Genomic DNA, 72089 nt, shown 5'->3' with positions numbered 1-72089 from the left:
AGGCAAGAAACAGTTATTTTGACTTATTGGCAATGTCCAGGCTCTCTACTTGCTTGGATGGGATTTGCTTGGAAGTCAGCATTTTCTTCATATGTTTCCAACTTTACAGGAAAACTGAAACCACAAAAATGAACTCTTGACCTAACTTGATCCTAACCATTTTTCCGTCCTGTTGTAACCAAATTTGCGCACATCCATGGATGGAAGCGAATCTAGTCGGACTAGCCCATGATCTCCTATGAGAGGGGGGCGGGAGTTTGATTCCGGGAAAGGCTGCCTACATATCTCCGGGAAAGAGAATCAAACCACCAGTATAGTTATAAGAAAGAATGGAGTAAACCATCCTTGACGAATAGCCTAGCAGGGTGTTGGGAGATGAGTTCTCCATGAATGTGTTTACGCTTAGACGGCGGCATAAGGACTTTTGCTAAGCATAGAGAGAATATGTTTGTAGAAGTTTGAGAGAGAGTGATAGATCGAGAGCGATGTGGATGCATATGGTAGTCTTGTAGAGAATAAAAAGGTCGTCCTAGAGAGAGATAGATCTGAGAAAGAGAGGGATCTTGAGAGTTTTTGTAGGGAAAGTAATCTTCATCAAATTGGGAGACTATATAGGAGGAAATCTAGCTATGATACCCAATCTTTCTAGAATCATGATTATATTTGCCTAATCTCAAAGATATTCTAATTTGACTTTAACTAGGGTTTCCTTTCTTGGGAGACAAGTAATATCTTTAATAGAGCTAAGCCTATCCTAGGGGCTACGCTACATGGGCTTCAGGCATTTTGATCATTCTCTTCACATGTCATGGGCCTAGAAAATCATGGTCCCATAATTGCCCCTAACTATGTTACCAACTGACCATGGGTAAATCATCCTTAAATAACTTCTTCGAAATGTGCATTGGAATGACATTTGAACTTCTTGTTGATCCGAAGCCAGCCAAGTATGGCCAATTCTACTCGCTTGTCTCTTAATGGTTTGATCTTTTGGATTTCTGGACCATATTGTAAAGCCCTAGTCAAAGTTCTAGATGCATAGTTGAAACGTTGGATGCGAAGCGGATTGCGCCTATATATTCTTGGAAGGACTTAGATGCCTCAAGAGTTTTCTTCTAAGTTTATTTTACTCAAGTCATTAAGCATGTTAGAGTAAAACACTTGGAACTTTTCATCCTTTGCTTCCTAATTGTAGAATATAGTCTAATCCGTCAATCTTTCCGAAGTAAGTTAATTTTGAAGTACGAAGTACTGAGGTGAAACACAAGTAAGTTTGTGGGCTCGAGATAGAGTTCATCAAAACCCTCTCGATGACGTTGATTAGGAAAAATGTTACCTCCCAAACTTAGAGTTTATAAAGATTCCCATAGCGATATTTAGAGTACCATCTTACTCTGGTACCAAGAGTCAAATATTAAACACATGGAAAACCTTTTGCCTTAGACTTGCGGTAATGCATTGATCAGATTAACGATGAAAAAGTGTCGAAACATACCCAGAATGGCCCAGATTTTAATGTCAGTATGATATGTTTGAGTTGTTTTGTTTGTATATTCCGTTCATTCTTTCACCTTTGCCCCATTCTAGGTCAGAGGATTTTAATAATGCAACGTGTAACCAAGAAGGCTTCTTTCTCAGTCCAAATTGCTGATTTATCCTTAGTAAATCTTAAACGAAAGTTCGTTAAGGACTTGGTCGCCTACATGTGAGTCGGAAACACTTCTTGAACCCTTTTGTCAGACTCTATGCGTTGGACCTAAGTGTTTCCAATCTAACTACACTTAGCTGGCTTGGCTAAGGCATTTCTGCGTATCGGAGCTCTGTAAAATTCTCTTACGGATTTCGTAGTCTAGATACCTCATTCGAACCTGCTTAACACATGGTGTTGAAGAATATACTTGCTTAGTAGGTTGGTTCAGGATAGAAGTAGTTATACTCAGGGTCGAAGTTTAGAGCCAACCTCGGATGATTTCCAGATCGCCCTTTCAACTATTCCCTGGAATGGCGTCGAGCCCATATTTGAATGTTATAACCCACAACCTTTCTGGTTGTATAATATTTCTGGAGGTCAAATGGTGCACTAAACTCTCGGGTTAGGGCGCCATGTCTCCATGCCCGTAGCCTATCAATTGTAACTGCGCTTATTACGGTTTGAGCCTCTCAAGCTGCTAACCATACAATATGGGATGGGCTTAACAGATACTCCTTTGACCACTTTGAATTTTTAGACTTGCATTCGTGCGAAGTTTGAAAGTTCTTCATAATTCTAGAATTTAAGGTATTCCATGTACCATAATGAATGGTGTAAGAAAGAACAAACAATGGTGTGTGAGGATCTGAAAAGATCATTCCTAGTTTGGGTCTTTTGTCCTGGACATGCATTTAATCGTGTATATAATAAAATAGGTACTTATCTCTTGGAGTGATACCATGGTTTGGACCAAGGTTGTTCACTTGTTAGATGGGCCTTCTAGTTGTTTTCCTTGTTTGTCTTTGATGATGCATTTGAGAATTCCAAAGGATATCTAATGATAGATATTGTGTCCTCTTAGAAGTGTGATTACTTGCGCGCACGCCAATTCCTAGATTATAGGAACTCCAAGACTTATAGGAAACCTGTTGATTCCTTGTTGGATTAGGTTTCCGTGTCTTGTGGAACAAACATGGTCATTCTAGCGAAGTTGCTCGGACTTCGCCTACTGGAGCAAGATGATGGTGGCATCATTGCTCAATATGATCCAACTCAGCTCGGAGCTGTTGAGTCCATGACCAGACTACGAAGGCACTTCTTACTTCGATCCGCCTTACTCCAATGGTTTTAAAGTGAGGCAAAGTAATTTGCCGTTCAGACTTCTTTAAGTATGGGAATCTAGATTCATAACTGCTATGTGGTGTGGGAGTCATTCGGATTCATGAAATTTTTATTCTTACTCCATATGGTATGCCTCCTGTCCTTTTCCATTACACACTAGTAGTGGACAAGGACAAAATGTGGAGTTGTCATCCAATGCTTTGTGGATGGCCTTCAATTTTAGCTCATCAGAGCAGACTTGAATTTGTTGGAACCGTTAGGTTCCGTTGACTTGATCATGACTGTGTGCATCTTGAATTCATATGTTGTCGAGGCATGTTGTATGTTGCTTGATATGAATTAGGAGGAAGAACTTGAGGAATCTCGCAGAACATTTCAGCTTGCGCTATGAGTAGTAAAATGGCAATAACGTCTTTCACGTAACTCAGAATTGAGTTCCACAAAATTCTACACAAAGTAGACTTAAGTATCTTCGCGATGATGTATGCTACAAAACCCAAGTTTGTTTCGAGCATGTACAGTTTAATCTAGGAAGTTGTCTCTTATGCTGCGACTTGCTGCTTGTGCTGGCTTGCTGTTCAGCTTCTTTGTGTGCCTGATTTGAGACTGTTCTTTCTTTTGGAAAATAAGAATATTGTAGCTTGACTTCTTATCTAAGTATATGTGGCATGTCATGACTAAAAATCAGGAAGGCCTTGAAATCTTTGTTTTTTCATAGCTGTACAGTTCTGACTGGAATACAGCTTCAACTATCTTCATACGTAAAATCGGAAAATTGGCTTTGTAGAAAACTCTAAAACCTTAATACAACGATCATAGACATCTTAACTTCCTTCTCTAACTGGCCTAGTGTTGAAATTCATGCAGGAAATCAGATTTTAAATTGAAAATCATTCAAGTATGCGAATGAATTTCCGGCACGATTACATTGCCCCCAGAGTTTTTGTGAGAGCACTTTCCCAAGTAGGAGTGTTCATATACTCAAACTGGGTTGCATGTAGACTGCAGAGAAGGATCTATGAGCCCAGGGTTGAAGCCAGATATTTGTAAGAATGGGGACATCCTCAAACACAAGTACAATTAAAAAACTCAAGAATTCACTACACAAGACACTTATATATTAATCCATAAAGTTTTTCATACAACATTTTACAATATTCCTCGATGCGTTTTCATGTGTTTGAAAGCGGTGCATGCCAATATCATTACCAAATACCAACAAATATTCTCTCTATAAAAATAATCATGTTATCATTCATCCATTGATTTCTCAATCGATTTTTTCAGAAATTTCATGGCCGAAAATGATCTTTCAACGGTGGCAGTAGCAATTGGAAGAGTTAGTACTAATGTCACAAACATGTAAATTAGCGGATACACCTTGTATTTTTTCCACTAGACCATTTTTTTTATAGTTTAATTAGAACAGACGTTGGAATTGAAATACAATCCATTTTTTCATTTGTAGTTTAATTAGGGCTTGGGAATTGGAATGCAAAAGTACATACACCACACACACAAAATTAAGTGGGGGTGGATGCCCCCCTTAAGCCCTATACAGCTCCGTCCTTGTATGAGCCGAACTTGCCATGAAGAGTTGATCCGCACGGGGCCAAACCTACCTTCACTCCCTTGCATAGACATGTTTCTCTCTATGTCCTTTTTGTAATTCTTTGTGATGTAGCATGATTGCTATGTTGTGTTGTAGAATCGTCATGATTCATGTGGAGCCAAAAATAATCAAGAAAATTATGGAGGCGACATGTGGACTTTTGGGTAAAAAGACAAAATTACCCTTGAGGCAAATCGGGATTCCTGCAAGCATGCAACGGACAATAACGGCTTAATCGAGGTCAAAGGTGATCAAAATGGTATTTATTCAATATCCTCTCATCACTCTTCATCAAATCCTCACCCACAAGATAACTCCCAATTATTCTTTTCAAATTGGGATTAATTACCAAATTAATTGCAAAATATTATTTGACATAATATCTTGCAATTAGAGCATGAATTCCACCGTAAGTGGCCAGTCCCTATTTCTCCGAATAGGGCTGGCCACACCCCTATATATAGCCCCACATTGCTCCAAAAACTTAAGTTCATTCTCTCCCAAAAGTTCTCTAAACACTTTCTCTCTAAAATTCTAACTTTGGCATTAGAGACTTTTCGGCCAAAGCACCCTTGCCCCCATTCATCGTGGGCGCGTGAGGCTCTTGGCCTTGATCTTAGGTGTTATTGTTTTGCAGGTGCATTTTTGTCAAAGGAGAAGAAGGCAGAAATTTGCATCCACAAATTGATGTTTTCATTGAGAGTCTTGATTCACACGCTCGAAGAAGACTCTCGTATTCAAAAGTTTCTCATTTCTTGTTCATTTGTAGATTTTTTGTATGTTTCTATTCTTAGAATTTTTTATAAAAATTCTTTGATAAAACGTAAAAGAAAAGTACAATGAATGGAACTTCCTACCTTCAAGCATTTGGCCCACGACGATCTATAAGGCTCAACGCGGCGATTTGTGGAGTGGCACCACCCCCATGGGGCACCACCGTGGTTATGCCAACGGCAGCCACCATAGCAGCAGCCACCGTGGCAACTCACGATGAGATCCGAGCCCAAGGTGGAGGCCTCACCTTGCAGCCGCAAGCCCATGCCCATGCCACCATGCAGTAGTAAAGCCCAGGCCCATGACACACGGGAGTCCAACTAGGCCCAGCGCAAGAAGGCCTAAGTTGCAGTTGTAGCTGCCAAGACAGGAGCCCAGACCTCACGAGCCCAAGGCAGCGCGAGCCCAGTGCGCCCCAAGGCCAAGCAGCGCCATTTCAAATTTCACTGGCTCGAGTCGTTACCCGGTGCAAGCCCAGCGAGTTTCCTAGTTGAGCCCAGGCCCAGCACCCATGTGCGCTACACAAGGGGTAACCCACTTCCGTGGCTTCTTAAGTAGCCTAAACCGGTCCGAGGTCGGTCCAACCCTCCCAGCTTCAGATTTCAGGGCCAACAATTAAACCGGGGGCATTTTCACTCTATTTCTCCGTAGATTTGACATTTCCCAAACCAAATCTTGCGCCCGAAGTCCATTACACTTCTGCTACTCAAGGAGACGCATTTCATCCAAGATATTTTATCCCAAATGGCGAACAACATTTGTCTCGACAAGTTATAGAGTTAACAAACGCCGTCGCACAACAAACGACCTTGGTGAATCAGTTTTTGCAACGCACTAAGATGTAACATGCCCCATAAGAGATGTCCCAAAGTAGGACAAGGGCAGACGAAGAACCTCTTTAGCAGCGTCCCAGTAAGTAGCCACTCGACCAGCCACAAACCGAGCATTCTGGCAGTGTACACTCCCGACGAGGCCCTCGAGATAGTGTATACTCTCGTCTTAGCGCATGAAGAAGCGTGCACTCTTGGTTAGGCCCACAAACGAGCATACACTCACATTGGGGCCGTACTCCGATAATCAACATGAGCAACCTTTTAGGCGAAGTGTTCACTCGTGGTTAGGCCCACAAGGAGCATTGTCCACCTCACATCGGAGTAGGCATCACGATGAATGAAGAGAAGCAGTCATTCAATCTGGCTCAAGTTCAACTAGTAACATATGAGGAATTCGCTGGCCTACTAGGAACGTACCATATGCACCGTAGCATAGATAAGCCAAACATATAGAAGAGGCCTAGACCAGCAGTCAAGACCGGGGGCAGCCGAAAGCTTTGCGACCCTAACAAAAACAAGTTCAAGAAGAAGTAGAGAGGCTTTTAACCGAACAATTGCACGATTTCCAACACAATGAGGTCACCGATGAGGCATTTCGGCAGGACATGACCAACATGCGCAGGTCACCCTTTACAGACAAGATCGAGCAGGTAGAGCCTCTAGCAAGTTTAGCATGCCATATTTCACATCTTTCAAAGGAGATGGAGATCCAGAGAGACACTTGAAGCACTATTGAAGCACAATGGTCCTTTATTGGAACATTGATGCTCTTATGTGCAAGATATTCGCCACCACTTTGCAGGGCGAGGCCAAGATTGGTTTCATACCTTGCCACCACGATTTATCCGGAGTTTTGATGATTTTTCTTTGGTCTTCACTAAAGAATATGAATTCTACCGCTTGATCAAGAAGAAGTTCGACAATTTGTTCAACATTAAGAAGAACCCAAAGGAATCACTTTGCGACTATGTGAAGAGCTTCAAAGCAGAGAAGGCGAAGATAGTTGCATGCGACGACTCGATAGCTAGTGCAGCCTTCCAAAAATGACTCCTAGCAGGCCACCCGCTGTTTGGAGAGTTAATCATGAAAGAAGACCTAACTCTGGTATACTCTTTTGCTCTAGCAAAGAAGCATGCACTTTGGGATGAGGCTTGGCAAGCAGACAAAGTGCCCGAGCAACCTAAAAAAGAATCAGCAGTAGCTCAAAAGAAGGAGGACGGGAAGCAGTACAACAATAAAAACAGGCAGGAGGCCAAATGTAGGGATCGATCCCCGACTAAAGCTGGCTCGACGCCCAAGAACTACTCAAAGTTCTCTATCTCGAACCACCAAATCCTTCGCGATATCAAGAGCGAACCATGGTTCAAGCTATCTAAATAATCAAAGGGAGATACTTCCAAGTTGGACCACACCAAGCACTGCGCATTCCACCGAGGTCCTGATCACATAACTGACAACTGCTACACTTGGAAGAACTACCTAGAGAAGCTCGTGAAAGAAGGCAAGGTCGACAGATACTTGGACAAGCTAGTTGCACAACCTAGAAGAAATGCAAACGCCGACGAAGAACCGCGAACTAAGATGATTCAGATTAATGGCATGTTCTCTGAATTAGAGCACTTGGGGGCCACTAATAGTTCTAAGAAGAGGAAGATCTAGCAGGCTCTACTAGTCTTGCAAGTCCAGGTAGCCAACACCCAACTTAGACCTATCGTTGGCTTCATCGAGCAGGATGCTGAAGGCATCGATTTCCCACATGACGACACACTAGTAGTATCTGTCCAACTGGCTTATGCCATAGTCGACAGAATGATGGTTAAGAGTGGAAGTGCGGTCAACCTACTTCAGCTCTCAGTAATTCAGAAAATGGGCTTGGAAAGGACAATCATACGCCGAGTAGTGGTACTCATCAGATTCAATAGACACATCTCGACTACCATCGACAACATCACACTTGAAGTGAGAACACCGCAGTTGTCTCAAAGTAGATGTTCACGACAGTAAGCGACCCGTCTCCTTACAATGAGATTCTAGGGTGACCTTGGCTGATAAAGTTGGATGTCGTAAATCCGATTCCGCATCCTGGATGAGGAGTCAGAGAAATCAAGTTTGACCAAGCCACATCTCGACAATGCACTATGCAAGTATTGAAGGAGTAAAAAAAGAAGACATTTGCCCCCGTAGAGGCTACCGAGGTCCAGATGGGCGACGAAGCTACCAAATGGCAATCACAGCAAATAGATCAAGAAGATGTTGTCCAAATCAACGCGCCAGCACACAGGATAGGATGGAAACCCAAAGAGGACGCCGAACACATCATTCTTGATCTTTAGTAGTCAGAGAATACTACTAGAATTGGCTCATGTTTGAGCCCGAAGGAAAAAGAGGAACTTACGGCTTTCCTTAGGGAAAATTGTGATGTCTTCACGTGGTTACCTTTTGACATGCCATGCATCCACCCCAAGATAGCTTGCCACAAGCTGCACGTCGACCCTACTGCCAAACCGGTAATCCAAAAAAGAAGACATTTCACACCCGAACGAGTAGCGATCATTGAAGCAAAAATTGACAAGCTATTGGAGGCCAGATTCATAGAAGAGGTAGCACACTTAGCATGACTTGCCAATGTCCTGCTAGTAATGAAGAAAGAGAAGGCAAATTGAGGGTTTGTGTAGACTACACCAACCTTAACAAAGCATGCTCGAAAGATCCTTATCCAGTTCCCCGAATCGATCTACTAGTAGATTCAACTTCTGGGAATTAGCTGCTCAGTTTCTTGGACGCATACTCTAGCTACAACCAAATAGCCTTGCACAATCCCAACAAGGAGAAAATCGCGTTCATGATCAAGTGAGGCACCTACTGTTACATGGTCATACCATTTAGCCTTAAGAATGCGGAAACCATTTACCAAAGATTTGTAAACATGATGTTCAAGAAGAAAATTGGAGTAACGATGGAGGTCTACGTCGACGACATCATGGTGAATGGCAAGTAGCGATCAGACCACATCGGTAATTTGGCAGAAACTTTCAACATCCTTAGAAAGTACAAGATGAAGCTCCATCTCGCCAAATGCACATTTAGAGTATCTTTAGGCAGATTCTTAGGGTACCTAGTAACCTAATGAGGAATTGAAGCACATCTTATGCAAATCCGAGCAATCCTAGAGATGAAATCTCCAACCACCTTGAAGGAGATGCAAAGCTTGGCCGGACGAGTAATTGCCCTCAACCGTTTTTTCTTGCGGTCCACCGATCGATGCAAGTCTTTTTTCAAAGCTATCAAAAGGTCACAACGAGACAAATAGGATGACGAGTGCGAAAAAGCTTTCCAAGACCTGAAGAAGTATCTCACATCACCTCATTTACTATCTAAGTCGGAAGCAGCAGAGGACTTATACATCTACTTAGCAGTCTCGGAAGTAGCAGTGAGCTCTGCCCTTATACAAAAAGAGTTAGGGGCCTAACTGCTAGTATTCTACACTTCTAAAGCTTTTCTCGATGCAGAAACTAGATATCCAAAGATCGAGAAATTAATTTTGGCGCTAGTTGTTGCGGCTCGGAAGCTCATACCATATTTTCAAGGTCATACAGTCATTATCATTAGGGGTGGGCAAACGGGTACAGGAACCACGGGTAATGGCAGTTCGGGGTGGGTACGGACCGGTTTTTACTTTTAAAAAAGAGAAATGGGGCGGGCCTTTGTGATTTTCCGTTCGGGTCGGTTCCTGGAGTATAGGAACCATGGGTACCCGGACTAGCCCGTTTGTAATTAAAATGGATGGACCAGATTGATGAATAAGCTACCATATCTAATTTGAACCGTTAGTTTTAGTTTTACCCTAAGTTCTCTATCTCTCTCTCATCTCAACTCTCACTCTTAGTCTTAGTCTCAGTCTTTTAGACTCTCAGTCCTTCCTCGACAGTTCCCTCGACTCCAATCATCCTCCCCCTCACCAACCATCGATTCTCCTCTGTGTACACAACGGCACCACCCATCATCCTCCTTGACAGCATCCCAGAGAACCCAGGGGCCAGGCCATCACCCCTGCTGTTGATTCTTTCCTCTTTGACATCAACCCCATCACCGTCATTGAGGACACTGGTACAAGCCATCATCCCTCTAAAATTTAGGTAATTTTGAATTAGGGTTTTGTTATTAATTTGAAATTTTGAATTTTGGGTGTAGGGATTTTAGGGTTTTTAAATTGGAATTTGGGATTTTAGTTCTAGTAGATTGATGATTGAATTGATAATTTTGCAGTAATTTGGCAAGCTTTGATGCCTTCTAACTTCTAAGTTCTTAAGGAAATTAGATACTAGATTAGTAGATAGTGTGAGTCTATACATTTCTTCTTCCTTTTGAGTTGAGTTGGATGCAAAAACTGGTCAAAATCTTGGTCTGCATCAGCATCGTAATCATTTTTCATGGAGCTTTTGAGCCCCACTCTAAGTTTGACAATATGTAGTCTCAAACCATTTGGTTGGTCTATTAGAGGACGGAGTCGTGTTCTGCATATGTATTAGTATTTGGCTTTACCCTCGGCCCCTCATCTGTATATCAAATTTCGCTTTGATTGCTGTTGTAGTTGTGTCAAATGTCCAACCTTCATCCAACGTATAAAACGCTTATCTGTATAAGAAACATTACAAAATTTCGTTTGTCCTCTTTGATTCAAAAAATAATCTTTGAATCTGAAAATGCCGTGAAGAAAATTGAGTTGCTTTATCTATTGGTATCCGAGGAATACTTTAGGTTTTCTAAATTTCCAATCTGTTAATTTGGTAGTCCTACAATCTTGTCATTCCTGGATCAGAAGTAGACCAGAATATTCTGTTTACTTTGTGAAGCTGCTACTAGCATTTTATATGTTGATTTGATTTTTAGATGTTGGACGATGTAATATTGTTATTTTGGATGTATTGTTAATCTATGAACTTAGATGTTGGACTTTGTATTTAGATTGGATATGAATAATGATGAATTTGTGCAAAATTTGCATAAATGCAGTCTGTGACTCTGTGCAGTTGCAATCTGTGCAAATATGTGCAATTTGCAATCTATGCAAAATTCAAATCTGTGCAGTTTGCAATTTGTACAGTGCAGTTTGCAATCTGTACAAATTTTATAATTATTTTTTTTCAAAAAAAAAAAAAAAAAAAAGACCCGTGGACCTGGCCTGAACTGGCTCGTTTTAACCAGGCCAGGGTAATGTTCGGTTCTTATATTAGAAAATGTAATCCTTCGGCCCAGCCCCGCCTGTTTCCTTTGAACCTAAGTCCGGTTTGGTCCTTTCAAAATTAGACCCGGCCCGGCCCATGCCTAGCCCTAATTGTCATGACTCATTATCATTTACGATCAATCCTACATGGTCTAAATGCTTCTCAACGATTGATAAAATGGATGTTGGAACGTTGGCCAATATGGCTTAGTTTTTTGACCCCGCATGGCGATAAAGGCCCAAGCCGTGGCAGACTTTATAGTAGAATTCACGCCTAGCCTAGGTGATGTAATAGAGCAGCCCACGACATCCTGGAGACAACCGAGCACGCCCTAGCAACGCCTATTTCACCCGATGGAGACTTCTGGCATTTGCATGTCAACGACGCATCCAACTACAAGGGATTGGGGAGCAGTCGTGGTCCTTGTCACCCCAGACGGTTCGATGCTTAAGCAAGCGATTACTTTAGGCTTCAAAGCAACCAACAACAAAGTAGAGTACAAGGCCCTATTAGCAGGTCTCCGAATGGCAAAAGACTTAGCAGTGAACAAGCTTGCAATTCATTCTGATTCCCAACTAATCACTAGCCAAACTACTAGGGAGTACATGGTAAAACATCTAAAGATGGCGTAGTACCTAGAGAAGGTAAGAAAGCAACTTGAGGTGTTTTAGACTTACACCCTCACTCAAGTTCCGTGGGTAAACAACACCCACGCAGACGCGCTAGCTGGCCTTAGGCTCCGCCTTCGACCACTAACTGAAACGCTCTGTTCTGGTAGAGTATCTAGACAAGCCAAGCATAGCGGCAAAGCCAATAGTTGAGGCGTCACAGGTTAGTATAGCTCCAAATTGGCAAGATTCCATTATAGACTACCTGGTTAATGACACACTCTCCATGGAAAGATTGGAGTTTAGAAAGCTCCAAACAAAGGCAGCACGCTACTACATGTGGAACGACATTTCTCGTTCGAAGATCCTACACTAGACCACATCTCCGCTGCCTAACGCCTCCCGATGACCTAAAGGTTCTAAGTTCAATCCATGAAGGTGTCTGCGAAAATCACTTCGGAGGCCGATCTTTAGCATAGAAGGCTCTTAACGCATGCTACTATTGGTCTACTATGCATCAAGGCGCTAAGGAATTAGTACAAAAGTATGACAGCTGCCAACATTATAAGCCAGTATCAGCACTGCTTGCCAGCGAACTACACCCGTAGATGAGTCCTTGGCCGTTTATATAGTGGGCAATCGACTTGGTAAGGCTAATGTTGCCCGCTACTGGGGGCAGAGGCATGATGATCGTGACGAATGACTACTTCACCAAGTGGGTTGAAAGTATAGCGCTTCATATGGAGGAACATCATTTGCCGATTTAGCATCCCATAATCCATCGTCACGGATAACGGCCCACAATTTGTAGGCAAAGATTTGGCGAAGTTCTTCCAGAAATATGGCATTAAGCAGCATATGTCCATGCCGAGGTATCCCCAAGGTAATGGGCAGGTTGAAGCATCCAACAAGATAATTCTCAACTGCCTCAAGAAATCCCTATAGAATAAGAAGGAAAAATGGCCAGACGAACTCCTCGAATGTCTATAGGCGTATCGCATAACCAAATGACGAGCAAGCGGTGGGACTTTTTTTTTTTTTTTGGCATTTGGTTCAGAAGTAATCATTCCTCCCAATGTCATCGTGCCAAGTATCAACACTCTACTGCCAAGCATTGAGCAGAATGGAAAGGAGTTGGCCACAAATCTAGATCTGGTAAAGGAGGAATGCGAGAAGGTCATCAGCTGCATTGCATCCTACCAGTAGCAGCTCCTTTCCAGCTATAACAAAAGGGCCAAGATCCGATAGTTCTAACCCAGAGATCTAGTCCTAAGAAAAGCCTTCATCACTTCCCGCATAAAAGGCTCCAAAAAGATAGATCTCATCTAGGAAGGTTCGTACAAGATCAGCAGAATAGGCGGCAAGGGTAGTTACACCCTCGCCACCATGAACGAAAAAGAGATCGAAAAGCAGTGGAACGCCTATAATCTGAGGAAGTACCATGCGTGACCTCCCACTACATGAAAACCTAGAGACTCAAGCAGCTTGACATGCACCACTTCGCAAAGCCGAGGATTATCCAGTTGTTATGCAGTTCTCACCTTACAATTAAGTTTTTGTTCGTTTCACTCGTTTTTCAATGAGGAATTCAAAAGTAATTTACAATTTGGCTTGACTACATGTTTACAACAACTAATCATTCTTGCACTTCAAAAGAAGATTGCGTCATTCTTAGGGACTTATCGCAGGAATTGCACCTCCTTGGGGACCAATCATGCTTTCCAGTGTGAAAGGGTAAACCAATTCCCCGACACCCATATGGGTCTATTCTCCAATGCCAGAGGATAAACTTTACACTCCGTATATCCAAACGTGGATGAGTTGGGCTGCCTTGGTATAACTAGATGTACAGTGTATTGCACCAGGATTCCTAGAAGTAGCCACAATGATCATTTTCAAGGCTTAGCTAACTGAAGGATTTTGGGTCTCTTGGCCTAATCCATGGGGAACCAGACCTCAGAGAATCTGAACAAGTCAAGCCTTGAGCCTAGCCTTCTCACCCTTAACCTACTTGTTTTCCTTAAGCAGGGCAACACGGACACGCTGCAGCTTATCCACTTCCTTTTTCAGACTTTCGTTGATCTTCAATGCACCTTGGAGTTCCAATACTTGGGGTTCAAGCCTATTGACGATCTTCTTGAAGTGGATCACTTGATTATAAGCAACAATCAACTCTTCATCCTTTGCATAAGTAGCGGAAAGAAACTTAGAAACGGCGCACTTAAGATCTTGAATTTGAGGTATGTAACATCCAATCTCATTCTCTGCACTTTCATACTTAACTTGGATTACGTCAAGCCTAGCCTTCAAATCAACGATCTCTTGGCGAGCGGTCTTAAGCTGCAGAGAAGTGGGGGCAGATATATTAGACCCTTTCAAAGCGACGAAATTAGATTCCAACCTCTTGATCTTCTCGACTGAGCAATAAGCTTCGGCTGCCATAGTCTTTGCCACCCCCTTGGCAGCTTTGGTATCTTCTTAGTCAAGGAGCATAGAATCAGCTACCAAAATCGATGTTTTCTGCATCATAGCAAGCAGAGCAATCTTCCTATATTCGGTCGTATGCTTTGCAAAGGAACTTAGGTAGATAACTGCTTTAACGCCATTAACAAGCTTGGCACACATGTCCATGTCTTGAAGCAAATCTGGTTTCAAGAGCGTACAAATCTCAATGGCCTCCCCAAAAATAGGCTTGGTGGATTTCTCATAACTGCCCATGCGAGCAGTCTTCTTTTTCTCAGCAGGTGAGTCAGTCTCAGTAGCGAGGGGAGTAGATTTTGGCGCCATTCTAGCAACATAGTCCACCTTATCGCTCTTTATAGTAGCAAGTCTCTCTAAAGGTAAACCAAACTTAGCCCCCGACGGACGTTTTGGCATAAATTTTAGCACTAAGGGCATGACAAAACCTTTATGCTGAGTGATCCTATCATCAATCGTACCAGCCACTTTTAGAACATCGGGCGTCACTGGGTCATATCTAGTAGCCTCATCTTTTTTCCCCTTGGAAGAAGTCAAGTCAATCACAAGCTTGTCAGCAGCAAGTGGACCTTCACGAGTAGAGGATCTCTTGAGCAAGTGGCGAAGATCTCTTTTTTCCACCTTCATTCGCAGCAAGCTCCACGACAACGATTAGATGAGCCAACGCCTTTGCCTTGATTCACTTTATCTCATCTCTCAGGGGCAGCCCACTTTTCTCTCGGCGAAGGGGGCTAAGTAGCTAACGCTACTTACGATACTTAAAAGAGATACCTAATGCAACAAGCACCTTCTTCATATCTGGAGAAGTCTTGGGAGTTGAGCCAAATTTCGAATCTACAAAAGTAGAGGAGGGCAATTAGTAAATCAGAAAGCAGCTTAGCAAAAATACAAAGCAGCCTAGAGACTAAGCAATCTACTTACTTGTGGTGAAAACCATCGAAACACACAGCTCAGGGGAAGAATCAAACTTCCACTATCCACTTATCTCCAAAGTCTCATTGGCCCAGTCATGGTCTCACTTGCTCGAATGATCAAAGAGCTTATGGCGGGATCACAACTGGCCAACTCCTTCAATGTGGATTATGTCGAAGACGTACCAAAATTCGTTGAAGATCAAATCTAAGTTGAAGAATTGGCTTAGATTGAGGAATCCCACCATCACACGGACCCTATTTGGAGAACATTGAGTGGGGGCACACTTCATAGAGCAGAGCATCTCTTGGAAGAAATGCGGCATGGGGAAAGAAAATCCCAACATGAAGTAGGAGGGGTGAAACTTGATGGCTTTCCTAGCCCTACTACATGGCACACGACTGCTACCTTCCTTGACACATTTCACACGCACCCCGGACGGAATGGCGTTCCTATATGCCTCAAGAAAGTCTCTAAATGAATCATCAAAGCTAATTTTGAAGTGAGTAGCCTTGAAGTAGCCCACCTTACTCAAGGACCCACCTTGACGATACAATGACAATACACCATCATCACCTTTGTGGCTTGAAGTAGACATGCTTGAAGAAATTCTACAAAGATGCAACGAAAATTCGTCAGACAGCTGCACAAAAAAAAAAAAAAAAAAAAACGCGTCAGGCTCTATGGCCCAAGACTGAAGAGGCCCAGCAAGCTATGCCTGGACCTTCCCACTCTTGACCCAATGGCCTTGCAGCTCGATCGAAATGGAAAAGGGGCTGACGCCCCCATGCCTTCCTTTCTTTTTCCTCTCATGCACGGGTCCTAGCCCAGCAAAAAAAAAAAAAAAAAAAAAAAAAAAAAAAGAAAAAAAACAAACAAAAAAGAAATGAGGCCTGCTTTTCCTCGGCCTATCCTTAACCTGGCCCAAGCTAGCCACGTGCCGAAGCCCTGGGCTTACGCTGCCAGCCCTCTGCTCAAGCCGAGCCACAGCCGCACCATACTACCCACGACAATAGTGCCGTGGCCTCTCCAAGCCATTTTCAACACCTTTGTGACCCCCGTCGAGCCAAATTTCAAGCCCTAAGGCTCCCAAAAAATTACGAAGACAAGGAAAAATTAATTTTTTCTTACCTTTGTGTGGTGTGAAGATGAAGAAAGCAACGGAAGACGGTTCTTTGCACGGGCAAGTGTAAAAGATTGCTAGGGGAGGGGGAATAAATACCCTCTTGCTTTCTCTCTCTTGTAAGGTAGAATGAATTGCTCTCTGATGTTGATTTAATCATCTACTTAAGTTAGACTTAAATAGACTTTAGAAGTAATTTATTTTCCTTTCCTAGTAGGATCTAATTTCCAATTAAAGAGGGAATCTACATCAAAATAGGAAACAATCCTATGTTTCCTAAAACAGGAGAAGATCTCTACACCTGCTGCCCTTTCCTACGAGCAGCCCAACAGATGTGGGGGCATTTGTGGAGCCAAAAATAATCAAGAAAATTGTAAAGGCGACACGTGAACTTTTGGGTAAAAAGACAAAATTACTCTTAAGGCGCACCGAGATTCCCACACGCATGCAACAGACAATAACGGCTCAATCGAGGTCCAAGGTGATCAAAATGGTATTTATTCAAAACCGTCTCATCACTCTTCATCAAATCCTCACCCACAAGGTAACTCCCAATTATTCTTTTCAAATTGGGATTAATTACCAAATTAATTGTAAGATATTATTTTACATAGTATCATGCAATTAGAGCAAGAATTCCACCATAAGTGGCTGGTCCCTATTTCTCCAAATAAGGCTGGCCACACCCCTATATATAGCCCCACATTTCTCCAAAAACCTCTGTTCATTCTCTCCCAAAAGTTCTCTAAACACTTTCTCTCTAAAATTCTAACTTTAGCATTGGAGACTCTTCGCCCAAAGCCCCCCCATTCATCGTGGGTGCGTGAGGCTCTTGGCCTTGATCTTAGGTGTTATTGTTTTGCAGGTGCATTTTAGGCAAAGGAGAAGAAGGCGGAAATTTGCATCCATAATTCATATGTGAATTTGGAGCTCTGAAGGAACTTGAAACTTTAGTTCTTGAAACTTTTACGCCTTTTCTAGGGGTGACTTGCCCCAGTGTATTTCGCCTCATGCTGAGATCATGCTATATTCATCACAAAGGTTGTGTTGTGGTTGGAATTACTGGCTTCACCGGAATAGTGTTGGACTAAGTTAGTCCAACGCCACAGGATCTAATAGGAATAAGGGATTTGCAATCAACTCATATCCCCTTCAAAAAATGATAACAAATAGTTAGGTCGAGGTCTTTGTTTCATGGTAAAGTGATTTAAACTTTTAAAAATAATAAGATATTAGAATAAAGGTATTAGAAATCCTCCATTTTTGTGCTTTTCTTGAAAAATCTAGGCCTTGCGACAAAACTCTTCTTCACATCATTTGGAGTTGGGGCTCGTGATGCTTCAATCAATCATGAAGTACTTGTGACCATTGTCCTTGTTTTTGTTGTCACTTGCGGATCCAAGAAAAATTATTCAAAAATTTAGGGTTTGCTTAACGAAGTTGTGCTGTGGCCCAACGAATTGTGGTAAGTTAACCCGATGAATACTCAAAATTCCTCAGGCAAATTGAAAGAAAAAATATTCCTTAGATTTTTAACATTAAATTTAAACGGTTCAGAAAATCATCCAATTTGATGAACATGTCAATTTAATGTGTGATTTTACTCTCAAAATCGGAGTTAAAACTACCATTATATCATGATTTTGCATTTTTAATCGTTGAATGATTCCATCCTGTTACCTAATCTTTGAACGTTTGTTTTGGTGATTTTTGGTGTATGAGATCTCGAAGTATGTACAAACACGTTTGACAGTTGCATCGTGGAAACTAGTTTCGTAGAATGCATGTCCTGTCAAAACGATGGATTCCAAAACACTTAGAGTTTATTCTATACTTTCATTCAGTAGAATGTAAGCTTTTGTTGTATCCACTAGTGTAAATATTTTAAATTGATGATTGAGTTCGTTCATTGTATTGTTCTAGGATCGAGTATTGTATCTATAAAAAAAAATAATCAAAATCGGAGCTAAAACGACAAGCAAACCCTCACATTAGCAAAAAGCCTAAACCTCTCAACCTTTGCTAAAATCTCTCGCTCTCTCTCAGAAGTTTCCAAAGTCCACCCCTCTCCACCTTACATGGTGTCTAAAAAATAGTTCAAGAAAAAGGTTTAGATATAGGGTTTAGAGCTTTGGAACCCATTACAAAAAGAATTGGGAAAAGAAAAGAAATTTTAAATTTTAGATAGGGATGAAATTTTTCAAAACAGTGGATTTGAGTGAGCTGAAAAATGGAGGAAGAAGGGGTGTTTATAAAGTAAATGTGGAGATTAATCCAACGGTAAGTGTTGGAACCAAATATGCGCGTTGCCACAGATGGTGGAGGCACATATTCAAGTAACTTGCAAAACAAGAAACAACCGTTAATAAGCCCAAGATCGAAGGAGGGGGAGTGTTGATCAAAGGCTCTCTGACGGTCAAGTTAGTAAACAGTTTTTGGCTTAAGCAGTGGGTAAGAGAATAAGTATGCTAAGAAATGCATTATCAGAGATGAATCCTAGATGGGCATATTTATACTAATCAGGAGAGAACTTTTAGGATAGAATCCTTGTACTAAGCTAGAAGAATCCTAAAAGATATCTAGGACTAGATATTGCATCCTCCTAAAAGTGTGATTACTTGCGGCACTCACCAATTCCTAGATTGTAGGAACTCCAAGACTTATGAGGAATTGGTAACACAATATTTATACATGTAAATTGCCCTTATTTTTTTAACTTTTATGCTATGTTTTCTTGTGAAATTGGTTGTTTGAAGTGTCTAGTGTGTATTATGTAGATAATGAATTGTAGAGAAGACGTTAGAGTTATTTGGTGATTTTAAGGCTAAAAGGATCAAATTTGGAAAGAAATGAAGTCAAGAAGTATTCTAATGATCATTAGATTCTAATTGGATGTTCAATGTGCAATTTAATGGCAGTTGTTTGGAAATTACAACTAGAGCTGGAAGGTGCTGCGTAGAATTGTCATTTTCATTGGGTTGTTAGAAATTCATCAGGACTAACTGGGTGTTGTGCCACATATGTATGGAAAGCTCTGGATGTGTAGTTTTCGCGGATCATGATTCCGATGCTTCTAGAAGAAATTATATGTGGTTTAGTGTGAGAAAGTCAGTTCAAGAATTTTACGTGATTCTGAATAAGTGGAGTGCAAGTTAATGTCTTTGGAAGGTCAAGTTGTGGATAGTTTTTGGGTAGATAGGAGGCATCAAACTTGTCTAATTCAATTAGAAGACACTTATAATTGCTCACGGTAATTGGAGTTCAGTTTGAGTAAGGAAACCAAAGTCTAATGGTATTGGGACTTCTACATGAGTTGGAATTCAATAATGCAGCAGAGGCTGACCTAAACTTTATTTTTCTATGTTTAATTAAAGGAGAAGCATCAGTGTTTGGGGGGACTCACTTCATCAGATTGTTTTTTACGATTGACCTATGGAGAAAGCTAGACGCCAAGGGTTCTCTAAGGGTTTTTCAATATCTTTTTTAGACTTTGTATTTATGATTTTCATAACTATGTCATTCTGTAATTTTGATGGCTATGAGTAATTAAATTCTTTTCTAGGGATTCGATGTAGCCTTCATGATAATTCTATGTCTTTTTTAACTTTATTCTTTTATCAATTCAAAGGTTTCTAGTTTTATTCATTGTGCTTGAATCATTCTTTATGTTCATGTTATTGATTAGCTACCTTTAATATGAATATTTAGATGTATGAGACAAGGTTATAGTAGACGCCACATGCTTAGCCTTGATATAGCTCTCTTGAATGAACGAATTGTATAAGAAACTTTTTGGTTCTCTTTGTTCTTTTTGTACTTAATGGAATTTTTATTATTGGCTTAGACTAGACGCCATGGTTAAGTTGATGGTTAAAAGTACTTGGTTACACCTGGACACATAACGGACAATCATAATAAAGAAAGAACGAACCTTAGAACTTGAATTGAATTTTTCTTTACTAAGTTATCTAATGACATAGAATTGGTTTGATATGGTGAAGTCGGATACCTAGCGTTTCAATCATTGTTTTCAAAAATTAATTACACAAACTCTCTTTTTAATTTACTGCACTTTAGATTACTTGATCTTAAAGCAAGTTCTCTTTAGTTAATTATTTAAATTTCACAGTTGTCTTATATTCGTTACTTTTATTCTTGTGGGTACTATATAATTGGACTTATTTAGGTAACTTTACAAATCTCTGTGGGTACGACACTCATATTTGTTTGCTATACTATCATATTGATTTGTGTACTTGCGAGAAATAAAATTTATTCATCAGGAATTTTATTGTGCCCTTATTTGGCTCAGATTTTGTCTCTTGTGAAACAAGTATGGTCATCCAGCGAAGTCGTTTCGAACCTCGCATACTGCCTTGGAACAAGGTGATGCTAGCACCGTTGTTCTGTCTGATACAACTCTGTTCGGAGCCGCTAAGTCCATGATCAAACTTCTGAGGTAACGTTATTCCAATCAGCTTTACTCCGGCCCTGGAAAATCATGGTCCCACATAACGATTGAAACATATATATTTGGATATACGATCCTTGAAATGAAGAAAATCGGACTTCGCTTATACTTATCATGGCCCATGCATTAAATGCTATTAGTCAATGCTATTATACAAGAAAAATCTAATTTGCATTGCCTCATGCATTTGTTGGGGATGTTCCTGATCATGAATGTTGTATCCTCTCCATATTCTTCTGCATGTAAGACATCCAAGTAACTTGTCATCATCACCTTCTTTGGCACAGAGAAATTACTCAAATACTCCACACGGCAATCCTTATATCACTTCCAACTACTAGTTCTTATATTACCATTAAAAATCTTATAGCTGCTGCAAACCCCCATAATTGGCTCAACTACTTCCTCTTCGCGTACGTACTAATCTGACTTTTACCACCAATACTACTCCCTATACCTCCATAACTAAAGGTGCATCTCCTTCCCCTAACTAGCCCTGTGGGCCTAGGCACTATCATCATTTGGTTGTGGACTCCACCATAGCCATGGTTTTGTTGCTGCTGTTTTTCATAAGAAACTTGGGGACTTTGTGCAAAGTGGTGAAAAGGTAGGGTTTGGGTAGTGGAAAGGGGTATTGAAGCAAATAGTAGTGGCAGTTTGATGGAAGTTCGTTAGGAAATGTTGGTTGCCCAAAACCCTAACCCTAAACCCTAAAATCTAATTAAGCCTAACATCTGATTAAGGAGAAAAGAAGAAGATGGGAGAAAGAGCAATGCACATAACTATCTGATGAATAAGGCAATGACCATTCTGTTGGGCAATTACAAGGAAACGTCGAGCAAAGGTTTTGTTGGTGAATTTATCTACCCATCATTGGGGGTCTTAGCCCAATGACAGTAACACTTAGGCCAACGAACTGGGTTGCCGGGGAACATTAATCTAGCTGACGAGGCGAACCTTTAGCTGTTATGCACCATTTTTTTCCCCCTGGCGCCAAAACATTACCCGTTGAATCGTACCTTGCCCTACGACTAAGTTCCGTTGTGTAAAGGTTTTGAATAAACCCTAATTGTTCACCAGTTTTTTATCAACTAAAAAATCAGTTTGGGTAAAGGTTTTGAGTAAACCCTAATTTTTTACCAGCTTTTTCTTATCAACTAAAAAATTCATCGAGTAAATTATCTTTACCTGAACAAAATGTGTTAGTCGGGCAAAATTTTGTAAGGCAAGCCCTAATTTTTGGTAGTGTACCCTTCAAAAGTTTGATTCAGCCTTTATTAGACCTCTTTGATATATTTATATATATATATATATACACACTCACACACACATATATATTATATTCGATTGTAAGTGAGAGGTTGTAGGTTCAAATTTGGAAGTCCAAAAGGCAGAACAGTAAACAAATTTATTCTTAAAAACATATAATGAAGTACAACACATATATGAAAGGCACACCGATGGATAGAGCATGGAACCTAAATTCTTCTTTACATGTTTTACATATTCTTCTTATTCAACCCTTCTTTATCAACGAGGTTATTAATGAACCGACAATTCTCTTTTTCCATGTGATCAAGGACATCTTCTTCAAACCTGCGAAATAAATCATCCATATTTGCTTCTCGAACTGGCTAGCCAGAGAATAGGCTCTCTCACAACCCTTACGTTAGTGGTAAGTTGCCGCCCTTGCTTTCTTATCAAGACTACTGTGAAGATAAGAATCCCATTCATTTCTGAAAACTTCATGGCTTTGCAAAGTAAAGGATCCTTCTGCCTCGATCACATCTTCAACCTCCTTTGTTGTGGGTGCATAATATGGCATATTGAATGTGTCCAATTTTTCCTCTGCTATCAAACCCTGAAGTTCATCAAACCATTTGTTAGTAATCATTGAAGTAATATTTTATTATTATTACAAGCGATATTATTATTTTACACTACATTAGAAAAGAGAGGAGGGTTTGAATTTGGAATGCAGTGAGTTGAAGATGAATGTCAATCTATTTTTTCATAAAAATTAATGTTAGAGAAACAAGCTCCCACAATCATCTTTAACACCACCATCGCCACCGCCACCACATTCTCCATAGCAATCACCACTGTCTCTATGGCCACCACCACGTATCACCATCATCTAGTGGAGGAGCCACATGTAGACTACACAGTAAATTCTTTCCATTTTCCCCTCACCCCACCTCCCCCCCAACACAAAAATTTAAACCCCAGCTCTGCCCCTGCCATCATCGCCACCACCACCAACACTACCACCACCACATATTTACCGGCATCACCTTTGCCACCATGGCTCACTACTACAATATTAACTTTAGGTGTCGGATGATGGTGGCGGTTTAATAAGCCATTATGTCGGATAAAAGATATCCGACTCATCATTCCGTTAGTGTCGGATAACAATAAAATTCTGTCAGTTATATCTGACATAAATTCCTGGCGCATATTTAGTGTCGGATGAAACCACCATAAAATTATTATAACCTCCAGTATTTTTGAATTCTTTTTTTTTTTTTTAATATTTTTAACATATTCCGGCGGTTTTTAAGTTAATTGTGACGGTTATAACTGACAGAAATTGACTATTTTATTATTTTACTTTCTGGCGGTTATTATTTTAGTATTCTGGCGGTTATAATCGACATAAATTGATTATTTTATTATTTTAAAATGTTATATTGATTAAAAATAAATAAATAAACAAATGGTTTAAATATATATTTTTTTTTTCACTCACAATCCTGTTACCTAATCTCTTAATGTCTTTTTTTTTATGATTTTTTACACATGCTATCTCGGAGTATATACAAACATATTTGACCGTTGGATCGTTGAAACTAGTTTCGTAGATTGCATATTTAACAAACACTTAAGAGTTAATGTTATACTTCCATTAAGTATAAAATAAGATTTATTCACTAGTGTAAATATTTTAAATTGAAGATTGAATTCATTCATTGCATTTTTATAGGGTCGAGGAGTGTACCTGTAAAAAATCATCAAAATCGGAGCTAAAATAACTGTTAAATTGTGATTTTTTGTTTATAACCATCGAAAACTTTTGTTCCGTTACCTAATCTCTAAATGTTTGTTTTTTGCGATTTTTTACGTATGTGATCTGGGAGTGTGTACAAACAAGTTTGACGGTTGGATCAGTGAAAAACGTTTAGTAGAATGCGTATTGCATCAAAATGGTAGATTAAACAAGCACTTAGAGTTAATGTTATACTTCCCCATCAAGTATAACATAAGATTTTGTGGTATCCACTAGTGTAAATATTTCAAACTGAAGATTGAATTCATTCAATGCATTCTTATAGGGTCGAGGATTGTAGCTGTAAAAAATCATCAAAATCATTTTCGTTTATAACCGTCGAAAACTTTTGTTCTGTTACATAATCTCTGAATGTTTATTTTTTTACGGTTTTTTATGTATGCAATCTCGGAGTGTGTACAAATAAGTTCGACGGTTGGATTATTGAAAAAAGTTTCGTAGAATGCATATGTGTCAAAACGGTAGATTAAACAAACACTTAGAGTTAGTATTATAATTCCATTAAGTATAAAATAAGATTTTGTGGTATCTACTAGCGTAAATATTTTAAATTGAAGATCAAAATCAATCAATGCATTCTTATAGGGTCGAGGAGTGTAGCTGTAAAAAATCATTAAAATCGGAGCTAAAATAACCGTTAAATTGTGATTTTTCGTTTATAACCGTTGAAAACTTTTGTTCTGTTACCTAATCTCTGAATGTTTGTTTGTTTGTTTGTTTTTTTTTTTTTTTACGTATGTGATCTCAGAGTGTGTACAAACAAGTTTGACGGTTAGATCATTGAAATTTTTTTTGTAGAAAGTGTATTGCGTCAAAACGGTAGATTAAATAAACACTTAAGAGTTAATGTTATACTTCCATTAAGTATAAAATAAGATTTTGTGGTATCCACTAGTGTAAATATTTTAAATTGAAGATCAAATTTATTCATTGCATTCTTAGAGGGTCAGGGAGTGTAGCTGTAAAAAAAAATCATTAAAATAGGAGCTAAATTACCCATTAAATTGTGATTTTTCGTTTATAACTATTGAAAACTTTTGTTTCATTACGTAATCTCTGAATGTTTGTTTTTTACGATTTTTTACGTATGCAATCTCAGAGTGTGTACAAATAAGTATGACGGTTGGATCATTGAAAAAAGGTTCGTAGAATGCATATTGCGTCAAAACGGTAGATTAAACAAACACTTAGAGATAATATTATACTTCCATTAAGTATAAAATAAGATTTTGTGTTATCCACTAGGGTAAATATTTTAAATTGAAGATCAAATTCGTTCATTGCATTCTTATAGGGTCGAGGAGTGTAACTGTAAAAAAATCATCAAAATCGGAGCTAAAATAATCGTTAAATTGTGATTTTTCGTTTATAATCGTCAAAAACTTTTGTTCCATTACCTAATCTTCGAATGTTTTTTTTTTTTTTTTGCAATTTTTTATGTATGCGATCTTGTAGTATCTACAAACAAGTTTGATGGTTAGATCATTGAGACTAGTTTCATAGAAAGCATATCTCCGTTAAATTTGCCTAAATTTTGAAGTGGGAAAAGTAATTTGTGCTAAATTTTTATTTATGTTTTTCGAGTATTGATTAGACAATATTTAGTTTGTGTGATGACATTTTCATTGTACAATTATCTTTTTGTTTCTTTATTGCATATTTTACATGGGTTATTATCTACTAAACCAAACAATTATTTATTTAATTTTTAAAAACGTATTCTATTTAAATACGTATTATTTATTTATTTATTAAACCAAACAATTATTATTTTATTTTTTAAAATCGTAACAAATTTGGGGGGGGGGTGGAAATTTTAAATTTTGGGAGGGAATTTTACCGCCATTTTTTTTTTCTATCCATCATTTTGGATGTCGAAATAAGCTCGGTAGTGGGTATGTAGGAATAGCCGGTTTTTCAAGGATTTTTCCAGCTATTTTCCATTGGATTTTGGAGTTTTAACAGGTATGGATGTGTTCCCCTTGTTGAGAGCTTTAAATCCATATAAATTTCATGAAATTTGGTTGAGAAATGATGAAGATGTTAAGGTTTTAAGCTTTTCTAGTTTTCAGTGACACAGTCGGCGGCCGACGACGGAATCCGGCGAACCACCGGGGAAGAAGGCGAATATTACGTCAAGTTTGACGGAATATACCTAACGGCGTCAGGTATATTTAGCGGTATATTCCATTATTTAAAGGAATATTCTTTACGGCATTAAAGATTCGGTCCAACGTGCCAGGCACGTGGCCACGCATGTGGTCGTGCCTTGGCTGGCGCATGAGGGGGCATGGAATGTTGAAAAATTATTCTAAAATATGGGGATGCTCGTGGTGTTGAGTAGGCCACGATGATATATTCAAACACCCCAATTGAGCAATGTATGAGAAGTTATTTCATAGTGATGGTTATATGCTTTAAAATAACGTTAAATTAGTTGTTTCACATATAGGTGAAACGTTTCCAGAGGACGAGCGTAGTTAGGCTAGACTTGAGGATTACGACCCAGCTACATACAACGAGTAGGCTTTTGGTTATATATATATATATATACATGCCTTATGTTTCCCAGAAACCGTTTAAATGGTTTTTACGTTTTAAATACCATGTCGTATGCATTACATATTAGTATATGTTATAATATAGCTGTGCATATTACTGCTCGATGCCATAGATACTCAGGTAAACTTCAAGTGAGTATACAATGATAGTTGTGATGGTAGTGTGTATGATTATGATGAATTTCTTTTAGTGAATTATATCCTGCACCCCGATGTTAGTGCTCCGCCCGAGGGTAGGGCTTAGCCTTCACGTGATTGTTCACCTCCTGCACCACAGACTCAACTTGGATCCAAGGCAGGTGCCAACCTATCGTACAGACCACATTAGGTGGTTCTGACTCGTAGGTGACTTACGATACTTCGCACAGCTTTCACGTGATCGTAGCACTTGAGCGTACTTATTTACACCTAGCCTATCGTACAGACCACATAGGTGGTTCTGACTCGTGTGCAGGATTTTATTTGATTGTTGAGTTATTGATTCAGCCGTATAGGTCACGTTAGGTGACTCCGGCTGATATGTCAATTTATATTAGTGCAATTCACCTGGCTTACTTATTCATGGTTGAGATAATTGTCATGGCATACACATGGTTCGGTTATTCTTAAGTATAGTTTTCATACATGTTTACAGTATTATTTCTGGGAAACTTATACGGGTTTTACAGTAAGGGGTTATTACATTTGAAAAGATAAATGGTTTTGAAAGTTTTGTTTTTGCCCACTCACACTTTCTGTTTTGCGCCCCTCCAGGTTCTAGATAGAAGTTTGTGTTGGTGGCTCATGAGGACTTCACGGTAGTTTTGACAAACATCCACCAGTGTAGGGTTTCTTTTATGATCTGTATAATTGTTACTTAGTCTTTTGGACTGCACTTCGATAGCTATGCTCTAGTTGTGTGTGTTTTTACCCTAATCATTTTCACTCGTACTTATAGGCTAGTCTAAGGTAAGTTAACTAGTGGTTTTTATTTATTCGCATTTTCATATCATTACTGCTTCCGCAAAGCGCACATGGTTACGTCACCCTCACATGACGGCCAGCATGCCTCGATTGAGGTCGGGGTGTGTCATTGTATTGTTTCATTAGAAGGATATGGTGATGACAAAGATAGGTTGTTAAGATCTGCAGTCATATGATTGGTTGCACCTGAATCAGTCAACCAAATTTGTGGAGTGGACTGAGATAATGTCTGTGATGAAGGATGAGAGACCACTGTATGAATAGCTTGCATAGGTTAAGGGGAAGCTTGAAATTGATTGCCTGAGAACTGAGATTGAGGAGAAAATCCTTGTGATGAGTAAGACTGCATCTGAGAGTACTGGGAATTAGAACCAAAATCAATGAAGTTGGGACCTTTCTCATTGTAGAAACAAAACCAAGTGTTGTGATTGAACCTGCCACAAATTTGACATTTGGGTTACTTTGGGGGTTTAGATCCACAAAAATTTGCAGAGTGACCATCAATATTGCACAGTTCACAAGTGAGCATTGGTGGAGCAAAAGGGTTGGAGGAGTATTGGTTTGGAAAATGACCAAGTAAACTAGGAGATGGTGTTTGCAAAACATGTGTATGAGTGGGATATTATGATTTTGGTTGAAAATTTTGAGTATTTTTATTGAACCTGCCCTTGTCCTTATTCTTGTTGTTATTGAAGTGCTTAAATCCACTAGAGATAAAACCAAATTGTCCAGGTCCTTTCTGAGTATAATTGGGATGATTAGCCACCATAGCAGTCATAAAAGGTGCATTTGTATTAGACTTAATGATGACTTCTTTAGCAAGCAATTGAGACCTAAATTTCTTCAATGAAATAACATTCTCCTTTCCTCTTATAACAGTTCTAAAGGTATTGTATTCTGCTGGTAATCCATTTAGTGCAAGAATGACAATATCTTCATTAACAAAGTACACCCCAGCAGTAGAGAGATAGTATCTAGCCTCCTTGATCCTTTGCAAGTACTGACCAATGGAATCAAATCCTGATGTGAAATATTCTAACACACAAATTAAACCCTCTTTTTGACAATTGTAGTGTATATATAAGTAGGGATCGTTCTAGGCCGGGGATTAGGAGGGATTGCTAATCTAATGAAAATTGACTCAAAGATGTGAAAATATGCTTTAAAACACTTTAAATAAACTCACCAGACTCTTACTAACTTGTATGACTCAAAACAAACTTTAAAGACTCAAAACAACTCAAAACAACCAAAAAGACTCAATTTAGACTCTAGGACTTAATTTGGATGAAAATACACTTAGTTTTGACTCTAAAGACTCAAAAAGACTCTTTTGGACAGATTTGGAACAAGTAAGAAAAGGGGTTTTGATTTTGGACGAATTTATAAGAAAACAAGTAACTTAAAACTTTAAAACAGATTTTGGACGAATTTAAGAAAGATCTAATGGATGATGGGATAGCCAAGGGATACTTCTCCACACATGACACATTCAAACATAAATTGATTTCCAGTTGCTTTTTCGATAAACCATGAACCTCAACACCCCAGATTAACCGTGACATCACTAATTAACCCTCAGATTTCCCTTAAGTTAGTGGATTGGATGACATCATACGACAACCCAAAGCATTCTTCAAAAGTCCCCTACATGACATCATAATAGAGATACGGTCAAAGATCATTACGTTCAATGGAAATCATAAGTATTGACAAAGCACTTGTAACTATGACATCATGATACTCATGCTAGGAATTTACTTAATATGATTGTGAAAACAACCTTAACTACTTGTGAACATAAGTTTGTAATGATTATGTGAAACACCCTTATATTCTAGCCCCAAATTCAAGCATGCAAATTAAGTAGGCCTCCCTAATAAACATACAAGAATAAGTTATCCATCAAACGGTTAAGTAAATTGCGTTCACAATTTATGAAATCACAACTGGACTTAATCAACTCATATTATAAACGTAATCATGGTTTCAAAGCATCCCTAGGCTAAAACGAGTTTAGCCTCTCATGTTCATGACAAAACGAAGCAATATAGAATTAAACATTGAAAATAAAAGATAGATTACACCTAAAAACGTCCAACACTCCAATTCGAATGCACAAACGCCCAAGGCTTGGTCTTCCTTCTCCTCTTCCTTGCTAAGTCACGGCACAAGGTCTAGGGTGGTTTTGTGGATGATTTTCTGGGTTTTGGATGGATTTAGGAAGGTGTGGTGGTGCAGCAAGGGTTGATGGTGGTGTATGGAGGTTTGGATGGAGGTTTGGAATTAGGGGAATGATGGAAGGTTGGTTGTAAGGTCACGGCAAGGGATGGTTGTGTTTATGAATTAATGATTGTTGTGTGAAGGGGTGGTGATCTAAATGGCATGGCAAGGGATGTTTATATAGGCTAATTTGGCACACTTAGTGAAGGAAAAGGATTATACAATCCCATTGAAAAAGGGTTAATTCAAGGCAGAAATCAAGTGGGAATTGGAATAAGTAGTGCGGCTAGGATTTAGGGAATTCTAGACGGTTAGGTGCAGCACACATGTAGGGATAGGATAAGGTGTTCTAGAAGAAGTGTTTAAGGCAGATTCCTAATCCTAAAGAGCCTAGGACATGTGATATAAGAGTAGGAGAAGGATTGTAATTCCTAAACCTACAAGGAATGGTGTCTTGTGGCATTTAGATGGATAAGTCTTCTATAAACTGAAATAGGTGTTTAGATGTGTAATTAATTCCCTCTAACTAGCTAGGTTTAAGTCCCAACCTGATTTGGATAGGATAGAATAGGATAATGTTAGAGTTAGGATAGGATAAGGTTTCTAGGATAGGATAAGATAAGGTTGGATAAGGTTGGATAAGGTTCCTTGTTTCTTGCTTCTTCCTTATCTTCATTGTATTAGGGCTTCTTCCACCAGATTTGTAGCCTTTCCTAGCTCTTTTTGTCTTCAATTTAGTCCATCCTCTTTGCTCTATGGTTAAGCTATCCAATCCATGCCCAAAAATGCTCCAAATAGCCTCAAAATGCACTTTCTTGCTCCTTTTGCCATTAGGACCTAAAAACATACGAAAATAACTTAAAAGATTGAAATACATAGTAATTAACTCACTAAATGTAAGGAAACATCATAACTAAGTAGCATAAATATGCTCCTATCAGATCCTTTTTTAATGTTTTGAAGGTTAGACTTCATCTAAAATATGCTAGTTTTAGAAACAGTGGAGAATTGCTTCTTCAATCAAGTCCACAAATCCTTAGAACTAGTGTGGCCAATAGCACATGACATAGCTATTGAAGATAATGTAGCAGTGATAAGCTACATAAGTGCCCTATCATGCGTCATCCAAATTAAGTACTCATCACAATCCGTGGAAGAAGATGAATTCAAGGAATTTACAGCAGATTCTTTAGTCACAGATGAAGTTCGAGGTGCACAGGGATGAGATCCATCCACAAATCCCATAACTCCATTACTTTCAGTAATTGCATTTGGAAATGCCAATTCAGATAGTTCGTATCATCAAGTTTAACATTCACAGATGTAGAAATTGAAGACACAAGTGCAATTATAGGTGATTGAAGCAACTATAATTGAGAAGAGATAACCAATTTTCCTTGGAAAATCAACAACACAACAATTTGTAGTTGCTAATTTACCTCACATACACACAACAAACACTTTGGTGCAAGAAACACATTAGTCGAAGAAATCAGAAGCAGAAACTTGATCTGCAATGTGTGAAGAAACCCTAGAATCAAAGAAGACGAAGAGATGTCGACCAAACACTGTGATCGGCAGTCGAAGACGAAGAGAAAACGAAATTCTAGAAATCAAAGATGCGGAAGGCTTGGATTGAAGCTTTAGCTGTGAACTTTAATGGTGATCGATACCATGTTAATGTATATACTATGAACTTGTAAGAACGATATTGCAGAGAGAACTGGAGAGAGAGAGAGAGAGAGAGAGAGAGAGATGAAAGTTCAAGATATTTCTTGTATTGATTACTTAGTAAGGAAGCTATTACATGAATGAAGTACTTATACAACTCACAAGATTCTAACAAACTAATTAGCTGCCTATCTAAGATTTAGGTAAGTGTCAACATCTCAAGTGTACAATCACTAATACAATATCTCTATCAACGATCACAAGTCACTTATCAGAGATTATGGTTCCATTTTTAACATGATATCCAGTCTGCTCTAGAGCAGATTCAAAGAACCCACCACCTTGGAAGCTTGAATCTATACATGGTGAGCAAATTGGATGATCATATCTCTCAACGTGAGCATCGCTGTGACCTGATTTGAATCATCAACCAAAAAGCTGAAACTACTTTTTTTGTCTGCCATGTTTCTCATGGCTTGCTTCAGTGTGTGGGTTTTCTTGTTCGTGACCGGTGAGTCCATTTTCGGTGAAAAGCTATTTTTGAGGAGCAGAAAGCCTGCTGAGAGAAGAGCGCCAAGGTCTCGTTCAATTGTTGGATCGGAGCCTTTTTTGTGATCATCAGTCTCCATGTGAATGAACTGCTCCACAGTTAGACTACTGCAATTGAATGATAACTATGTATGTTAAATATGGCTTTGTTTTGTCATGAACATGAGAGGCTATCTTTTATTTATTTTCAATGTTGGAGTGTTGGACGTTATGAATAATTCTTTACGGTTGGAGTGTTTTGTCATGAACATGTTGGAGTGTTGGAGTGTTGGACGTTATGAATATGTTGGAGTGTTTTGTCATGAACATGAGAGGCTATCTTTTATTTATTTATTTTCAATATTTCTTTACGGTTTTTTTGTTCAACTACATAGACAGGGGAGAAAGGAGAAGGATGTTATGAATAATTTATTAATTAGTTAGTCCCGTATTGGAAAAATATTAAGCAAGCAGCATATCTCATTGCATCAAAACTTTTGAAAATATCTGGATTCCACAAAACGGTTTAGTTGGAGATAGCATCCAAAAGCCAGGTAGATTTGAGCCACGTATGTGTATCGTAACAAGTAAACGTGGAGCAGGCACATGGTGGTGATTGAAACATGGATATAACTTACTTTATATTGCGAGGAAGATTCTCAAGAAGAAGATAGATGTCGCTGTTCCTTATGCAACCAATGAGCTTCTTAGTTTTTCTATCTGTGACCGCAACTGCACCATTTCGGCTTTTCCATAGAACATGAAGAGCTCCTGCTAGGCTTTGGTCTCCATATACATGCACAACATGCTCTTCATTACCAAACCTTAATGGAAACATGAGCGAAGATGCAATTCCAATAAAAATGAGAATTGCGTATGTAAACTAATATAGCTTGATTCATTGAAACAAAAATAATTGAAAGAACAAAACCATTTTGGAAGTCTGACAAAGGTTTGTGATATATACCGGAAGTCTGATAACGGTTTGTCAGCAATGCTATCAAACCACTCCAAACCACTTGATTGAAGCACCAAATGCAGAACTCCATGCTATATATCCAAGTGTAAATAAATCATGAATTTTAGTTATTTTGGTTTTGTTAACTTCAAATAATTAAGGAGTGTGATATCCACACACCCTTTTTTATTTCTCACACACCCTCTTAATTTTCGGCCGTCGGATCAGATGAATTGAATAAAATCAAAGAACATAAATTAATAAGAGGTATGTGAGAAGTAAAAAATGGTGTGTGGATAGCACATCCCGTAATTAAAACTGTCTAAGCTCAAGATTTCTTGTTACTTATACAGATTCTCAGTTTGGCTTCCGTTGATAAGTAATTGATAACCATATTGGCTTCTCACTAGCACCATTGAAGTCACAAAGTAAAATTTAGAGAGATATACCTGTGAAATAAAACCAATGAGCTTAGAATTGGTTCTCTCTATGACAGGCACCACTTGCAGCCGGTGGTTTGAAAGAAGCAGCAGAACATGGAAGAGTGTTTCATCCACGTTTACGGGGAAATATGAATCCCAGATAAACGACTTAGCTAGCTCGTCCATCTGTTAGAATTAAATAAGTGCTCATAAAAGAATGTTAAAACAATGTGTATAAAAGTATCACTTCAAACTTCTAAACTACTGTTGGAGCAATTTAAGAAAATACAATGTGTATAAAGTATCACTTCAAAGTTCCAAACTACTGTTGGAGGGATTTAAGAAAATATGAGAATAATAATAGAATTCCAATGATAATAATCATATTAGGATGTTTTAGATATTGGCCCATACAACTCATGATTTCTAGATAAAAATCCATTTATTTTTAAACCTCCAATAAAAATCCACATTTAAAATTTGTAGCCACATCAAATTACTATTGACCTACTAGTATAATGTATTTACACCCATGCCATTCATACTTTCTCTTCCATTTTCCAAATCTTTAAATTTATGCCAAATTAAAAGTAACAGAAAAAGTAAAATAACATAAACTGTTGTATTGCATTAATTGTGTTCATATCGTACCACAAATTTACCATTGTTTGTGGTATAGTTTGCATTAATTATATCCGTATTAATTGGGCGGTAAATTAATTTATTCTAATTATTAAAAAAATTATATAATATATTTTGAATCGTCTAAAATTTCTCCAACTTGCAGGCAAATTATTTTTTATGTATTGTTGTATATGTTAGGCGCATTTTGATTGTTGTATAAACGTAGGTGTAACATATTTTTTTTTAATATTATGCATCAAACTACATTTCTTGTCACATCCTAGACTAGCTTCGCCGTAATATGATATTGTCCACTTTGGGCCCCAACCACACCCTCACGGTTTTGTTTCTGAGAACTTACATGAGAACTTCCCAGTGGGTCACCCATCATGAGAATGCTCTCGCCCGAACTCGTTTAACTTTGGAGTTCCGATGGAATCCGAAGCTAGTGAGTTCCCAAAAGGCCTCGTGTTATAGGAGGTGGGCATGTATATATAAGACACATCACTCCCTCTTCGTTGGTCAATTTGGGATGTTACATTTCTTCTTGTTACAGGTAGGTAAATTAATTTGTTCCAATTATAAAACAATAGGTAAATTATATTGTAGACACATTATTTTGGTAAAAGAAACAATAGGTAAATTAAAATGCATAAACAAAAAGTAGTAGATACATTATTTTGAATCAAACAATAGGTAAATTGCAAATACATTATTTTGGTAAAAAAAAATAGGTAAATTAAAATTCATAAACAAAAAGTAGTAGATACATTATATTTGCAAAAATTATATTGTAGATACATTATTTTGATAAAAAAAAAAAAAAAGGTAAATTAAAATTCAATAAACAAAAAGTAGTGGATACATTACTTTTTAATCAAATTACATTCCTTTATTTTGTGGATGACACATTTTATTACTAATACATATGTGCACATATTTTACCTATATTGTAATTTAAAATATAAGTGAATTAATTTTGAATGAAATAGCATTCCTTTAGATATTTTACATGTATTATTACATGTATTATTTACCTATATGTTTAGGGAAGTGTTATTGGCACTCTAAAAATCTCATTCTACACTCCTCACAAGTGTATTTTTCCTTCCTAATGTAGAAAGTTTGGAGTGTAGAATGAGATTTTTGGAGTGCTAATAACAATTCCCTATTTTATATAAAATATTTTTGTAGTGCCCTTTCAAATTTTTATTTGGTAAGTGATAAACAATTACGAGTCTTAAGAAAAATTGTAGACATCGAAATTTCAGTGAAATAAATGTTGACCAATAATTAAAATTTCAACGTTCACGTATCACATAAATTTTACACGTATCATGAAACTCAACAAATAATCGAACAAAATCAGAAAAGTCATCAAATAGGACATGTGTCAACACCTGGCAGAAATGATTTATTTAATCTGAATATTATATTCAAAATTAGGCCTTGAAAAAGTCTATAAATAGAAGCCAATTTCATTCATTTCACTTCACCAATTCACATCACACCAAAACCTTGAAACTTTGAAACTCTAAAGCTCTCAAGCAAACCCCGAAGGATCAAGAAAGCCCTCTTCATTCTTCGTCAAATCCTCCTTCAAGATCAAGCCCCAACGGCTCTTGAAGAAAGTGTTCATCATTCATCATCCGTTCATCCTAAGATCAAGCCCCAACGGCCCTTTGGATCAACAACATTAACAAATCCACACACCCGTTCTTCAAGATCAAACCCAAAAGCCCTTGAAGATCCGTTCATCAATCGTTCATCCTAAGATCAAGTCCCAACGGCCCTTTGAATCAACATCAACAAATCCGCACAACTGTTCATCCCTAGATCAAGCCCCGACGACCCTTTGGATCAACAGCCCATCCACAGATCTACACTTACGAAGATAAAATCAGAGGATCAAATTGTAAAAGAGATTGTAACCCCAAAATCAATACAAAATATTATTTTGTACACATGTTCTTGTTTCATTCATCGTAGGAATATTCGTGTTTACAAAAGTATAGCATTAATGTTTATTTTTATTTTTATTTTTGACATAAGCATCAATCTCTAATTTTTATACTATGCATCAAATCTAAACATTAATGCATTTTTTAGAAGGGAAGTGTTATTGGCACTCCAAAAATCTCATTCTACACTCCTCACAAGTGTATTTTTCCTTCCTAATATAGAAAGTTTGGAGTGTAGAATGAGATTTTTGGAGTGCTAATAACAATTCCCTTTTAGAATCATTAATCCCTCCCTTAAAATTTGCATAATTAGAGTTAAAATTGTAATTAGGGGTATTCTAGTCATCTGAAAAAAGAAAAATGTGTGAAGTCAAACCCAGTTAATGAATTTGCTTATGTGGAGGCTAGTCACTGGGTTTTATTTAGGTAAAAAGACCATATTGGGTTTTATGTAATTCAGGGGCTAAAGTCATATTTTCAATAAAAAAAAATCACAAGAATTGGGTATATAAGATTAATAAAAACTAGAGAGAGTAAGAAAATTTGACAAACTTAGAGATTGAAGCTTGCATAACTGCAACGTCCTAAAGACATAATTTGGCCCTGCCCTCCTGCTTGCAGTTCGTTAGGCGTCCGTCACTCAGGATTCAACACTTTATAATCTGAAATCAAAGCACCACAATATTTGGACTCTAGCACACTTTATTTATTCCCGTATTCTCAAGCCATGATTTGAAATTTGACAAATGAAGAATGAGATAAACAAAGTGGAGAGACCCTATTTCTCATGAGTATGAATTAACTCTAATTTTCTATGCGTAAATGACAATAGTTTCATGAGTTTATATCAGTGTTTTAAAAACCTCGTCTCCAGGCGCACCTAGGCGGCCTTGGAGGTGGGGGGTGAGGGGGGGGAGGGGCAGCCATTTTGCCTCTGTTTTGAGGGAGTGGGTGAAAAACTCCCCTACCTTCGTCAGGGCGCACCTTAGGGTGTTCGATTGGGCGTCAACTTGTTTAAAAGTTGACAAAATTTGGAAAAAAAATATGGCTGAGATCTGGGTTTTTTCTTGAGTTGCAGAGAGTTTGGAGAAGAAGAAGAAGACGTGAACTTTTGGGGCTAATTTTTCTCTTTTTAAAATTTTTTTTCTCTTTCCTGATAGGTTTTATCAGCATATTCTTTTAGTATTCTTTTTTGTAAGTTTTTTTTTTTAATATTATTTTATATATATTAAAAAGCTAAAAGATAAGCATGGATAAATTACACAGAACTACCTCAACTATTGGGTCATTAACAGTTTCATACCACATCTTTAAAAAGTTTCAATGCCATACCGTATCTTCGAATTTGTTGCAATGTCATACCTTCCGTTAGTTGTCTGTCAATTCCTCCGCTAAATGCTGACGTGGCTTGTGACATGGTACACTTTCTATTAAAAAACTAATAAAATATTATTAAAAACTAAAAAAAAAATCATTAATGTTTTTAAAATATTAAAATAATAATTAATTAAAGAAAAGTTCTTAAAAAAAATAAAAAATAAAAAAACCACCCCATGTTCGTCTTCCCCCCTACCCCCTACAACCTAGAAAGAAAGAAAAAGAAGAAGGGAAAAAAAAAAAAAAAAAAAAACTCATCTTCATCTTCCCCGACCCCCTTTCCCTGCAACCAACCCTTTCTTCCTCCTCCTGTCTTCCCCTTCCCTCCTCCGCCGCACCCACCCTCGCACCCATTGCCTGCAACCTAGAAAAAGATAAAAAAAATAAAAAAAATAAAAAAATAAAAAAAACCATCTTCATCTTCCCTGACCCCCCCTTTCCCTGCAACCCAAATCTCGTCTTCCGCTGATTTCGCAGGTGGGGAAATTGGGCACGGAGAAAATGGGGGGAATGGTGTGGATTTAAGGAGTGGGATGTGTAGAGGAGGGAAGAAGGTGGGTGTGGAGGAGGAGAGAAGGGGAAAACAGGAGGGGGAAGAAAGAGGTGGGTTGCAGGGAAGGGGAGGTCAGGGAAAATGAAGATAGGGGTTTTTTTTTTTTTTTTTTCTTTTTTGTTTTGTTGTTGTTGTTATTGTTCTTCTTCTTCTTCTTCTTTCTTTCTTTCTTTCTGGGTTGTCGGGGGTGGGGGGGAGGGGGGGAAGATGAACATGGGGTGGTTTATTTTATTTTAATAACTTTTCTTTAATTAATTATTATTTTAATATTTAAAAAATATTAAATGATTTTTTTTAGTTTTTAATAATATTTTATTAGTTTTTTAATAGAAAGTGCGCCATGTCACAAGCCACGTCAACACTTAATAGAGGAATTGACAGACAACTGACGGAAGGTATGACATTGCAACAAATTCGAAGATACGGTATGACATTGAAACTTTTAAAGATGAGGTATGAAACTGTTAATGATCAATAGTTGAGGTAGTTTTGTGTAATTTACCCAAGAATTTTTTCATACTTTTTATACATTTGATCTATTTCATAGACCTAAAAATCTCAAAAGACATCTATACTTTTTAACATCAATTTCCTTTTAAATTCCTTATAATGGCTCCACTTTTCATTTTAAATTCCCTATAATTTCTTCACTCAACCTTTATTTCCTTTTGAATTTCTCTATAATTGTGACATTCAACCTTTATTTTCTTTCAAATCCCCTATAATTGTGGCCACTCACCCTTATTTTTGTTAAAGTTCTCTATTATTGCTTACAATAAAATAAATAATTACAACATTTTAAGACTTGATGGCATAGTTTCTAAGTACAACTAGACTTAGTAATGAAGAAGATGATATTATCTTTGATTTAGTTATAATTATATTTATAAAGTCTAGTCTTAAGTGTTTGGCTGTACTTGTCAAATATTGTAATTGAACCATCACACATGCTCAATCTAGCTTTAGAATATATTCAGATTATGGGTTGTTGCTGCTAGAGTCAATGTTCAAGAAGTGGCACATTTCAACTCAAAGGTTTGTTCTTGCATGTGCATTTCATATTTATAGTTATGTTGCATTCTGTCTAGTTTAATTGTCTAGTCCATATTACGCCCTGACTTACAGCTGTCTAGGCACACAGATTAAGACAACCCACATGGACTAATTGATGCCTTTCTGATGGTAGTCAGTTTCTAGCCATTAATCTCTATAGATCTCTTTTGCAGCCGAGAAGTGTCCTAAGGACAAGTTGGCAGATGGAAAATCAGATTTCCTTCGGTATATTTGTCTCTAGGGTTTCAATTGTCAACTTGGGGATTTAGAATTTATTTGTTAGAGAAAGTGAGTTGCTTTAAGGCTTTGAGCTTGCATCTTCTCAATTTATGAAACCCTAGCTGTCAAACCTTCCTCATGCATTAAACACCCAATCATTGTATATTAGGATTGCATTGTTTTAAGGTTTGTATTTAAGTCCTGGTCTGGTTCTTAAACTTTAAATTCGTTTTAGACCAAGCTTTTGGATTCACATTAAATTCTTCCTTCAACAGTTTGACTAGAAAATCTGACTGGTCATTTGAATCCATATTTCATGTGCACATCATAAAATCATATCATATCATTGATCATGTTGATCTCGGTACCATAAGGTGATGAGCTCAGGAGGAGCTGCCACTTCGTTAAGACTGAAGGAAACTGTCTCGTGTAAGGCAAGGTTGCACAAAGATAAAGATGTTCTGTAGATAGGCATCTAGGAATTGAGCTTGTGTGATCTTTGTATGAATCTTTGTTAACACTAGTGGATTGGACTCAGTGGAGAGTTCCCGGTTTTTTAACCCAAAAGTGGGTTTTTCCGACCAAAAATATCTTGTGTTCAAGTTACGTTTATTGAGTTCAAGTTATGTTTATTGTGTCACACATCCCACACACACATACATGGTACATATATATGTTGAACATCTAAATGGTATGTGTTCATTGTTATGCTCACTTGACACATTGATAACTTGCAACAAACTACAACCTTGAAGACTGGGGTAGTTTTTGGAAACTAAAATTGGTATTTGAATCTTAGATTTACTGACTAACAAATCTATCTTAGTTGACTAGTGGATTTGACTAGTCAATCTAGCGGATTATAATTTTTATATACTGGTTATTCCACCTGGTACCAATATCAATATTTATTTTACAAAGTATTATATTTTATAAATATAATTATATATATATATATATATATAATATATTAAAATTTTAAGTACCGTGAGGCTTCATCTCATGCTTAGGCGGGGCTATCTATGGGACGCCTTGCCTAGGCGGGGCTATCTAGCGAATTATAATTAATACATTGGTTTATATAAAACCCAAGTACTGCTTATAAAACACGTGTGACTTTTCATCTATAAATAGACATCATTTGACTAGCAGTATATACAACGTTCCCTTTGGAAAAGATGCATGTACCTATTGAATTCAAACAACTCACGGTTACAACAATTTTTCAATCAAATATTAAATTACAAATTATAATAATAATTTTATAATATATATTTCCAACAATCCTCACATGAATGAAAAATTAGAAAAAATTTGAGAGTACAAGCGGACAAGAGATGCATCGAGAGGGTGTGTTTTGGACTTGAGCCTTTCCTGGCGAATACTTATCAGATTTACTAATGACACAATGTATAGAAGACATCGAACTATTCACCATGTGTAATAAACCAAGAAAATAAGCAACACACAAGTCATATCCTAATATATTATGGTTCATAAGGATGCATTCATTTTGGTCCTAAACGAATCTTGAATTCATGAGAGCTTCAGAGAATTTAACGATCTCATTCTCATAGAAGCGACCCCACTTCTACTCTAACATAGGTGATCATTGATTGAGAATAGTTTGTTTTATTCCTCTTTTTTATGAGATATCAATGTCATTATGTATAAATATACACCCTATCCCTTTTGGAGACAACACACTTCTTTCGCCATAGGAATAAGGTATATAGTGTGTGAACTTATTTGAATCATGCCTAACCAATTTGTCTATTGAACTTGGACTATGGAATGTCCAATTAACTAAGTTAGGTTTATGCCCAACTGATTCATTGATTTTGTTGGCTTTAGCCTCTTCCCCTCAATGATCAACTTACTTCTCTAATCTAACCTTTAATAATTAAATCCGCTAGGTTGACTATTTCTTATAGTGTGCACATTCCATCTTATGAAATTATAATTAGTAAGAGAATAGATTTATAATACCAAGTCCTCAAAAGTACTTTTAGAATATCTATAACTCATTGAAGTAGGAAAATCAGTCTGGAATATCGAGCCCTATCATGGCTTCGTCAATTCCCATGTATGCAGCGGTTTGCATCTTCCTATATGGATCAAGACATGACTTTCATGATATAGAGTAAAGGCACCCTTTTTAAATAATGGAATATTCTCATAAACTGATATGGCTTATTAGTTCGGTTCTCTACAAGAATCACTTTCTACAAGATGGTTGGGAAAACATGCACTCGTTTAACGAGATGCGACCATAGGTCTTCTGTCCCCATCACAATATCAGATGAAAGAAACATTCATAACTTCATAACTTTGAAATATATCAGACAGAACAAATCAGTTTTTTCAGTTGCAAAAATGTCATGCCTCATATGAGGAATATTTTAAATGTAAGGATATGCATGTGCCGATGTGGTGTCAATGAACAGGCATGGCACACCCGGATTACATAGTCTTTAAACATAAAAGCATACAGAGAATATTATATCATGCCTAATTATCGCACATAATTTCTCATGAATGAACAGTCATACTATCATAAATCATGGAGACAAGTTCTTGGCCACATAATGATATAAATAATCTCTCTTGATTTTTTTCCTAAAGGAGAAGCACTGCCATTAGTTAACAGGAGTGTACATCCATATGCTAGGAAATAGACATTCAGTTTAACAACTAAACTCACAGCCACAATACACGTTAGATCTCAAATTAATTTCAACCTTACCAAAAGATAGAGACTAAGATCTCACAAGAAACTAAGATACGTATGCACTAATTTATCTTAATCATCACCAACAGTTCCCTTAACTCTTTGTTGTTTTGTATGCTAAACGTACAATCTACGACACGTCATCTAGCCCAAATGATCAAATCAAATCTTTCCATGGAGATTGAAATGTTTCGTGCCTTAGTTGCATCACATTTATGCACTTACCATATTTCTTCAAGAAGAGGACTAGGATAGCGTCAAATTGCAACATCTTTTACTGCCAAACGCTAAAGCCCTAGGCTTTATGGAAATGTCTAATTTTTTTTCTAATAATTGCACAAATAAATTTTTGTCTTTAAGACGTTGCATTTATGCAAGCTTCAATTTCTAAGTTTGTCAATCTTTCATACTTTCTCTCTCATTGTTTATATTAATCTTATACACAATTGGTGGCATGATTTTCCTGTCATTTGTAGCCCTAGGCTCATTGGTTACATTGGTTACATAATCCATGATTGTGGTTTAAGACTAGGCGAGAAGAAAATGTGCGCTACAAGAAGAGGGCAGCAGAAAAATGGAACACATGTGTAATCTAAGAGTGGGAGGATTGAAATAAAATTACAATTTAGTGAACCCAACCTTAGTTTGGCCAATGTGAGGATGCTGTTCAAGCACGTCAAAAACACCATACTTGCCGACCGATTCAGCTTCCGTTTCTTTGCTCCGGTTCCCCAGTTTTCGCATTCCTCGAAATTAAATTCCTTACCTCCAGAAACCAAAGAACCATGCTTGCAAAATCAATGAAACCGATGTATGGATCCGAAAAGATTCCTGAGGTAGTGTCTGCAATTGGTGCACCACACACATTCTTCTCGTACAACAAATGAATTGCATCTCTTACACACATGTCACAGAACATCTTAAAGAGTGAGGTCAAGCTAAAAAAATCTTAAAATGATAGAAGGCAGCTGACATGAGTGATGTTAGTTTGCCAAAACAATTTGTCATCGCCCATTGCACCAAGTTCGAGTTTCATAATTTTTCTTACGAGCCATATTACTACTTTAAGGAGAATTTGAATGTAGGACGCAGTAAGTGAATTAAAAGAGGAATGCCCTATGCACTTAGCGTATCCATGCTTATCTCGTAGATTATAACGGTTCAGAATTTATTATAAAAAGTAAATTGAAAGGAAAAATGTCATTTTCAAAATGGGTTTTTTGAAGAGGACCAAAACAAAAGTATCAATTTCTTGGTTGTTTGCTTGAGTTTTAAGGTTGGAGACGAGGCTCTCTTTCTTCTGCGCCACTCCACCTTCTGATTTTTTCATTACATCCTTTATTTGCTACATCTTCTTAATTTCTTTATCTGTTCTAAGTTTCAACTGTAAATTTGTTTGTTTGCTTAAGCTGTTCAGTTCCTGATCCTCAAATGCCTCCCAGTTTCATGCGTTGTACAGATGTCCAAAGTGTAGGCCTTCTCGTCTTAGTTTCTGTCGTTGAACACCATATATGTCATGTCTCGCCATCTGGCATCTGTAACTAAAGACTCGGGTCTTGTGATACAATTTATTTTTTTAATTATAGCAAATATTACAAGAGTCATTAGCAGTAAGTGAAAAGTCTTAAGTTTTTATTCATATAATTACGAGATGATGTAATTGTTTGGGTTAATATTTGAATATTTGTCTTAAATGAAGGAAAGCCCAAGGATGCCAAATTAAAGGAAGACTTACCCAAAACCCAGCATCGAGCCCAGAAGCAAATTGAGGCCTTCTTAGCTAAGACACAAGCCGCATGTCTATAATTGAAATGACAAGTGATGAAGACTAGCCTACTCTTAGCCAAAGAACACTTTCCAGTGACATTGCTAGTAAAAAGTTGGTGACTCACTACCCTTTAAGTGCTTTCGGGCAAGAGCAAAAGTTACAACAGTTGGGCCAAACTACCTATAAAAGGAAGAAGAGACAACAGGGACAATGACACTCAACCAATCAAACAAATAAACATACAAACTCTACTCTCAAGCTAGATTTGCCTCCAAAAGCTGAAATCAACCCAAATTCAATTCTTTTTAGCAATAGTTCTCTGAAAAAGCTATCTCTGGTCTAGTATAAAAGCTTTGCTACCTCCCTTAGTGTTGTAGTATCGATTCCCTCGTGTAAACTTGCTTACTATCCATCCCTTTCTAGCATATAAACCCTGTAAATTCAAAGAGAAGTGACTGCAAGAAGTTCAACCTTGCGAAACAAGGTGAAATCTTGCCCCAAGCTCTTTGTTTGTTTTCTAAACTAGTAAATCTATTGCTTAATGCATTCTCCAGCATGTATTCAAGTTATTTCCACCTGTTTTTCTATTTTAAGAGTCTCATTTACATCTGGATCTGATTAGCTTAATGAATATGTTTTCATTAAGATCAGTTTAAGATCAAACAAATAACTTAAGGGGCTTTGGACTCACTTCATTCAAACATACAAGGCCATGAACTAAAAGTCCTTATTTATAAGGCAAGAAAAAAAACTTAATGTGGACTTAACCCATCCATGACAATCCTTTGATAACAAGAAGTTTGAGTAACTTGGGGTGCAAGTAATTAACTTAAAACACACTTGTTCTACATATGATATACTGAGAAAATAGTGGCACGCCTAGCACTTAGTTAGTTTTGATTGCGAGCCTCAAGGCCTACACCTAAGGCCCCACAAAGGCACCTTTTAGAACTAACTTTGTTCTCTTCTTATAGCACATCAACAAGCAAGAGCCCGACTACAAGTCCAAATTGCCAATCCCTTAGGAAGCTATGCTGAGGTCCGAGGAGCCTTCTCCAGAGAAATCTTTGCCCAAACATTAATTGTTGTGGTGAGTTATTTTTTGTATTGAGTTTGAAATCAAACTACGGTTTATGTATTGTAAGACAGTCTAAATTACACACATCCCTTACATTGGCTTAGAGTAAAATACGATTATATCGAGAAAAAAAATTAGTAAAATTGAGAAATGAATCTGGTCCGTGGTAGTATATGGTATTTTTGTGATAGACACAAGATTTATCAAGTCTTAAGTTCAACTAGCGCAAAAAAAAAAAAAAAAAAAAAAAAAAAAAAAAAAAAAAGAAGAAAGAAATTAAGTACATTATTTCCCTTCATAAGTTAAAGGATGTCGATAATGAATCACATGTTAATGGTTGAGCTATTTCCAATTAGTTTTTGCAAATATAACCATGGCATATTTTTGTTAATTTCATATATATATATATATATATAAGCCTTTAAGGGAAGAGATCTTCATTTTTTTTTTAAATAGGGATTAGTTGTGGGGTCCACATCACATCGAACTTTAACAATCCGAACCGTCTATATTTTTAAGTTGTACCTCATAAAGCATCCTTGTAAAATATTAGCCAAATCAGAAATATTTAAGACATCTACTTGGGTTCAACAAAATGAACGAATACTTTGTTATACAAGAAATAAAGAAATTTGATCTTCATAATTAAATAGGCAAATCGTTTCGGATTGAATTGAATTTTTGCATCGATGATCTATAGATTGAGACTTACAAAATAGACGTTCGGATCGTTGAAATTCGATGTAGAGTCGGCCCCACACCTAATCCCATCTTTGCATATGTGTGTGTGTGTGTGTGTGTGTGTGTGTTGAATCATTTCTATACAAAGAAGTGATGCATGTGGAGCCAAAAATAATCAAGAGGCAACACATGGATTTTTGGGTGAAAATGACAAAATTACCCTCGAGGCACACTGAATTCCTACGCGTGAGTAGTGAATAATCATCCCTCAATCAAGTCAAAAATGCCCAAATTGGTATTTATTTTTAAACCTATTTCATCCATCCTCATCAAATCCTCTCCACAAGGTAACCCCAAAATCATTCATTTTTAATTATATTAATTAGCTAATCAATTGATTTATTATTCAATTATTCCTAATTAGCTACAAATCATGAACCTTACCCAAAATACCAACCAAGTGGCTGGTCCTCCTCCTCCTAAAAAGGCCAGCCACACCCCTATAAATACTACCTTATTCTACAATTCTCTTTCTAAACTCTCTAAATTCTCCAAACACTTTTCCCTCAAAATTCTAACTTTAGCATCGAAGGCTCTTTGGCCAATGCCCCCCTATTCATCATGGGTGCGTGAGGCTCTTGGCCTTGACCTAAGGTGTTATTTTTTTTGTAGGTGCAATTTTGTCCAAGAGTAAGGAGGAAGAAATTTGCATCCACAAATTGGTGCTTTAATTGAGAGTTGAGTCACACACTTGTAGAAAGACTCTCGCATCTAAGGTTTCTTGTTTCTTTGCCTATTTGTAGATTTTTCGTATGTTCTTGTTCTAGGAATTTTTATTTCTAAAAATCCTTTGATAAAACATAAAAGAAAAGTACAATGGCAAGAGATTCAGAAACCTTGACGAATGAAAATTCCAACGTTCAAGGATTAGGACCGCGGCTACCTACAAGGCTCAACATAGCGATGAGTGGAATGGCACCCCCACGAGGCACCACCATGGCAACCTCCATGGTGACCACCACAATAGCCACCTTTGGCAAATCCCACGGTGCCACAACCACAACCCAAGCCGTGCCATTCAAGGCCACACGGGCCGAGCCACTCAAACCCAACGCGAACCCAACACATTGCCAAGCTGAGCCCTAGCCTCGCGCCCACGTGCACCATACGCTGAGCAACCCACTCCCATGGCCTAGCTTACTCCTACCGAGTAGCCCATTCTCGTGACCCAACCTACTTTGGTGGCCCTGCCTGCTCTCACCGAGCAGCCCACTCATGTGGCCTAGCCTACTCTCGCGGCCCAACCTGCTCTTGTGGCCTTCCAAGCAATTCAAATCGGTCCAAGATTAGTTCAACCGTCCCGGCTCCAAATTTTCGGACCGACAATCTAACCGGGAACATTTTCACCATATTTTTATGCGGATTTGACATTTCCCAACTTAAATCTCGTGCCTGAAGTCTACCACACTTCCACTGCTCAAGGAGATACATTCTTTCCAAGCTCTTCCAACCCAAATGGAGAGTAACACTTGTCTCGACAAGTCATAGAGTTGACGAGCGCCCATGCACAGCAGACGACCTTGGTGAACCAACTCTTGCAGCGTACCAAGATGCAACGTGCCCCAGCCGAGGTGTCCCGAAGTAGGACAAAGGCATACGAAGAACCTCTCTAGTAGCGTCCCTACAAGCAACCACTCGACCAACCACGAATCGAGTGTTCAGGCAGTGTACACTCCCAGCTTAGTGTATACTCCCGTCTTAGTGCGCGAAAAAGCTTGCACTCTCGACTAGGCCCACGGACGAGCATACATTCATGGTTGGGGTCACAATCCAATAGTCAACATGAGCAACCTTCTAGGCGAAGTGTTTATTCATGGTTAAGCCCACAAGGAGCATCATCTACCTCACATCGGAGTAAGCAGCATGACGGACGGAGAGAAGCACTCACTCAATCCTGCTCAAGTTTAATCGGTAGCCAACGAGAAATTCGCTCATCTGCTAAGAAAGTACCACATGCACTGCGGACGCGACATAGACGAGCCTAATACATGGAAAAACAGTCTAGACTAATAGGTCACGATTGGGGGCAGCAGAGAACTCCGCTACCCCCAACAAAGGCAAATTGAGGAAAAAGCAAAAAGACTCTTGACCAAACGATTATGTGATTTCCAACGCAACGAGGTCACCGACAAGACACTATGACAGGAAATGACCAACATATGCGGGTCATCCTTCACAGACGAGATCGAGCAGGCAGAGCAACCTTCCAAAAATGACTTCCAACAGACCACCCGCTGTTCGAAAAATTGATCATGAAAAAAGATCTAACTCTAGCAGACTTTTTTGCTCTGATAGACAAACATGCACTTTAGGATAAGGCTCGCCGATCAAGATGCAAGAACTTGAAAAAGAACTTGACATCACGTCCCTACTATCCAAACCGAAAGCAGTGGAGGACTTATTCGCATGTTTGATGATATCTAAAGTAGTAATAAGCTCTACCATCATATGAGAAGATTTGGGGGCCTGATTACTTGTATTTCACCTATATGCGCTCGTCCTGAGGATAGGTCTCACCTATATGCGAAACAACTATATAAACGTCAATTTAATGCACATAAACAAAACTAGGTAATAACTTCTCATACATTGCTCAAATGAGGTGTTTGAATATACCAACGTGATCTACTTAACCTCACGAACATCCCCATATTTTTAAAATAATTTTTTTGGACCTCTCACCCGCCACCATGCGCCGGCCAAGGAATGGCCAGACGCACCTACCACGCGCGGCCAAACCCTAACTAAGTCTAACGGCCGTTAGGAATATTCCGTCAAAACCTTAGCAAAAGTTAACAGTCGTTACCTGACGCCGTTAGAATATTTCGTCAACTCTAACGGAATATTTGTCTCCTTCTCCGATGAGCCTCCCCGGTCGTCGCCATCCACCGCCGTCAGCACCACCATCTGTAACTCGAATTTTCGTCGGTTTTTGGAAAAACTTCAAAACTTCATATCTTCTTTAATTCTTAACCAAAATCCATGAAATTAGAACCAAATTAAAGCTTACAACGAGTAGAACAAAACCTTACCACTTTGGGGACCTACAACCAACGGAAAGTCGCCTGAAAAACCTTCAATATTCCGGCCAAACCTGCAACTCACTAAACCTGGGCTTCCTGACGTCCAAAACACTTCATTTTTCTTCTCCGAGCTTCAGGAAGACGTTCTAAAGCTCCCTAGAAGCTTAAAAACTTCTAAAAACTTCACAATCACGAGTGCATGAACAGTGCTCAAAATCGGGGTTCTTGGTTTCAAAGGTTTCCGAGGTTTCCACATCCAACCACCACCACCATTCAACTCCTAAGCTTGCAAAGAGTCCAAAAATACCATTCACGACCTTGATCTGCGATGTTTGAAAGGATTTTGAGGGTTGTCCGTATAGGTTGTATGGAAATGGAAGAAAAATCTGAGAGGTAGGAAAGAGAGAAGGTCAACGGAGAAAGGGATTGGTGTGTGTGAGTGTGTGTGTGGTCCAGCTGAGTCACCAACCAAAAACAAATCACCCACAACACCAACTAACGTCCAAGGGCAAAATTGTCATTTCACGCCATCGATAAGAAATTCGGGACGGGCTATCACAATCCCTATTCTTAATAGGTATTCATAAAACATTCTACAAAAATTGCAACTAAGAGTTAAGAATTACCTAATTGATTTGTTGATTTAGAAAAGAATTCCAAAGATAAACAAGTGAAGGCTTGCTATCTGGAGTTGGAGATGCTAGATTCTTTGAATAGGAGAAGTGTAAAAGTTTTTTGTTGATGGAGGAGAAGTTTAAAGTTTAATACTGATTGATTGATCACCGTTTTAGTTTGTGTAATTCCCATAATTTTCTATATATTAGAGATGTATTAAATAATGAAGGAACACAAAAAGGTAATAAACAATCATTAATAAATTATAACATAATATATACTATTTTAATGAGCAATATTAAAGCCTTAGAAGGGTCAAATGACCATCCTAATAACAAGGTGGCTCAGCCCTTACCATACGATGATGAACCTATTTCATGTAAAGTCTTATTCAAGTCAAGGCCCATCCAAAATCAAAATTTTGACCTTCAAAAACTTAAAAGAAGAATATGAATAAATAAACAATTAAAATTTTAAAATTTTAGAGGTGTGAATAAAAAGTTAATGTTAGATAGACCATTTCTTTAAATTATATTTTATAAACCTTATGACATGGTTGTTCATAAATCTTAAGTGTTGAATAGCATGTTTACTTTATGTTGATGACACATCACATAATTTACAAATTTGGTCCGCATACTCTGAATCCCGAATTTCAAACCGAAAATTTTCGAGACAAGAATTTGAAGACAATCCTGAATAGATATTTTGGTATTCACAATTTTTCCAAAATGTTTTCAGTATTTCGCGATGGATCAGGACTGAATTTTGGGATTTGGGTTTTTTGGGTTTTTGGGCTGAAATTTTAGATTTTTGGACTGTGTGCTAAAATTTGGGCTTTTGACCTGAATTTTTGTTGCCCAATTTCTATCAATTGAAATTTAGTCTTTTTACCTCATACCAATTTGAAATTTCATACCAATTCATTCATACCAAGTTAAATTGACGTTCCAAAGTTCCAAACTACTTAATTTCATACTTCTATTTCTAATATAGCCTACTATGAACATGCATGCAACCAAAATAAATAAATAAATATATATAGATTCGGTTCGGTTCTATTCTGGATTCCTAAACCATTGAATATGTAATCCCGATTTCCTTACCAAAAGGTTTGGGATCGGCTTGGTATGGAGTCTTGAAAATTTTGGAATCATCAATTTGGGAATGTTTCGATATGGGATATGAATTTTTTTGGTTTGTTTTGGAATTTTCAGGAAAATTTTCCAGCCCTAGTTATACTCAATAAAAAAAAAAAAAAAAAAGATAATGCCTATATAATTTTCTTCAAACCCAAATTACATGTATGTTTAAAAATTGTCGACATTCGAGTGTGTCAGTTTTTATTCAAAAGTTATATATAAAATGTACCCATTTTTAAATAGGAAAGTGTTATTGGCACTCCAAAAATCTCATTCTACACTTCTCACAAGTGTATTTTTCTTTCTAATAACAATTCCCTTTAAATATATCAATTTGTTATATGTAAAATACATCACTTTTTTAAGATAAAATGTACCCCTTTACATATAAAATTCACTCAATTTTTTTCTAATCCATTTTTTAAACTTATATGGATACATTCTATTTCGTTGATAATTTGAGAATGTATCAATGTCAAGTATAATCGAAGAAATTTAATAATGTTATTAAGCCAAATATCTCTTCTTTTTTTTTTTTTTTTTTTTTTCTGTGGTTTTGAAACATGTACCCATGTTTTGGTACAATAATTTTTTATTATTAATATATACATACAATATATTGGAGAGTATAATTTATCTTTAATATTTTTAATCCTACAAAGTATGGGTATTATTTAAAATCTCGTTAATATAAACAACTACAAATTCAAACTTCAATTTTTAATTTAAAAAATATAATAATCTACATAGAAATACATTATTACATTAATGTCAGGGACTTCGATAAAAAATTAAAAACCAACAAGGTTTCAGTCAAAGAACATTAATAGCTAGGGATTGCATGCAAAGTCTCCCGACGTAAGGGTTATTAGGTCTCAAGTTCAACTAGCACAAAAAATGAAAACGAAATTAGTACATTATTTCCCCTCAAAGATTAAAGGTTGTGTGTAATATATGGTAGGACAAAAAAAAATAGCTTTGAGCCACTTAGTAGTACAGTTTAAGGGTATTCCTCTTCACTTGTAAGTGAGAAGCCTTAGGTTCGATTCTTGCCAAATGAGAATTTGAACCACATTATTGCTAGCTCATTATGAGGCTTAGTCTACCCCTCCCCCTTATAGTTTGTTTAAAAAAAACTAAAATAAAAAATAAATAAAACAAGCACCTCTGCAAATGAGGAATGTGTTTGGTGACAAATATTTGGGGGTCTCCTATTGACATGAGTAATTGCTATATGGTTTATGATGGTGCTTAAAGTTTCTCGTTGCAGACGACAAATATATGAACTGAGGAAGGAGTTGGTGCCTGTCCTTGGTGACCTGGTGGTTTTGTGAACGTCGCATTACCCACTAGGTCAAGGGTTCGATAGGCATATACAGAAAGCAGAAGCATGCAGCATGCAGAGATCATAACAATACTATGAGGTATTCTAAAATACCTCTGTTTTAATTTAATTTTATTTTATTTTATTTTATTTTTTTTTTTAAGCTCTCTTCTCCTCCATTCATGTATACCTTAAATATACAGCAATCTAGTATCGATATATTGTGCGGTTGATATAAACTATCTAAACCAATACATTTGTACAGAATGAATCTCACATTGATGGAGTTTGGTTATTTCCAGTTAATTTTTGTAAAGATAACCATTGCATGTTTTTGTTAATATCTGTACATATATATATATGTATGTATATATGTGTGTGTGTGTGTTGAATCATTTCTATACAAAGAAGTGATAGAGTGGGGGTTAAGTATGTTAGTATACAGTTTCTTGAGAGCAAAGAGAATCTACATCAAAGATCATGTTCATACACACACCAGAGCAGAATGACATTGCTAAAAGAAAACATTCGTCACTTACTGGAAACTGCAAATAACCCTTTTGACAACAGCTTCTCTACCTAAAATCTTTGTGGTTCCATGCCTTCTCCACTGCCAACTTCCTCATCAACTCCTTATGCCCATGCAAGATCCTTTTTTCTATCAGTGTAAGATTTATTCTCAACAACATTGATATACGGTAGAATATCGTTGTATTAGAAAAGGGAAAAAAAATAGTTGAACTTGAGAAAGGAAACTTTCGGTCTCAAGTTCAAATGGCCAAATAAATTAATAAATAAAATTAGGTTTAATTTCCCCCATATAATATAAATTTAGGAAATAGAATAATGAAAGAATGGAAGAACTTAGAAATAGGAAAAGTAAGGAAAGGAAATCAACTAACCTCTCCACTTGATTTGATTCATGATATTTAGGTATTTGATTATAGTTTTTTGAAGGAAAGTTAATACTTTTTTGATTCCTTACATGTTAGTCAACACATGAAAGTTTAGAAGTTGACATATTCCTAATTTGATTCCTTACATGAATGATATTTAGGTATTTAGGTATTTCTATCTAGACTCAAGATCACGGGTAGCAGATATTGACACAAAATTCATAGGCTACACTTCCTCGTCTCTGGGTGCCTAGGTATCCACCGTAAGCCTTTCCTCATTTGAACCTCGCCCTAGCTAAATATATTAAATGAGGATGTAGCTGTTGCCTGTACCTGTGTGGCCTGGTGGTGTTGTGAACCTCACATTCCACTCGGTCCTGGTTTCGACAGGCATACTGAGAAAAGCAGACTGTAGTACTAATTAGCGGCAAGCAAATTGAAACAGAAATGAGGTATTCTAAAATACCTCCGTTTTGTAAACCTCTATTTTTTCCCTCTGGTTCTTGTTGGCTCTCTTCTCCATTGAAATAGCTGCCGGGTCGCTTCTCTTCGAACCAACGTCATTGGAAACAAACGTCCACCCGCACTACGACACGTGCAGACGGATACTTTCTTCGACAGAAATAAAATGCCTTTTCTTTTTCTAAGATACAACGATATTTCAAACTCACTGCAATTATTCATACGCATAAATCAAATATTAATACAGAAGTTCATAGGTTCTTATGGATATAGCAGCTCCACGAAAGAAAAAAGCAGCCGGCGATCAGCTCTCATAGCTTATTTTTGTACATCTCGCAACTCTTAAGCTTATAAAATCCATTTTCACGAGTTCTGAAGGATTTTCCTAGTTTAAACACAGTAACAAAGGTGGTACTTGTCTATTGTAAAAAGTCCTGCAGAAGCTGTTTGCTCATGCCAAATGTGCACACGACCGCAAGAGACTTTTCTCGTTACCCTTTCTCAACTGTCCTCCGAAAGTAGTTGAGATGTTAATACCATTATATAATCATGCCGTCTTCTATTGTTGCCTTCTCCAGAATAATTGTGATCCCCTCGCGAATGTAAAATCCGTCTTCTGGTCTGTCAGCTTCTTGAACCCCCTACACGACCAGAGAATTTAGATGGACCGTAAGATTAAATGTAGAAGTATTATATTTTTCTTCAATGAAAATTTTTTCCCATGTAAAATTTTCTTTAAGAGGTAGAAGGAAAAGATAAACGTAGCCCAGAAATAAGACTGGATCATGGGAAGCTATGCTTACATCTTTGTTCACGATCATAACGTCCTTCCCTATCTTGCATTCTTATCGATTATACAATTCCTTCAAGGAAGAATCATAAAGACATGATTAGAGAACTCGGAATAATATATTTCATCTAAATTCAATAACCGTTTCTCAAATAATGAGTCTAGTTACCTAATCTTCGTATTGCTTCCAATACCAATTGGGACCTCCCCGTCTGCAAGCAGAGATGCGATTTCAGATTCTGTTTGGTAATTGTCAGCACCCATCATTATGGCATCCTGCAAACAGAGATAACAACTTAGTAAACTAAGTCAACTGGGAAAAGGTAAGCAAATAATAAAAGGGAATTACTATTGGCACTCCAAACTTTCTATAATTTGAAAGAAAAATACACTTGTAAGGAGTGTACAATGAGATTTTTGGAGTGCTAATAACAATTCCCTAATACAATGGTCAAATTTTCTGTTCCAAACTATGATAACTAACCTTGAGTTCGACACCATAATTCAATCGTGAACGTTCACCCACAATTGAATGTTGGACACTACATTCTTGCAAGAAACATCCATGTGAGATTATTGCATCCACAATCTGCAAAGAAACAACAACAACAACTAATGCATGAGAAGAGACACCTCATTTAAGTTGCCAATACGAGCCTAAGTCTGTTAGCATACCCGGCACTTGTCAATCTTTGTTGGTGGTAAGAATCGAGGAGAGGTAAAGATTGGTGTCTTTGGGTCATAAAACTCAAACTTCGGGATCTGCAAAATAGATAACGCAATTTTCCCAGGTGTTAATCACACATCAGGGATAGAAAATGCTTTTGCTCTTGGCTTCACAGAATTAAGATTAAGATCTTACTTAAGAACTCCACTGTTATAGGGATTCATATCTTCTCCATGTTCACATGTTATGATGTGCAATTACAGGGTGCCCGGGAAAACAATGTGGAAAGGCATGTATGCAGTTACTACACAAGCTTAATGAAATCGAGGAATGGGAACCAAAGAGAGAAGGAATAAAAAATGTTGCCCCTGAGGAAACAATGAAATCTACCTCGTCGGTGAGGGCCAAGTTAGCATCATAGAAAGACTTTATAGTTCCAATGTCCTCCCAGTAGTCTCTGAACATATATGCCTGTAAAAGAAAAGGGCAACTTACAGTCACTTTTTCTTTGAAACTCAATATCTGAGTATAAACAGATCAATAGGCATGCGGTATATACAGATCAATACGCTTGCAGAAAATACGAAAATCTTGAATAGTTCATGCAGAAGGCACAAATTTTATGATCTTTAAGTTGAGGCTTCAGTCTTTTGTTTTCTTTAATCCTAAAATGGGGCTAGTCATGCCTTGACTGAGATGGAGAATCTCATTTGCAGTCTCACAGATGACAACACATCAACTGCAATTTTTATCTTACCTGGACCTTGTGCTCTCTCACTGCTGCAGGAATGATTTCAGATCCAAAGTCATTGGATGTTGGATATCTCCACCTCAGAAGATTTAGCAAAATTTCTGTCTTAAATACATAAACTCCCATTGATGCAACATAGGGGGCTTTCAATGCATCTTGTGGCGACAATCCCAGAAGCGTGGTATCTGCTTGCTGCAGAATATCAACCAAGAAGAGTAAAAACTTATGTCTAACATAAATTTTCACAAAAATTAAATCATTTACATCGAAGTACAAAGTAAATATTCAAACACCGGGAGAACCAAAGAATAATTCGGAAATATAAGTATCATGTCATCAGTTCATGATGTTATTCTCATAGCTATATTTAAAGTTTACTTCCAAATCAACTTACTTAATGAAATCATTCGAAGGCCATTCCGATGCCCTCAATTTGACTTACAAAAAGGATGAAACGGAACAAAGTAGTAACTAGGCGTTATCAGCATAAGAGATTGGATGTTAGTAGTAACTAATCTTATTTTCCTTCCTCCTACTAATTCTATAATGAGCACACGAAAACAGGATGCAAAAGTGATTTTCAAAGAGGGTGGAAAACAATTCAAAGAAAAAATATTCTGATAGCAGAAAAACAGCTGGTTCTTGCTCACCATTGCTTTTAGATCAGCTCCCCTTGGTTTTTCAGCAAACTGGATTACCTTACCTCTGCTATCGATCTTCACCAACCCATAATCAGATGCGCGGCTGGAAAAAATGCATTCAACATTAGTCAGAACTTAAGAGAGAGATTAAGAAATTAGAAGAATGAGGATTTAGTCAGAACTCAAGATAATTTCTTAGCTTAAGAAAATAGAGTGTGTACACGGAAACTACTAAAATATTGAAGTTCGGATAGTCTTCAATTTGTAATTGTTATAGTATATACAATAAAGTTGGCCGACACCAGCTTAAACTTGTAAACAGTTACAAACCAGGAAAATGTTTTACATGATACAAAGCCAAGATCCTGAGATCAAATCCCAACCCTGTAACCACCCAATTTATGAACTCTACATATGGGATCTTTAGAGGCGGAAAAAGTCCCACACGTGAGAGACGTGTTAGAATATCAAACAACAGTCGACTCACATCCTAATAGCTTAAGCTTTTGGGAATGAGCTAAACCAACAAACTTTATCAACAACCCACAAAAAACCATGAATAATAATTTTTGCAGTCCTATTAAGACAAAAAGGAGAAAAGAACAGACCTGCCACCCACTGCTGTACAAGAAATTGTAATATCGGAATTTCTATCAACGTGACTCTGCATATCAGAGAAAATGTGTAAGCAAAATTCAACAACAATAACAAGTCCTTTGTGAAGGGAAATGATTATACCTGCACAAAGTCCATATAATCCATTCGGTAAAGATGATCGCCAGACAAAATCACTATATTCTCAACATCCCTGTTCTTGGCATCCTACAAGAACCAATGAAATGCATTGTACCCGATATCAAGCTATGTGCAAATCAAGATAACAACAGACAGATGCATTACAGCTGCCTATTCCAACCCTCCTCTAATTTTACAACAATACCATAGATGGAAACTTCTTTACCCACCTCAAATACCCATGTAAATTGCCTCACAGCATCTGCCGTTCCTTGGAACCAATTCATTCCTGCTTCCCCCTGCGTTTGAGTGGCTGCAAGCACCTGCTCTTGAAGTCACCAAAGAATCAAGGAACTTGAAAAAGAAATATTGAGAAGTGCACATTCGACTGAATGTACTTTTGTTACAACTCAATCGAATGAGACACGAAATCCATTATTCTTTTCTTTTTATATAATGAGAACCACTTCATTTAACCAGAAAACAATACGAAGCTTCCCTAATGGACTAATTTGCCAATTTGAAAGTTGATTTTTGCAATCTGTTTACATATAGTATAATAATCATCAGCCTACAACGAAATTTATTCTTGAATTATATAGTTTCAACCACAAATGCCTTGAAGGATTCATTACCTCTACAAATCTATCTCCAAAGTTGATACCATTTCCAAAATAGGTGCGAGCAATGTGACGATTGAGAGAAGCAGAATTAAACTGCGTCAGTACAAATATCTTGTTTATATTGCTGTTGATACAATTGCTCATTGGAATGTCTATAAGCCGGTAGCATCCTCCAACTGGGACCTGCAATCATACCAAATCAAAGCATGGTAAAACATCAAACAAAATAAATTCACAAGCTTGAACAAATTATGACTGTGCTCGGTCAGTCACTAGTTTGAAGGATCATAAACAAATTTGTCTCATAAATCAGAAAGATTCCAATATACACAAATACATATTTGATCTTACCGCGGGTGTCGCTGATCTTTTGGTAAGAGGAAAGAGCTGGGTCCCTGCGCCACCTCCTAATATAATTGAAGCTACATTTTTCGGGTCTACTCTCCGTCTAAACATTGGCATTTGCAGAGTCTGAGACTAAACCCCAGGTTAGGACAACATTTTACATAATTCATCAAACAAATAAAGTAAACAAAGTAACAAACTTTACAGTTAACATAGGCAAATGGCAGTGATCATACAAATTACACAGCTTAATAATCATTTAAAAAATTATCAAATGGGCAATCGACTGTAATCAAAAGGATTAACTTACGACAGCCTCGGTGTCATTTGATGTAAGAACAGCAAGAACAGCTCCAGGTTTCACCTTCCTCTTGTCAGTTCTCAACTGACTGGCCCAAAGCCTGTGATTAAAACTCCCTCTGACACTCTCCCCCAAAAACCCAGTATCACCATTGCAGAAACCACTTGCGTTTCTCAAATGGGTATTCGGTTTCAAAGCCACACAGCAAGAATCCATTCCCGTTACCAACTCTGATAGAATTCTAACCGATCAGAAATCGTGGCACTCAAAAGGCACTTAAACCAAAGTTAAGTAAAGATCACACAAAGATTATAATACTCAAAGCCATAAATAGAATATTAATATCAAACCATAGAAAACAAAACAGAGTTTCTGAATGAAAAAAGGTGAATCTAAAGGAAGTTGGAAATGGATCTTGAGCAAAGTGAAGATACTCAGATCAAAAGTACTCCTGAAAAGTAGAATCTCAAGGAGCCAGGAGTGCAACTACCAAATATTTTCAGTCAAGAGTGTGAGAGTGAAGATAGGTGGTATTGTGAGCTGTGTAATCTGCAAAAATTTAGGGAGAACTTTATAAGTGATCGGTTGAGTTGAGACAAGTGAAAGTCAGAGTGGAGTGAAATACGTGAATGATTTTGAAAGAAAGTGAATAGCTTTATTGGCTGGCCTCACGAGAAAACTTGCAAAACCAGTTTTTATAGTTAGGATTTGGATCCTAAGCATCCTCTTATTGTAAAGTATCCGTTCATTGTACGTGGTACAATTTAAAATTATTTTAAATTATTTATTTAAAATTAAAGATAAATAGTTTTTAATGAAAATTAATCACATGATGTACGATGAACGGATAAAATATGAAAATGCTATCTATATAGTTTCACCATGAATTGAGTTTCATGGTTTGAGAACCAATTTCCAAAAAGGAGTTGAAGGACGAAAGTGAGCAAATTTAAACAGTGGAAGGGGTAAATATGAAATCAACCCCAACTCATGTTTAAAGTCGTATGTATGTATTTGATAAGAAAATGATAACAGAAATCAAACAAAAATGTTAATCAAGTGACATTTGTTTTATCATTAGGCATTTTCAACTGATGTGATTAAACTCTCCCAATTGACGGTTCATATTTGCGGCCACTTGAAATGCTAATCAAACTGATTAGTGAGTTGAATAATTCGTCACAAATAATGCTTGTCCGATTGTACCATATCATTAGAAAAAACCCTTTCCAACTTTCACGATTAGTGCTGCTGGCATATTGCTGGAAAATGTCATTTCCTATAGTAACCAAAATGTATATTGCTGGCCACTTAGTACTACGGTTTAGTTATATTTCTGTTCACTTATAAGTAAGAAGTCTTAAGTTCGATTCTCGCCAAACGCAAGTTTGAACCACATTGTTGTTAGCCGATTATGAAGTTAAGTTCATTATCTCTCCATTAGTGTATATATGTAATCATCTTATAAGTGCACTTAAAATGCTATCGTTTTCCTTTTTAATAATTAAATTTCCTTTTTCTTTGTTTCTTATGCGAAATCTTAAATCAAGGAGTTTGTTTATCTCATCTTACTTGAGATTCGGTGCACTTATTCAACAATATGATGGAATTTCATCATGTTTCCATTCATTCAATATAGGCTAAACTGTCAATTTAGTTTCTGAATTATTACCTGAGTAAAAATTAGATCCTTAAACTATTTTTTTCAGAAAAATCAGCTCTTGAATTGTAAAAATCTACCAATTACATCCCTTATATTATATTCAAAGCTACAATATTTAATTTTTCGTCAATTTAAGTCACGTTACTTGCATGCGATACAGATTGGAGGGTAGATTGATAATTTTTCATAAAGAAATAGTGTATGGAGTTAACTTTGGAGGGTAAATTAGACATTAGATTTGCAACGTATATGAAATATTAAGGGCTTATAGGCTGGAAAATGACGATTTACACTCTAAAGTGTGTCAAGTGACTTAAATTGACGAAAAATTGGATATAATAGCTTTGAATATAATAGTAAGTATGAAATTAGCATTTTTTAATGAATTTAGAAACTTATTTTACCGAAAAAATAATTCAAAAATCTAATTTTTACTCAGGTGATAGTTCAGGACTAAATCGGCATTTCACCCTTCAATATATAACATGGGTAGTGATTGTTGGGGTTGTCTACATTGAAACAAATCATGAATGTAGATAGGTGAAATTTCACGTTAAAAATAACTCATAGCAATCTACAACATAAAAGTAGTTGCTCGAAAGCCTTTTAAGATGACATATTTGGATAATACTTACATCTTTTTTTTTTCAGTGGAAGAATGCACGTATCACATTTCTTAGACATAATATAAATTTTATAATTAAAATCGTTTAATTTCTCAATCTTTATTTGAACTTATTTTGCACTTGATGATTTAAAAATGATACAATGTCCAACACTAACACCAAAATTAGAACCAAATTATAAATATATGTGATGATCTTGTTTTTGGCACACGAATCATGCACAAAAAAAATCTTTATTTTTTACTTTTTAGTCAAAATGTTTCTTAAGATTGACATAAACTCCTCACTTTAGTCTCTAAGATTTCAAATCGATAGAAGTGATCCCTGAATTTGCCCACTATCAATCATTTTAGTCTTTTCGTGAAAAGTGTTCAGTAAATAAGGATAAAACAACAAAAATACCCTTAATTTTTGTCAAATCATTTGGTCTATTATTTACTAAATTGGGGGTATTTTTGTCATTTGATCTTTATTTAATAGAAGTTTTCACGAAGATGACCAAAATGATTATACTAGACAAACTCAAAGACTACTTTAATTGATTTCAAATATCAGAAACCAAAATAAAGAGTTATGTCAATCTTAAATATCATTTTGGCTAAAAAGCCTTTGTTTTTTTGGTGAAAGAGGTGCACAAAAACTTGAATGCAATGAGAGAGAAAAACTCGCATCCATGTGCGTGGAGTATCCACGGTATTTGGAACTGGAACATTTGTTGACCAGCTTCATGTTCTTGTTTGGTTGATCAGCTCAACGCATTCCAATAATTCCCACACAAGTAACATTATCTAACCCAAAAGAGGAAGGAACTACCCTGTATTATTGCCTCTCTTTCTTCATTTTACTTGGTTGAATTATCTACGCTGAGAGAAGGAGAGTGGGTTTAACCTCATAATGGACTAGCAATAATGTGGTTCAAATTCGTCTTTGACGAGAATCAAACCTAAGACATCTCACTTACAAATGAAAAAGAATATCACTATATTGTAATATTAAGTAATTGGGTTGTTGAATTTTTTGAATAAAAAAATGTGAGGAAATGATTTCTCTACGGAGACAAACCCATCACACTCAAGGAATATGCCACATCGACTACAAGCTCAAATACAACAGTTTTAGCTTTTATGTCGTGAGGAAACCACACATGAAATCTTAATAGGCTAAAGCAATGCTTGCCCGATAGGTCCTGGGAGTCCTTTTGTCCCATGATATCCCCATTTCTGTCACTTCGCTCTTCTCTAGCTTAATGAGGCAGGGGTAGACTTTTTGAAGTCACCTTTGATGTCTACTGCTTCAGTGGATCCATTTACCAACGATCGTGCCTACCACTAGAAAACCACTCAAGTGGTCTGCTCAGTAAGGTATGCACCATCTTAGCAGAACAACAGAGGTATCCCTAGCATGGTTTGCACTTTGCAACCTATTGTCAGGCTACATATGAAGAGTATCTCTTGTAAATAGCTAAGTCAACCAGAGAAATAGGTAATTACAATAAAAGCTATCTCAGTTCAATTTCTCTTAACTCTTTTTCCGACGTAAGCATTGGAAGCCCTTTGGCGACACCCTCCCACGTTTTCTTGAGTGTTCGTCAATTTGCGATTTTTGAAAAGAATTCATGTTTAGTAGTATTATTTTTTGTAATATAATATGAAAATAGAGACGGTGACGGCAGTTATTGGATTGTTGTGATTGATATGAGCTTGAAATACCTACAAAATAATTAAACCAAAGACAATTTAAATACTTACAAGTGCACAAGATCAATAGTACTACAACAAGAGCAAATACGAGGTTATCCCATAAAAATTGCTTTAACACCAATTTAACTGATTAATCAAGCTAGACTTATAAAAATAATAGATTGATTTTAAGGGCTGATTGACACTAAAATTTAACTGGGAAATTTAAAAAACGAACAATTAAAAATGCATGGCAAAAAAAGTTTTAAAAATCATGTGATGGACACCTAAAATCGTGAGTTCACCCACGACAATCCTATTTCCTTTTTTTAGACCAATTACTATGCCTATGTTAAAAGTTGTTCTATCCAAGATATGAATTCATTTGTAGTCAAACATTTATTGAGTACATGATAATTATACTCTAGAGAAATGTTAGTAGGACTCTTCATAAACTCTCTATTACCTCATGTGTCACATCCCGGCTCGGGCCCCCACCACATCCTGGGCTCGACTCCACCGTAGCACGATATTGTCCACTTTGGGCCCCTACCACACCCTCACGGTTTTGTTTCTGGGAACTCACACGAGAACTTCCCAGTGGATCACCCATCATGGGATTGCTCTCGTGCGCTACTCACTTAACTTCGAAGTTCCGACGGAACCCGAAGCCAGTGAGCTCCCAAAAGGCCTCGTGCTAGGTAGAGATGGGAATATACATGTAAGGCTTACAGGATGCACTCCCCTGGGCGATGTGGGATGTTACATCATGTTTTTGACATAATATTTTATAATATTGGTGCATGAATAGATGTTAAATTGTGAGGTGAGAGAGAGTCCATGGAGAGTCCCACTTTTAAAAGAGTTTCCTTAGCATTTCTGGTATACTCTATTGTTTAAGCATGCGATTAAACACTTTTACATACTCATTAAGTATAGAAGAACCATGTCAACCACGTATGACTAGCTTGATTGATCATCCTCACTAGTTTATCTACTCTTCCTAATGATAGCCGGCCACAAGAATATTTAAGGACAGATCATATTGATGACCAACGATACTAGAATTTTGTATACAAACGAAGATGAAGAATTTAACATGACAAAATAAATCAATCTCTACAATTTTACATCCAATTAATCCCAACACACTACCACATAACCATTTAATTTATCAAGCGACTGAGATGTTTCAATATCACGTATAAATTATTAACCCATCACTACTCATACTCTACATGCATACGTTGATCTATCTATTTTCCTAAAACAAATTTAGGAAAATTGTTGTTTAAAAGAGCTAAAAGCTCTTAGTTTTGAAAATTGTTGTTTGGGGCAAAGTGAGCAAATTTGAACAGTTTAAGGGAAAATATGAAATTAAACCCAAATAAGTTTTAAAGTCCTAGATTTTTAATATGTTATGTCATAGGACAGATCACCGGACCCAGAATTCCAAGTTGCATCAAGAGAACCATTATGAATTGAACACCTGTCCTGTTCAAGCCAAAATGATAATATAAATCAAACAAGAAAATGGTAAAGAAATAATTAAGTGAGATAGCTTCGTTTGTTTTATCATTAGGCATTTTCAACTCTTGTCCAATTAAACGTTCCCAATTTGACGGTTGATATTTCCGGCCACTTGAACTGATGAATGACTGCACTAATAAGTCACAAACATTGTTTGTCCTCTTGTACAATATCATTAGAAAATAACACTTAAATATTTGGTCGCAATCCGCTCGATTTTCATTTTTAGTGCTGCTGGCATATTGCTGAAAAACTGTCATTTCCTTGGTTATACGGAAGGACCATCAGCTTGTCAAATGCAATCATCTTATTAGTGAATGCTAGCATTTCCTTTCTTTTTTTCTGATGTCCATTTAAATCTCATTTTACTTTAATTCGACCAACTTATTAAACAATATGCTAACATGGGTAGTGATTGTCGAATTTATGTACATCCATATACATAATCGATGTACATGCGTTCAATTCCATTTGTTGGATTTGGTTCGTTAAATTGAGAACCATATTGATACTAAGTTTGGTTTGGCAAAGGGTTAAAGATTGTCTAGTGCACACAATAATCATAAATGTCGATATAACAATTATAGCTGCAATGATAATTATAGTTGTGGTTGGATAGAGTAGCAGCTGTTAGTGTAGAAGAATCCGTTTAGGATTTTGTTGCGCTAGGTTTTGTAAATTCATGTGGCTTAAGATTACTTGTACCTGAAGTCAATTAACTAGTATATATTTGTAATATTGTTATATCAATAAAATCAAGGAATTGCAATTCTACAACAACAAGAGTAATGGTGACCTGAACGACGGTAATGTACTTTTAGATGAAACTCATTTTGAGTTAACTCATTTCGATGAATGTCCCTTCGAAGATGAATTTTAATAAGTTTATGTTTTTCTTAAGAGCGAAGACACTAGACCTACAAATCTACGTCTTTACATCACTTTTTGCATGCTTACATGAAAAATTGTAGAACCTACTTAATCGAAAGGGCATGTGAACTCTGAGCCTAAAGTGACTATGCCCTTATAACCAAGGTTCTAAAAGACAGTAAGTACTAGTTGGACGGTAGGTATGGGCCTAGTGCCTAGTCGACTAGGCGGACCTATGCAGATTTAAGTAAATTTATTATATATTATGGAAATAAGTGCCTATTTATACTTCGAAAAATACATAATTGTATTGACATACATAACTTCCAAAATAAAATAACATATATTATAAAGTATTAGAACATATTGAAAACATAGGGAACAAGCACATAATGAGTGTTCATCCAAGTATTCAACAAGTCTCTTACATTTTGTTGACAAAATAAAATGCAAAAAGAAAGTTAATGATTTTCTGTCTAAGTAAGAGTCACAACCTAGGTGCGTTAAGCGGACCCCTAAGCAGGTCTAGGTACACTTTCTTAATTTTGAAATGCCTAGGGACTAATTAGGGTGTTGGCCAGCTGTCTGGCGCCTAGGCGTGAATTTTTAGAATAGTGCCTATAACACACCTTTACTTTAGCTAAAACCCTAATTCGTTGTTACATTATTTTGGAATTTAACTCATACAGCATTTGATTTAAAATTGATTCATTTTTTTTTTAAAACAAATTTAGTAAGGGGAGGGAGAGAGTTCGAAACTATTATAATAATTTTTGGGAGGGAGGAACCTAGATGCATATGTAGAAACACCTAACATCCTATCTACCAAGATATTAGGCCACATGCAAATTGGTACAATGTCCAAACTAATACTAAAACTAAAACCAAACTACAACACTCATTGTTATGGATGTTTTAGTGATCAAATTTGATTATCACAACTATTAAGTAATCTATTTTAAATATCTGGCATTATTTTATGATATCACTTGATGTTACTTACTATTTAAGAAAAATGATTTGTTTTTTGGGTAAAATTAGGGAGACAAATTTTAGAGACAAAATTTACAAACTAAATGATATGACACCAATAAGAATAAACATGTTTATTAACGTTTAAATAATAAATTAATCATGAACTTCCATATCCTTTAATTTACAAAATTTTGTCTACAAATTAATGAACAAAACTTCAATGTAATGAGAGAGAAAAACTGCCATCCATGATCCATAATGTGGGAGAGGATCAAGACATTTGGAAGATATATTGACCCTACTTTTACTTTGTACTTGATGAAATACATTGAAGGGACATTTTGGGTACTTCGGAGTATCGGGTATTGTGAGTATTTTATTTGTTAGATCTTTATTTAAAAATATAAAAATTAAAATTTAACGGTTAAAACACTCGGAGTACCGGAAACTCTAAAGCACCCAAGATTTTTCGATGCATTGAATTGTTAGGTATGCATAGCCCAGATTCATGTTCATGTTTCTGATTGGTTTAACTCATTCCAATAATTTTCCAAACAAGTAACATGCATGATCTTTTACCCAAAAGGGAAAGGAGTGACCCTACTAGGTATAAAAATGCCTTTGAACTCCAAACCGTAAAACAAATAGGCTTTGTAGCCCAACTGATTGCATAAACCATCACCAAATAATTCATCACCAACTTGCACCAAACAAAGAAAGTAGGCAATCCATCGCTATCTCCACAATTTGACAAATTTCTGTTTCACTTTTAGTTGTTAGGTTTTTCTCTTGTAGATGATGGCGAGTTTGATATTAAAGGTACTATGACTGCCTCACTGGGTGCCTTAACCCAAACTCATGACCTGTTTAATGTAAATATACCGTTGGTATTTCATTCAAATATCATGCGTAACTCATAACACTATCCTCCCTCCTTCACTACTAGGCTAACACCAAGAGAAAAGAAAGCAATTTTCACAAAAAAGAGGTTCACACCAAAAACTGATACAACTAAGCGAAGGAAAAGCCAAGTAGGAACAACAAAATGAGTCTTATTTAGGTCCTTCAAACCGCAATAATTGTGGGAAAAAAGTGTGAGAAATAATGTAAAAGAAAAACGAAACCAAATATTCTAGGATTATACTCCAACTTGGACCACTTGGCATTCCCTCTACATTAACTTTGATTGGTTTTGGGGTTAACCTCAAAGCAATTAAATCAACAAGGACGTGTCTATTTTGGAACGCTAGAGTAACATATTTGAAATAGAATACGTAGCTACGTGTTTTAACTTTTTCATACAACACTTTTTTTTTTTTTTTTTGGTTTTTTTTGAGATACTACTACTTTAGTGTCCTCCAACCCATATCATAAAAGTTATATTAGGGAAACCACACCTCCGATGAACTGTGAGAACTTTTGAGATGGTAAATAAACGTAGGTAACATGTAACTCTGTGATGCTAACAGAAAAATTAAAAATAAAGATACTTGTAAATTGGCGTCAAACTCAAGGATGCGGCTTCAATACTACGTATCATTCAGTGCTATAATTGTTTTAAGTGTTAGGTTTAATTCTCAATTATTAATCTTTTATTTTAATAGCATTCATTGTTACTTGCTATTAAAAAAATTGTAAACTAAATCATTAAAATTGGAAAGGGATTCTCTCCGGATCCATTTTGTGGGGATCCTAAAGATTCTCATATTCTAGCCGTTTATCGTATATCATGCGACTAGTTTTCGTCAAATAGTATTTGTGTTTAATTTTAAATAAAATAAATCAAATGATTTATGACCGCATGATACACGTTAAATAGTTAAGATGTGAAGATAAAGAGTTGTAGGCCTATAAAACCGAGTCCAAACAAAGAGATGTTTCATGCATGCAAGTACTTGATCACCTCTCTCTGTTTTGGACGCATGCCCACCTAACCTTGTGGACGGTTCTTATTACATGCAGAATTGGCCCCACAAATGTACTCTAAATAGGCCCACGTGTCACCATGGTGGGTGGGCTCCACAATCTACTTAACATTGTCAGGTACAAGTCCAGCTCCCTTCAAGTTCAAGCCACTAGATGTATGTATAATGAGCACTCAGTCCATGGATACAACTTATATGGACGGATTAATTATTCCGGTGAAACATACGTTTCAGTCTACTAATATAGAGTAATATTATACTTAGGGTAAATTACATAAAACTACATTAACTATTGGGTCAGTCACAGTTTCATACTCATTTTTTAAAAAATTTCAATGTCATACCTTGTCACATCTCGGCCTGGGCGGGACCACTTCCTGAGCCCGACTCCATCGTAGCACGATATTGTCCGCTTTGGGCCCCGACCACGCCCTCACGGTTTTGTTTCTGGGAACTCACACGAGAACTTCCCAGTGGGTCACCCATCATGGGAGTGCTCTCGCGCGCTACTCGCTTAACTTTGGAGTTCCCATGAAACCCGAAGCCAGTGAGCTCCCAAAAGGCCTCGTGCTAGGTAGGGATGAGAATATACATATACGGATCACTCCCCTGGGCGATGTGGGATGTCACATACCTTATCTTCGAATTTGTTGCAATGTCATACCTTTCATCAGTTGTCTATCAATTTCTTTGTTAAATGCAGACGTGACTTGAGGCAGGACCTACTTTCTATTAATTTTTTTTTAAAATATTAAAAAAATAATAATAATTTACCCTAAAAAAAAAAAAAAAAAAAAAAACCACAAACACCCATTTTCCTCAACCCTTTCCCCTTCCTTGCAACCCAAATCCAAAACCCAGATCCATTCCCCTTCCCCTTCCCTATAACCCTCGACCCATTCCCCACCCACGCCAACATCTCCCCCCCCCCCCCGACCCACCTCCTCTTTCTCTGCCGCCCACCCCTCTCCCCAAAATGGATCGACTCAGATTCGTAATTGAAGCTTCTGAGGCCGAATCAATGGCTAAGCAGTCCAACTCACCGTCCTCTAACTTCTCCCCTCTTTCGTCAAGTCCGCCCATGCCCTAATGGGCTGCTCCGTAACTCCTCCGCTAGGTTCACCACCTCTTCTTCACCCACCACCATCGCCAAAACCTGAACCTCACTGCTCACCTGACACGACGCTGCCTCCTCTTCTCCACCCATTTCTCCTTAGCCCTAAAGCCCCCGCTCTCCTACGCCTCTCCCTCTTTCCCTCACCGCCCGACACCACCATTACTAATCTCGTCTTCATGCACTTCATCCTTTGTGCCACTTACTTCTACCCCTTATCCTCGCCCGACCCGAAACCCAACCTATGCCTAGACTCATCCCACTCAGCCGCCCCGTCCTCTGCCTCTACAGCCACCTTGTCCCTCTCATCGTCGCTAATTTCAAGTCCATGTGCACTTCCTCCGCCTACAAGGGCACTCTTGTCAACAAGCTGTTCCCTGGCCAATTCTTTCTCGCCGGCCACCAAGCCGACAAGCCCGATGAAGAAGGGAATGGATTTGGGTTACAGGAAAGGGGAAGGGGTCAGGGAAGATGGGTGTTTGGGGGTTCTTTTTTTTTTTTAAGGGTAAATTATTATTATTTTAATTTTTTTTAAATTTTTTTTAATACAAATTGGGCCCTGCCTCAAGACACATCAGCATTTAACAGAGAAATTGACAGACAACTGATGGAAGGTATGACATTGCAACAAATTTGAAGATAAGGTATGACATTGAAATTTTTTAAAGAAGGGATATGAAACTGTGACTAACTCAATAGTTGAGGTTGTTTTATATAATTTACCCTTATATTTATTATTCATATTTGTATTATTTTTTTAATCTATCTATTTATATATAAAGCTAGAGGCTCAATTTGGTGCCACCGGCTTCGACAAAAAAAAAAAAAAAAAAAAAAATTGGACCAAACTGCCCTTCAGCCAAAAAAATTCAAAACCTGCCCAAAATAATCATGCAAGGGTAAGTTAAGTTAGTAATTTGGTCATCATAAAATATAAACGGGGAGAGAGAAAAGAATAAAAAAAAAATGAAAGGGAAGAGTGAAAAGAATAAATAAATGACAAAGTTGATGGTGCCCATGTGATGGGAAAGAAAAATATAATACAAAATAAGAAAAATCATGAATGTTGTGTTTAAAACATCTTAAGAGGTGCGTAGCGCCAATGTCACGTCCCGGCCTGGGCCCCCACCTACATCCCGGGCTCGACTCCACTGTAGCACAATATTGTCCGCTTTGGGCTCCGACCACGCCCTCACGGTTTTGTTTTTAGGAACTCATACGAGAACTTCCGATGGGTCACCCATCGTGGGAATGCTCTTGCGCGTTACTCGCTTAACTTAGAAGTTCTTACAGAACCCGAAGCCAGTGAGCTCCCAAAAGGCCTCGTACTAGGTAGGGATGAGAATATACATATAAGGATCACTCCCCTGGGCGATGTGGGATCTTACAGCCAATGATAAAAAAAAAAATAATGAAAAAAAATAATATTGAAACAATTCACGCATATAAATACATTTAAAATGTCTAAGTCGCGCACAGCGCACTGTGATTCAAAAAATACCTTTTGCACACGGTTGTTTATTAAATATTATTTCTCAAATTTTCAACAGTTAAAAGGTGTGTAGTGCTAGTTATAAAAAAGTCTCTCACACGCGCATAATAATGTAATTCAATTAGTTGTCAAATGATATTTTTTATTTTTTTAACAAACGATGTTATTTACACAAAGGGGAAGGAGTGGGCTTAGCTTCACAATAGGCTAGCAATTAGTTGTTCATTAAATATTATTTTTTTCTAATCTTAATGTAAATACAATAAAATGTAGATGAAAACTGAAAGACTACTTTTACTAATATGGATTTAGCTGATTTGATTAGTTAAAAGACCACTTTTATTAAATGTATTTATTATTCATTTCCATCTACATTAATAAATACATTTAAAACATGTAAATCGCACATAGCATGCCGTGATTCAAAAAATGCCTTCTGCACTAGCATGAGCGCGTGCATGGAGGCTAGTTATATATAAAGTCGAAGGCTCAATTTGGTGTCACCAGGTTCGACAAAAATAATTGGACCAAACTAGCCCTCAGCCAAAAAAATTCAAAACCTGCCCAAAATAATATATCAAATCATGCAAGGGTAAGTTAGTAATTTGGTCATCATAAAATATAATATAAATATAAATGGGGAGAGAGAAAAGAATAAAAAAATGAAGGGCAAGAGAGAAAATAATAAACAAATGACAAAGTTGATGGTGCCCACGTGATGGGAAAGAAAAATCATGAATGTTGTATTTAAAACATCTTAAGAGAGGTGTAGCGCCGGTGATAAAAAGAAAATAACGAAATAAAAAAAATATTGAAGCAATTCACACATATAAATACATTTAAAATGTCTAAGTCGCGCGTAACGCGTTGTGATTCAAAAAATGTCTTTTGCATGCAGTTGTTTATCAATTTTTAACCACTTATGAGGTGCGTAGTGCCAGTTATAAAAAAGTCTCTCGTACGTGCATAATAATGTGATTCAATTGGTTGTCAAATGATCATCTTTTTAGAACAAACAATGTTATCTACATAAAGGGGAGGAAGTGGGCTTAGCCCCACAATGGGCTAGTAATCAGTTGTTTATCAAATATTATTTTTTATAATGCTAATATAAATTCAATAAAATGTAGATGGAAATTGAAAGACCGCTTTTATTAATATGGATTCAGTTGCTTTGATTAGTTAAAAGACCGCTTTTTATTGTATGTATTATTCATTTCCATCTACATTAATAAATACATTTAAAATATGTAAATCGTGTGTAGCATTCCGTGATTCAAAAAATGTCTTCTGCATGTGCGTGAGCGCGTGCATGGAGGCTAGTAAAAATAAGACCAGTCAACTTATGAAGATTCATCTCTATTAAAGAATTGTCGCTTAGTACTACCGTTTAGTGGTATTCTTCTTCACTTGTAAATAAAAGGCCTTAGGTTTAACTTTCATGAAAGCTAAAGTTGAACCATATTATTATGACTAGCGCAATGTGAACCTTAGCCCACTCGCTCGCCCCTTAGTGTAAATATTATCGTTTGTTAAAAAAAAAAAAATCTCTAGTAGAAAAATCAGTATAAATGTAGTATAAAAATTTGATAAGAGTAGTTAGAAAAAAAATTACTTTTTAAAGGAAAAAAAAAAGTAAAATTTTGAATATGAGATTGCACTTGAATCGACATTACTCAATGATGAACCTATTTTATGTAAATTCTTATCCAAGTCATGACCCATTCCAAAATTAAAATTTTGATTTTCAAAAAGTTAAAAGAAGAATGTGAATAAATAAACAATAAAAATATTAAAATTTAAATTAAAAAATTTGAGTAAAATGTTAATATTCGAGAAACTATTTATTTAAATTATATTTTATAAATTTTATGACGTGGTTGTTTAACTTGTTTATAAATTTTAAGTGTTTAATAGCATGTTTATTTTATATTAACTAGCAAGGGTCACACGCTAAGTGGCAATATTATTGAACAATTTTTTAAAAAAAAAAATATTAGACTAGAAAATATAGTACTCAATTGAACAAATTCATTTCAATATTTATCACTAAACATCCAATTTCTTTCCTTTTCTCCAATCTACGATATACACATATTATGTTGTTTCGATCTTTTGTTAAATTTTTCAATGGCCTTGTGTTGCACATTAATAGCCCCTTTTTAAAAATTAGCTTTATATTTTGAATTGGTGATAACCTTTTTGGCACCTGACTTGATACATTAAATGTCACATTCCGGTTCGGGTTCTCACCACATCTCGGGTTCGATTCCACCGTAGCACAATATTGTCTACTTTGGGCCTCGACTACGCCCTCATGGTTTTGTTTCTAGGAACTCACATGAGAACTTCCCAGTGAGTCGCCCATCATGGGAATGCTCTCGTGTGAACTCGCTTAACTTCGGAGTTCCAATGGAACCCGAAGCCAGTGAGCTCCCAAAAAGCTTTATGCTAGGTAGAAATGAGAATATACATATAAGACTTACAGGATCCTCACCCCTGGGCGATGTGGGATGTTACATTAAAACTTCTTTATAGGCATACTCTATGA

At 37.1% G+C, this 72089-nt stretch overlaps 1 protein-coding gene and 1 pseudogene across 1 annotated transcript; both read right to left on the bottom strand.

The window, feature by feature from the left end:
• Positions 1 to 31600: 31600 nt before the first annotated feature.
• On the bottom strand, positions 31601 to 42669 carry LOC125473385 (annotated as a pseudogene).
• A 10339-nt stretch (positions 42670 to 53008) lies between these two features.
• On the bottom strand, positions 53009 to 58341 carry LOC103934640 (glucose-1-phosphate adenylyltransferase large subunit 1). The gene is given in 15 exon segments (XM_048576175.1): positions 53009 to 53452; positions 53615 to 53652; positions 53655 to 53674; positions 53771 to 53877; positions 54086 to 54190; positions 54277 to 54363; positions 54659 to 54739; positions 55026 to 55211; positions 55670 to 55763; positions 56269 to 56324; positions 56399 to 56482; positions 56626 to 56718; positions 57031 to 57201; positions 57370 to 57489; positions 57674 to 58341. Coding segments are annotated over 15 exon segments (1551 nt in total). The 5' UTR covers positions 57881 to 58341; the 3' UTR covers positions 53009 to 53350.
• Positions 58342 to 72089: the final 13748 nt, after the last annotated feature.

Source organism: the organism of the source record quoted next, unplaced genomic scaffold, assembly GCF_019419815.1.
Source record: "Pyrus x bretschneideri cultivar Hongxiangsu unplaced genomic scaffold, Pyrus_bretschneideri_v1 Contig85, whole genome shotgun sequence".
In the NCBI taxonomy this organism is placed as follows: domain Eukaryota; kingdom Viridiplantae; phylum Streptophyta; class Magnoliopsida; order Rosales; family Rosaceae; genus Pyrus; species Pyrus x bretschneideri.
Note: the sequence above shows the minus strand (reverse complement) of the source record. Positions and strands in the feature narration are given on the sequence as shown.